The following is a 72,089-nucleotide window of genomic DNA, read 5'->3' on the forward strand; positions in this document are numbered from 1 at the left end:
GAGAAGGAACACATTTATTGTAGAAAACACAGGTAGTGATAAAAGAAAATAAGAGTATTTTAATATCAAGCCCTTGTCACAACCACTCTTAACATTTTGCTATGTTTCTTTCCAGAACTTTTTTTTTCTGAGACAGAGTCTTGCTCTGTCTTACCCATGCTGGAGTGCAGTGGCAAGATCCTGGCTCACTGAAGCCTCCACCTGACCAGTTCAAGTGATTCTCCTGTCTCAGACTCCCGAGTAGCTGGGATTACAGGCACACGCCACCACACGGGCTAATTTTGTATTTTTAGTAGAGTTGGGGTTTCACAATGTTGGCCAGGCTGGTCTCGAACTCCTGACCTCAGGTGATCCACCCGCCTCGGCCTCCCAAAGTTCTGGGATTACAGGTGTCAGCCACCATGCCAGGCCTCTTCCAGAACTTTCTTTAAGAATCCATATGTGAGTGTATATGCACAAAAGAGAGAGGTCAGTCCTTCCTTCTGATGGAGAGGATAAGAGTCGAAATAAACAGACCCAGAAGCTGGGGGTGGGGTGGGAGTGGGGCCTTCTGGCATCACTGAGGGGAGCATTTAGCAGATGGGTGCCCAGTGAGTGGCCTAGTTGTCTGAGGAAAATGGCGTGGGGTTTGAAGACTCCCTTTGTGTTTAGAGCGTGTAGAAGACCAGCCCGCAGGTCCCTGAGAGAGGATATAGGAGAGATGGAGGTGAGTAGCTATGACTCCAAGAAGGGGAAGGGGCTGGACTTTGTCCTGCTCCCACACCTGTGGGTCAGCCTTGGGACCCTCTTTGACCCTTCGAAGAACCCACAGGAATCGATGGAGCCAAGCACCTAGCCTGCGCCTTTACCTTTCAGGCCTGTTCTCCAGAAGCAAGATCACTGCTTTGACGAAGATGGGCTCCTGCTGTCCAGGCCCTTCACTTAATGATGTACTGTAAATCTTTTTCTATTTCATTCAGTGTTTGCTGTGCATCAGAATGCTTGGTGGCCATTCCATTGTGGATGGACCCTGGCTTCTTGCCCAACTCCTTATGTTGGAAATGCCCACCAGACTGGACCTCCCTGGAGACCAAACCCAGCCCATCTTGGGAGCTGGCCAGTGCCACATCCTCCCCCTCTTGCGGGGACCAGCTGAGTCAGTTGCTCCATCTCGCACCTCTCAACACCTTCCTGTGTGGCGCTGGGCCACCTGTGGAAGCCCTGGCATGCCTTGCTGCCATAGCTCACAGAAGTTATGGAGAAAAGGAGGCCCACACAGACTGAGAAAACACCAAGGCGAGGGCATGGCTGGGATTCCAGTGCAGGAGCCCCATTCTTCTGCAGTCACAGTCTTGGCTGGACTGAGCCCTTTCCTCCCAGTGTTTGGCTTGGATGCTAGACCAGGTGAGTCAGCCGTCCTGGCGCACTCTTTTGAGCTGAAAGTCACATCCAGATGGGGCTCTTGCCAGAAGGGTAGAGTTATCAATCTCGTCTTCCCGGCGCCCTCTCTGAAACTAGGTCCCAGAATGTGTCCTGTGGGGAAGTGGGCAATGACAAGCCGTAGGAGCTGACATAGATCAGCTCTAAGTAGCACAGAGCCTCTCTTAGTCACCCAGGGTCTGGGCACTCAAGTGAGAGACACTTCTCTATGTGTCCTCAGATTCTTGGGCTTGAGTGTGCACCTCCCAGAGGATGCCAGATAGACCTGGTTGGAATCCCAGCTTCGTCACTGGCCAGTTGGGTAACCTTGGCCTTACCTCTCTGGGCCCTCAGAGATGAATTATTCTCATCTTAAAAATGGAAAACGTTGTCTGAGCTTATGAAGATAAAAAGGTCAATGCATATAAATAGAATAGGGCCTTAAAACTGAAATTTCCACTAGACACTAATATGCACCATAGATGTGAAGACCCAAAGTGAGAGCCCGAGTCACCTTATGGAAGATTTTCTATGGAAATGCCAAAAGATCTGATTCAAGACTTTGAAACCCCTTTCCCACTTTGAGACTCTGAAAATGTAGACAGAGAGGTGATGGGAGGATGTCGTATGGCAGATGTCCTTGAAGAAAGCTGTGCTGCGAGTCCCATCCTGGGGACAAGCGAGCTCCTGCTCCCTTACCTCACACTTGGTAAGGGTGAGTGTTTGTGGGGCAGCTTCTTTAAGAGTCTAACATGAGGCTGGGCGCGGTGGCTCACGCCTGTAATCCCAACACTTTGGGAGGCTGATCCGGACAGATCATGAGGTCAGGAGTTCGAGACCAGCCTGGCCAACATGGTGAAACCCTGTCTCTACTAAAAATACAAAAATCAGCCGGGCATGATGGTTCACAACTGTAATCCCAGCTACTCAGGAGGCTGAGGCAGGAGAATCGCTTGAACCCAGGAGGCGGAGGTTGCAATGAGATGAAATTGTGCCATTGCACTCCAGCCCAGATGACAGAGTGAGACTCCTTCTCAAAAAAGAAAAAAAAAAAAAAGAGCCTAACATGAGACTCCTACAACTGTGGAGCGGAGTGGCCTGGGGTCTAGTTTCACCTAGGAAATCTGGAGGGTGACAGGAGGGCTCACCAGCTGCTCTGGTGGGGCTGCTGCCACCTCACTGGGACCAGCCTGCACCCTCAGAGTTTTTTCTGGGTTAGGGAGGCAGGAGAGTTTCTTCTGAACAGACGTAGGTCCCATGGCAGAGACAGCCTGCAAGGACTCCATGTCTTGAGTCTACGTAGAGGGATCCTAGTGGGAGAAGGTTGGAACTTCATGCCCAGGGGCTGAGGATGGGGTCTCAGATGACCACCTGAAATGAGATTGGACTTGAGACACATCCACAGATTAAAGAGGACTTTGGCAGAAAGGCTGAGCCGCACTCAGCCGGTAACTTGAGTGGAGGGGGTGTAAAAGCATTCCATGAAAAAGGCAAAATTTAACATCTGCCCGCCAAGACAGTCTGAAGCCAGTTCTATGGTAACTGGCTCGGGGAGGCCAAGTGGAACGAGAGAGAAGACCAAGCCCTCTCCATTGTCTCCACCGGAGGTTCCCAGCTGGCCAGGCCCAAGCTGGGGGAAGAGAGAAGGATGCAAGGTAAAAATAAGCTCAGAGTTTTGATGAGTACCTCACATTAAGTTCCAATTTCTGCCTTGAGACCGCGTTTGCAACTAAAAGCAACCACAGACTATTCTAAGCATGAGCAGAAAAATCTCAGGCCTGCTGCAATTGGCATCCAGGCTGGGGAGGGTGTCCCATTCGGAATAATTATGATGCAAAGAAATAGCACACTGGTTACTTAAGGCTCAGCAGCTTGGCAGCTGGGACACGCACAGCAATAGCTCTTTGTCTCGCTGCCCCACTCACCTGATGGTCTTTGGTGCACAGACTACTCTTTCTCTAGCACATAGATTATTCCTTGAAGGATGTGTGTCTGAATATCAAGGTCAAGTTCTCTTAGCAAACACCACTTCTTACCACTGATTATCTTGAGCCTAATTTCCCTCGAAGTCAGATGGGCCGGGTGTGGTGGCTCACACTTGTAATCCCAGCACTTTGGGAGGCTGAGGCGGGCAGATCCCCTGAGGTCAGGAGCTCAAGACCAGCGTGGCCAACATGGTGAAACCCTGTCTCTACTAAAAATACAAAAATTAGCCATGGCTGCAGGAGCCTGTAATCCTAGCTACTCGGGAGGCTGAGGCAGGAGAATCACTTGAACCCGGGAGGCGGAGGTTGCTGTGAGCCAAGATCATGCCATTGCACTCCAGCCTGGGCAACAGAGCAAAACTCCATCTCAAAAACAAAAACAAAGAAGTCAGATAACCTTCCTGATGGATCCTATCCTGAGAGAGAGAAGAACATGCCATGTTTTTTTCTCTGTTCCAGACAGGGGCAGTGCTACCCAAGAATCAGGCCAAGAGATGGAACTAGGCAGGCTAGCTTCTGCCTCTTAGAAGTCATGTGGCCTCATGGACAGACTTAAGCTCTCTGCCCTACTGGCTGGTCATCTGTAAAACAGTTGATAGTAATAATGTGTATCTCACAGGGTTCAGAGTATGTAATAAAATTATCTATTAGGTTGAACCCTAGGAAATCCCTAACATTCAACCACTTTTTACTCTGCAAAAATAGCAGTTTCTAATGATTCATCCAAATATGTAAACAATGCTTTGCGACCTCTCCATCGCTAGTTATTGTGTTAAACAAAACAAAACAGCAGTAATAACAAAATTTTTCCATCCATGCTCCGAATAATGAGTCTCCAGAATTCTATTTCCAAGAATGTCTCAAGGAGGCTGGTGAGTTGTAAAGTAGCCATGATCGACAGCTCAAGACCTGTGAATGCTCAAGACCTTCCTGGTTCCCTTGCTAGATTTTCCCAGTACCCAGAGAGCTCACTGTCTCTCTTCTGGGCCTCACTGCAAAAACAAGCACAACCTGTGCCTCAAACACAAAAAACTCTCAATCATATTCTGAAATTTCACTACACTGTGTCTTAATAGATATTTATTGCATTCATCCTGCTTAACATCAAGTGCACCCTCTCAATTCTAAAGACTCGCATTTTTCTTTGGGTTTGAGAAATATCCATTTATTCTTTTTGTTTTCTGAGACTGGGTCTCACTCTGTCACCCAGGCTGGAGTGCAGTGATGCCATCATGGCTCACTGCAGCCTCAGCCTCCCAGGCTTAAGCAATCCTCCCACCTCAGCCTCCCAAGTAGCTGGGACTACAGGCACAAGCCACCGCACCCAGCTTTTTTGTTTTGTTTTGTAGAGATGAGGTCTTGCTGTGTTGCCCAGGCTTGTCTTGAACTTCTGGCCTCAAGGGATTCTCCTTTCTTGGCTTCCCAAAGTGTTGGTATCACAGCCTTGAGCCAGCACGCCTGGCCTACTCATCTATTCTTTAAAAAATATATCGCTCGGGCCAGGCGTGGTGGCTCACGCCTGTAATCGCAGCACTTTGGGAGGCCGAGGTGGGTGGATCATGAGGTCAGGAGATCGAGACTAACACGGTGAAACCCCATGTCTACTAAAAATACAAAAAATTAGCTGGATGTGGTGGCGGGCGCCTGTAGTCTCAGCTACTCGGGAGGCTGAAGCAAGAGAATGGCGTGAACCTGGGAGGCAGAGCTTGTGGTGAGCCGAGATGGGGCCACTGCACTCCAGCCTGGGTGACAAAGCAAGACTCTGCCTCAAAAAAAAAAAAAAAAAAAAAAAAATATATATATATATAGCTTGTCAGGTTGATAAATTTGACTATATAAAAATTAAAAACTTATGTATGAGAAAAGACTCTATAAGTGCAATAGAAAAAAAATTTAAAGAGGAAGTTCACAGAAAAAGTGTCCCAAATGTCTGATAGACCATGAAGGATAATCAGCCTTAGCAGAAATCAGAGTCACTCAAATTAAAATTATAGTGAGGTATAATTTCTCACCTATCATATTGGAAAAGCTAAAAAGTCTGAAAATAGTAAGTATTGGTGAGGATGAGGGAAAATAGGAAGAGCTGTATACTGCTCGTGGAAGTATAAATAGAAGAGTAATTTGGCAGAATCTAGTAAAGTAGGAAATGTGCATATCCTATCATTTTGTAATTTTTCTAGATATACACTTGGAGAAACCTTCGCCCATGTGCAGAAGGTGATATGTACTATTATTATATTGTTTCATTGTTTCATGTTGGTAAAAATTTGGAACTACTGCCTAAGTCCACCTATAAATAAAGTACTATATAAAAATGTGGTATAGTTAGTTGTACAGTGAAATGTTCTACAGCAGTGTGCAGAAATTAACTTGCTCTTTATAAATGTGGAGAAAGCCAAAACTTATAGTGCTGAGTGAAAATAGCTAGTTGCAGAACCCGACATACAGTATGTTATTACTGAAAGCCACATACAAAGGCATCATATGTATTATATACATTCTTGTATTGTGTATTGTATTGGAAAAGTACACACAAATTTATGACTGTGGTTTCTGCCCTAAGGGAAAGGGAGGAGATTGGGGTCAGTAAGAGCATTAGCCTTGTCTGTAATGTTTTATTTCTTTTAAAAAATTAATTAAGCTGGGCACAGTGGCTCATGCCTGTAATCCCAGCACTTTGGAAGACCGAGGCAGGAGGATCACCTGAGGTCTGGAGTTCGAGACCAGCCTGGCCAACATGGTGAAACCTGTCTCTACTAAAAACACAAAACTTAGCTGGGCATGGTGGTGCGCACCTGTAATCCCAGCTACGTGGGAGGCTGAGGCATGAGAATCGCTTGATCCCGGGAGGTGGAGGTTGCAGTGAGCCGAGATCATGCTACTGCACTCCAGCCTGGGTGACAGAGTGAGACTCTGTCTCAAGAAAAAAAAAAAAGTAATTGAAGCACATTTAGTAAAACAATAAATTGTCAGTATTGATTGGTGGTAACATAGTATTATATTATTTACTGTTCTATTTTGTAACTTTAACATTAAAAAAATTCTCTCTATTCTGTTTTCTTCTTCTGGAACATCCATTAGAGGGATGTTGGAACTTTAGAATGTATTTTTCATATCCCTTAAATGTATTTATAGTTTTCTTCCTGCATGCTGCATTCCAGAAGGGTCTCTCAGCTCAATTTTCCAGCTCAGTAACTCTTTTTTTCTAACCTCCTTTTTTTTTCCTTTTATAATACTGTTTTTATCATATTGTTAAAATAGTCACTGGTCAGTGTTTGTGTTTACAAAACCATTTTGTTAAGACTTTGTCCATCTATGTGAAGATGTTAGAAAGAAATGAAGTGGGCCGGGCGCAGTGGCTCACGCCTGTAATCCCAGCACTTTGGGAGGCCGAGGTGGGCAGATCACAAAGTCCGGAGTTTGAGACCATCCTGACCGATATGGTGAAACCGCATCTCTACTAAAAATACAAAAATTATCCAGGCGCACTGTGGCTCATGCCTGTAATCCCAGCTACTGAGGAGGCTAAGGCAGGACAATCACTTGAACCTGGGAGGCAGAGGTTGTAGAAAGCTGAGATTGCACCACTGCACTCCAGCCTGGGTGACAGAGTGAGACTCCATCTCAAAAAAAAGAAAGAAAGAAATGGTCTATCTCATATATATAATATATATATATAATATATATATTATATATATAGCTATATGCTTATTAGAATGTCCAAGATAATAATAATTTTAAAAATGAACAATACAAAGAAATGGTCACAGGAACTCTCATATACTGCTCAAGGGTATGCAAAATGGTATGGTCATTTTTTTTTTAATTTTACTTTAAGTTCTGGGATACATATGCTGAACATGCAGGTTTGTTACATAGGTATGCATGTGCCATGGTGGTTTGCTGCACCTGTCAACCCATCAGCTAGGTTTTAAGCCCCACATGCATTATCTAATGTCCTAATGCTCTCCCTCCCCTTGCCCCCCACCCACCAACAGGCCATGGTGTGTGATGTTCCCCTCCCTGTGTCCATGTGTTCTCATTGTTCAATTCCCACTTATGAGTGAGAACATGTGGTGTTTGGTTTTCTGTTCCTGTGTTAGTTTGCTGAAGATGATGGTTTACAGCTTCATCCAGGTCCCTGCAAAGGACATGAGCTCATTCTTTTTTATGGCTGCATAGTATTCCATGGTGTATATGTACCACATTTTCTTTATCCAGTCTATCATTCATGGGCATTTGGGTTGGTTCCAAGTCTTTGCTATTGTAAATAGTGCTGCAGAAAACATATGTGAGCATGTGTCTTTATAGTAGAATGATTTATAATCCTTTGGGTATATACCCAGTAATGGGATTGCTGGGTCAAATGGTATTTCTGGTTCTAGATCCTTGAGGAATTTCCACACTATCTTCCACAGTGATTGAACTAATTTACACTCCCACCAACAGTGTAAAAGCCTTCCTATTACTTCACATCCTCACCAGCATCTGTTGCTTCCAGACTTTTTAATGATCGCCATTCTAACTGGCATGAGAAGGTATCTCATTGTGGTTTTGATTTGCATTTCTGTAATGACTAGTGATGATGAGCTTTTTTTCATATGTTTGTTGGCCGCATAAATGTCTTCTTTTGAGAAATGTCTGTTCATATCCTTCACCCACATTTTTTTTTTTTTTTTGAGATGGAGTTTTTGCTCTCGTCATCCAGGCTGGAGTGTGATGGCATGATCTCGGCTCACTGCAACCTCCGCCTCCCCAGTTCAAGTGATTCTCCTGCCTCAGCCTCCCGAGTAGCTGGGATTACAGGCACCCGCCATCATGCCCAGCTAATTTTGTATATTTATTAGAGATGGGGTTTCTCCATGTTGGTCAGGCTGGTCTTGAACTCCCGACCTCAGGTGATCCACCCGCCTCAGCCTCCCAAAGTGTTGGGATTACAGATGTGAGCCACCATGCTGGGCGTCTAACCTCCACCTCCATTTGTTTTAAAAAATATTTTTTTCTAACCTCCTTCTTTTTAAAAAAGAAAAAATTCGTCATAGGAGACTTAACATTAGATCTCTCCCCTTAACTAATTTCTAAGTGTGCAGTACCTAATTGTTGATTAGAGATTCAATGTTGCACAGCAGATCTCTAGAGCTTATTCATCTCGCTTGACTGAACCCCGATGCCTACTGGTTAGTAAATCCCCCAGTCCCTGGTAACCACCATTCCACTCTTAGATTCCATAAATTTCACCATTTTAGATACCTCATGTAAGTGGAATCATGCAGTTTGTCCTGTGACAGGATTTTTTTCACTTAGCCTAATGTCCTCAAGCTTTATCCATGTTGTCACATATTGCAGAATGTCCTTCTTTTTTTTTGAGATGCAGTCTCACTCTGTCACCCAGGCTGGAGTGCAGTGATACAATCTCTGCTCACTGTAACCTCTGCCTCCAGGTTCAAGTGATTCTTCTGCCTCAGCCTCCTGAGTAGCTGGACTACAGGCATGCGCCACCATGCCCAGCTAATTTTTGTATTTTTAGTAGAGATGGGGTTTCACCATGTTGGACAGGCTGGTCTCGAACTCCTGACCTCAGACGATCCACCCACCTTGGCCTCTCAAAGTGCTGGGATTAAAAGCGCGAGCCACCACGCCTAGTCTGAAGTTAGCATTATCTTAAGTCTCAAAAATACATGAGAAACCTGCTGGTGTGAGTCACATGTCTGTGTGGGCGCATTCCTGCTAAGCTTGTTGAAAGCATAGATGTGTGGAAAAAGATTCCTCTCCATGCGCCACTCTTTGCCCATAGGGCCATTGCCGGTCAACAGGATAGACCTGTGTAAATCTGCCTTTCCAGAAGGCTGGCTGGGAAACCCATGTGCTGTCTCTTCCTCTTGCCCTGTCTGTTCACCTTTTGGTCTTTGGTCAGCAGGTGCAGGGATGTGTTTGCCAACAGGGTTCCTGAAAGCTTGTCTGATTTAGACCTCCAGAGCCATCTGGGGGACATGTCAGAAGGAGAGGGGCTGGGCCTGTCCCCAGATGGACCCCTGCTCTTCTGGGAGGACAAACTGGAACTGGTCTAGATCCAGCTGCAACACTGCTAGAAGAGAACGAGGCATCTTTTGCCCTCCAACATCTGGAGTCTGCCTCTCCAGGATGGGTCCACCAGGCCTCTGCCCGCTCCCCATTCCTTTCCACACTCCCCTTCTCTTACTTAACTGCTTGCTACCCAGCTTGCAGGGCCTGTTTTTCCTGCTCGGGAACATTGCTTATTTAGGTGATATTCAGGGCTATCTTCAAATTACAGATCACCTTGGAAAACCTCTCTCTTTTTTTTTTTTTTTTCTGAGACAGAGTCTTACTCTGGCTCCTCTCCTTGCCTAGAATCTGCTGCTGGACTGTATAAAAGCCATATGCCACCCTCTCCCAATTTTTCCTCAGGGGTAAAGTGACAAAGTTAGTTTTGTTTGTTTTGTTTTTAATTTTTATTTTTAATTTAATTTTATTATTTTATTTTATTTTTTTGATACGGAGTCTCACTCTGTCACCAGGCTGTAGTGCAGTGGCACAATCTCGGCTTACCACAACCTCCTCCCCTCAGGTTCGAGCAATTCTCCTGCCTTAGCCTCCCGAGTAGCTGGGACTACAGGTGCCTGCCACCACGCCCAGCTAGTTTTTTTTTTTTGTATTTTTAGTAGAGATGGGGTTTCACCATGTTGGCCAGGATGGTCTCGATCTCTTGACCTCGTGATCCACCCGCCTTGGCCTCCCGAAGTGCTGGGATTAACAGGCATGAGTCACTGTGCCAGGCCATTATTTTACTTTATTTTATTTTATTTTATTATTTTATTTTGAGATGGAGTCTCACTCTGTCACCCAGGCTGGAGTGCAATGGCACAATCTCGGCTCACTGCAACCTCCACCTCCTGAGTTTAAGCAATTCTCCTGCCTCAGCCTCCCGAGTAGCTGGGATTACTGGCGTGCACCAGCACACCCAGCTAATTTTTGTATTTTTAGTAGCGACAAGGTTTTGCCATGTTAGCCAGGCTGATCTTGAACTCCTGACCTCAAGTGACCCACCTGCCTTGGCCTCCCAAAGTGCTGGGATTACAGGCGTGAGCCACCGTGCCCAGCCTTGTTTTGTTTTTAAGAGACAGTCTTGCTCTGCCACCAAAGCTACAGTGCAATGGCATGATTGTGGCTCACTGCAGCCCTGACCTCCTGGTCTCAAGCGATCCTCCTGCTCCAGCCTCCCAAGTAGCTAGAACTACAGGTGCATGCCACCATGCTCAGCTAATATTTTTTATTTTTGTAGAGACAGGGTCTCACTATGTTGTCCAGGCTGGTCTCAAACTCCTGGACTCAAGCAACTCTCCCACCTCAGCTTCCCAAAGTGCAAGGATTACAGGTGTGAGGCACCATGCCCAGCCAGTTTATTTTTTAAACAAGGTGTTAATTTTTCTACAATTAAGATAAAAAATAAAAACAAAAACGAAATGGACAGAGTAAAATGAGGAAGTCTGAGATCCTGATGATCATACAAAGGTGGATGTGAACCATTATTATGGATTCCATCTCTCTCATGTTTAACATCCTTAGGCACAAGCGCAGGCAGCCTTTCCCGCCCCAGTGACCTAACCCTGAGCCTACTCACAGCTCACATGGTTTGAAATGGGTGCACCTTGGGTGTGCTAGAATAATTACGACCTTGGTTCACGACATGCTGCCTTCATTGATTCTTGCTTATTCTTTTCTTTTTCTTTTTCTTTTTCTTTTTCTTTTTGAGACAGAGTCTTGCTCTGTCACCCATGCTGGAGCGCAGTGGTGCAGTCTCGGCTCACTGCAACCTCCACCTCCTGGGTTCAAGCAATTCTCCTGTCTCAGCCTCCCATGTAGCTGGGACTACAGGCACCTGCCACCGTGCCCAGCTAATTTTTGTATTTTTGTAATTTTAGTAGAGATGGGGTTTTGCCATGTTGCCCAGGCTGGTCTTGAACTCCTGACCTCAGGGGATATGCCCACCTTGGCTTCCCAGAGTTGCTAGGATTACAGGCGTGAGCCACCATGCCTGGCCGGTGCTTATTCTTTTATTTTAGTGACCTATTTATACACCCATAAACCTACTCCTAATTTTAAGAACTAAGCCATTATTGAGACCCTCCTCTTCCTCTGTGTTCCCACCATGTTCTATTCTGCTGCCTCCCTTCCTCCCCTCTCCTGAGGGGTGTGTCTTTCTAAATTTTGTGTCTATAATTGCCTTACTTTAAAAAAGTAGCTTTATCCCCAATTTTGGGGATAGCCAATCTGCTTTTCAAGAAGAACGACAAGGAAGAGGAACCTTTCCTAGCAGATATCAGTGTGGGATAGAGCTGGGAAACTTGACTAACCACCCAATCTATGCTCACACCCTCCCAGTTCTCCATGCTGGTACCCCTTCTGGATTCCAGAGGTGGCCAGAGAAGGCACCTGGCTGCCCTCAGAGAGTCCTGGAAACCACAGCCACAGAATAAACCAGGCAGACACAAAGTCTCATAGAGGGACAGTGTAAAAAGCCATCCTAGGAGCTGGCAGGTTTATTTGGGGACAAGGAACATGGCTGCAGAGATGGGGAGCCACACTGTGGATCCCAGAACACGACAGGATCACTCACCCAGTGGCAGCCTCCCAAAGCTTCTTACAGGGGTAGCACAGCACAGCTGGGGACAGAATGATAGTCTTTTTTTTTTTTTTTTTTTGAGACAGAGTCTCGCTCTGTTGCCCAGGCTGGAGTGCAGTGGTATGATCTTGGCTCACTGCAAGCTCTGCCTCCCCAGTTCACACCATTCTCCTGCCTCAGCCTCCCAAGTGGCTGGGATTACAGGGGCCCACCACCACACCTGGCTAATTTTTTGTATCTTTTAGTAGAGACAGGGTTTCACTATGTTAGCCAGGATGGTCTCAATCTCCTGACTTTGTGATCTGCCTCCCTCGGGATCCCAGAGTGCTGGGATTACAGGTGTGAGCCACCACACCCAGCCAGAATGACAGTCTTTAAATGAGATGTTTTCATCCTGCAGTATGGCCTCTGTCCTGAGTTTCTTGAGTTCTCTTCCACTGGGGTCCACGGGGCACGGCTGGTATCTGGTCCCTGGGAATGCTGTCCAGAAGGAGCAGTGACAGTGCCACAGGCTGCAGAGGCCATAGACAGCAGCCAGCATGGCCATCCCCAAGCCCAGGTGCCAGCAGAAGAAGATGATGAGGAAGGCCAGGTTCTTGTGGCTGTCTGCTCGCCAGGGCTGTCCGGTGGGGCGTACATCACTGAGGCTCCCTGAAGCAACCAGGAGCCAAGCAACAGGAGCACCCAGGCCTTGAGAACCCAGAGCTGGGGCTGGTCAGGGACCCAGACCTGGATGGTGAGCACCAGGGCCAGCAGGAAAACAGGAATCAACAGCAGGCCGTGCACGAGGATCTCCAGGGCACTCTTGTGCTCGAGGTGGGTCACCATCTGCAGCAGCATCACAAATGAGGCCAAGGCTGTGGCTGCTCGCTCCAGCTTTACGCTCTGCGGGGCCAGCCACACCTGGCTCACAAGATCCACCAGATCACTGAGCAGGAAGAACCCAAACATGGTGACGTGCTCCCGTGAATTGTGGTTCATGAAAGGCTGCTGGGATCCTCCCAGTTTATCAGGGGAACACGGTTGGCACCAGGTGGGAAGAAGAACGCTCCAAAGATCAAGATGAAGAAAGTCCCCACCTTCACCATACCCTCCACGCGTACCTGTTGCCAACACCTCTGGCTTCGTTTATCCCCTGGGGGAAGTCGGGGGAAGAGGATCTGCTGGCCCCACAGGAGGGCTCTGGATGCCATCAGCACATAGTAAAGCCCCAAGTAATAGATGGTCAGTGCTGGAATCAGGTGTCCCAGGAAAGTGCCCATGCAGCAGCCGGCAGTCTGCTTGGGGGTGGAGGAGTGGGGATTACAAGTGACTGTCCCCACTAGGAGCTTGCCACCTCTGAACTGTCAGGGTAGTCCCTGCTGACCTGCCTCTGCGGCCCACACGCGGGGTGGGCCCAGGTGCTGTGTGGGCCCAGGTCTATTTTCAGGTAGCTGAGAACAGGCTGGGCTCCTCCCTGAAAAGCAGGGCATCAGCCTAGGGTCAATTTTCTATGATGCTGCTTTGCTCCCCTCCTCAGACCCAAGCTCTCACTTCTGTGTTGAGCTTAGGCAATGAAAGAATGCATATGGGCCATCGGCAGCTCATTGTTGCAATTCCAGCGCTTTGGGAAGCCGAGGCAGGAGGATCACTTGAGCCCAGGAGTTTGTGACCAGCCTGGGGAACATAGTGACACCCTGTCTCTACAAAAAATATGAAAAATTAGCTGGATGTGGCGGTACATGCCTGTAGTCATAGCTACTCAGGAGGCTGAAGTGGGAGGATGGCTTGAGCCCTGGAGTTTAAGGCTGCAGTGGGTTATGATCACACTCCTGCACTCCACTGTGGGCAACACAGCAAGACCCTGTCTCTAAGAAATCAAAAACATGTGAAGTACTTGGCACATAGGAAGCACTCAGTAGATCGTACTTATTGTCATTTCTTACTATGCTAACTAGAACACTTGAGGTTCATCAGCCAGTGAATACAAATCCAGGCTCACTACCATTGATAACCATATTCTCAACCCATACCCAAGCCCCTGGGGTAGTTGCCCTTCCCCAAGAATTTCAGTGTCTATGCGGGAAGGTGTGTGGTTGAGGTCCTGGGTGTTGCTTTCTGCTGCTCTCCATCTGCAGTTGTGCTGTTTCTGAGCTTGATTCTGCAGCTGCTGGCCCTGACAAGGCACGCTGTCTCTGCTGCCATCTGATGGCTGGCACTGCAGCCAGAGCTGCCCCAATCCCGTCTGTGTCCAAGCCACTTCCGGGGCTGTCAAGGCTGTCCCCTGACTAGGGACTCCCAGCACTGGCCTCTGCTATTTGGAGGTTCATTACTCCAAGAATTTATTCTGACCAGTGATGGGAAGAGCTTGTTCCAGCCAGTTATGTTCATTTGGGTGAGGGGTTGCTTGAACTCCAAAGTGTCAAGGAGATTTTGGACAACATGCTTCCAGTTCCTCATCACAGACCTTTGTCTCCTTGATGTATCAATCTGGGGCTTGGATGGCTGAGCTGGGGTGCTTTTGAGTACCAGCTACCACAAATGTTACACCCCGAGACACTGCAAGCCTTTGGGGATCATTTCTGGTCTGGCTTGCTTTACCAGTCTCTTCCTCCATTATAGCAAATTATCTCGGAGGGACCCTGTTTTCCTCTGTATATTTTAGCATTTGTCAGGCACAATCTGCCCTGCCCACTCTTGGTTGTATGAAATGTCTACAAATGTCTGAACCTCCACCTTAATACACGATAATAATAATATTAAATATACATGTGTTTGTATATATGTATGATATATATGTATTTGTATGTATATGTGTGTATTTACATACATACACACATGCATACATACACACATGCATATGTGCACATGCACACATATATATATTTAAACACAAGTGTATTAGGGTACTCTGGAGGAACAGAACCCATAGTGTATGTATATAAATGTGCATGTATGTATAAATATATATGTGTGTGTAAATATGTATTTATTTACTATGCGGAATTGGCTCGGACTGAGAAATCCCATGATCTGCCATTTGCACGCTGGAGCCCCAGGAAAGCTGGTGATGTAGTTCTAGTCTGAGTCCAAAGACCCGAGAACCAGGAGCATCGGGGTGTGAGTCCCAGTCTGAGACCGGGAGAAGACCAATGTCCCAGCACAACAGTCAGGTTGAAAGTGACTTCCTTCCTCCACGTTTTTGTTTTACTCAGGCGCTTGGCAGAGTGGACATTCGCATCCACATTGGGAAGGGCCATCTGCTTTTCTCAGTCCACTGATTCAAGCACTAATCTCCTCCTCTAGCCCCTCACAGACACACCCAGAGATAATGTTTAACCAAATATCTGGGAACCCCATGACCCAGTCCCTAGTCAGGGGGCAGCCTTGACAGCCCCGGAGGTGGCTCAGACACAGAGAGGATTAGGGCAGCTCTGGCTGCAGTGCCAGCCATCAGGTGGCAGCGGAGGTGGTGTGCCTTGTCAGGGCCAGCAGCTGCAGAATCAAGTTGATACAGGAAATTAGCCATCACAAGTCTACCTGTTGTGCAGTTGGCTCCCATACACACCTCCTTAAACCATACTAATCTCCCATTAAAGACAATACCAAGGTCATGATTTCACCTAACACGATATAACTGTCCTGTGTACAACCAAAAATATACAAATTTCTTCCCCAGAAGAGAAAGTAAAGTCATTGAGTGATGTTTACTCCTCTGCTTGATATTCTGTAACATAAATAAAATGATGTAAAATTAACTAATATTAATTAATTAATATTTAAATGCTAAGCAATATTTAAATACAAAATTTAATACCTCTTATGTTATTCCCAATCCTCTTGTATTCCCAATACAAGGGAATAAGAGAAAAGAAAACAAAGATAATATATATTACGTATTATTATATACCATGTACACACAAAAGTATTCATAACAAAACAAGGAAATACTCATGATAATTACAGTCCTCATTTCTGTAACTGGTCACACGGTTATAGCTGGCATTTATAACCACCTTATTCCACTGTCCATTCTGTTTTCTCTTGGCCTTCAGCAAGCGCCTCAGCTAGTCATGGTTCTTTACCCGGTGAGGTGACCCAAACCTTCATTCCTGGAGCGTCTGGGTCATTAGTAGTCCTGCCTGGATTGGGTTGTTGCCGTTTTTTCTATTTATCTTAACCACAGGACATGATAATACTGAGAGACTCCCTGAAGGATCTCCTGTATTCCAGACCTACTCTTCCTTACCTCCATTGTGGAAGAGCAGCCCCATTTCCCCTTGGTAGTCCAGATTAATCACCCCAGCTGGCAAAGTAATCTACTTCTTTGCCTGTTGACTCAGAGGCATATGAGGAACCCAAAGTGACCTGGTGGCCAGGTCTTGACTTCCAGTTCAGTGGGCTCATTGTGTCTTCTTGTGGAAGCATTCCTCCTTCTGGAATTAAGATCTTGAGGCTAGCAGAGCGTAAGATCATGGGAACAGGAAGCAAAAATTTTGCAGCTGGGCACAGTGGCTCATGCCTGTAATCCCAGCACTTTGGGAGGCCGAGGTAGGCGGATCACTAGAGGCCAGAGGTTTGAGACCAGCCTGGGCAATATAGGGAGACCCTGTCTCTATAAAAAATACAAAAATTAGTTGGGTATGGTGATGTACACCTGTAGTCTCAGGTACTTGGGAGGCTGAGACAGGAGGATCACTTGAACCCAGGAGGCAGAGGTTGCAGTGAGCCAAGATAGCGCTACTGCCCTCCAGCTTGAGCAACAGAGTGAGACCTTGTCTCAAAAACAAAACAAAATAAAACAAAACATTTGCTAGTGGGTCACTAAGGGTAATAGTGACTGGTGCCACTCCCACTTCCACCCATTGATTACTGGACTCATGAATCATGGCTATGGGAGACAAAGCATCATATATTGGATGCTGGTTCAGAGCATACACAGGCTTCTAAATAAATTTGTTCCTGCCCTGCAAAATATTGCCAACTATTCAGTGCTGAAACTGAGTCATCAAGAACTTGATAGAAACTGTTCTATCAAGCCAGCTCCTTCAGGATGATGGGGAACATGATAAAACCAGTGAATTACATGATCATGAGTCATTGCCACACTTCTTCTGTTGTAAAGTGTTTGGAAACAATGCTGTATGGAATTCCACTGGATAAGGCATACTTTAAGTTCATGGATGGTGGTTTTGGCAGAAGATTTGTGAGCAGGGTATGTAAATCTGTCTCCAGAGTAAGTGCCTATCCCAGCAAGAACAAAATGCTGCCTCTTCCATGATGGAAGTGGTCCAATGTAATCAACCTGCCACCAGATAGCAGGCTGGTCACTGTGAAGAATGGTGCCATATTATAGACTCAGTGTTGGTCTCTGCTGCTGGCAAACTGGGCACTCAGTGATGGCTGTAGCCAGGTCAGCCTTGGTGAGTGTTAGTCCACACTGCGGAGACCATGCATCCTCCATCCCTGCCACCACAGTCACTTTCTTTTCTTTTTGAGACAGTGTCTCGCTCTATTGCCCAGGCTGGAGTGCAGTGGCCCAATCTTGGCTCACTGCAAGCTCAGCCTCCTGGGTTCACGCCATTCTCCTGCCTCAGCCTCCTGAGTAGCTGGGACTACAGGCGCCTGCCACTGTGCCTGGCTAATTTTTTTTTTTTTTTGTATTTTTAGTAGAAACAGGTTTTCACTGTGTTAGCCAGGATGGTCTTGATCTCCTGACCTCGTGATCTGCCTGCCTTAGCCTCCCAAAGTGCTGGGATTACAGGCGTGAGCCACTGCGCCCAGCCACAGACACTTTCGTTGTGATCCCATTAGGCAATGACAATGATAATGAGCCCATTAGGTCGCCAGATGCTGATTGGTATCCATAGAACAAGTCATCCTATTTACTTGATTATTAATATCCTTCTCTGTTGAGGTTGCCTTTTGGTGGACATTGACATGGGACACAAATGTCTTCAGGCTTTTTGTCCATTCAGAGAGGTCTCCCCGTATATCTCTTTCTCAAATTTCCTTATCACCAATTTTTCCATTCATATTCTTTCTGAGTCCCTGACCATCCAGCCAAACCACTGTCCATAGTCTATAAATGGGTATATAATTGCATGTCTGGACATCTTTCCTTTGAAGCAAAGTGAACAGCCAGATGCACTGCTCAAAGTTCCACCCACTGGGAGGATTCCCCTTCATCACTGTCATTTGGAGGTGTCCCAGAAAGGAACTGTAGTGCTGCAATTGTCCACTATCAGGTGGTGCCTGCATATTGTGCGGCACCATCTGGGAACCAGCCCCAAGTCTTCTCTTCCTCTGTCAACTGATGATAGGGAACTCCCCATGAGGCCATAGATGTAGGCTGAGAGAGAGAAGGCAGGGTAGCAGGAGTGGAGGACCGTGGGCTTTTGGGCCAATTCTTCATGTAATTTACCAATGCCTACAGAGCTTTCTCAGGCCCAATCGTGTATATACCACTTCCGTTTGATGATGGAGTATTGCTGTGCACACCCAAATTTATGGCTTGATGGGTCAGATAACATCCAGGTCATGATGGGAAGCTAAGGTAACTTGATGGCCCATGGTTAGGCACACAGTATCTTTCTAAGGCCCAGTAGCAGGCCAGGAGCTATTTCTCAAAAGGAGAGTAATCTGTGGAGGATGGCAGAGTTTTGCTCCCAAATCCTAAGGAAATTCACTTGTAGGGGCCTGCCAAAGGCTCCAAAGAGCATCCCTATCTGCCACTGACATTTCACGCACCCCTGGATCTGCTGGATCATATGGCCCAAGCAGCAGAGCAGCCTGCACAGCAGCCTGGACCTGTTGCGTGAGCTACTGTGCCCAGCCTGGCTCTGTTTTTATGATTCAGATTAGACTTTTGTTAACTTGGCTTAGAACTTTTCTGCTTATACGGATCAAGTAATCAGTAGGCTTCCCATCTATTTCACTTCTAGGAACACCATGCTTAACAGCCGGTGCCATTGGTCTGCAGGAGTCAGCAATTCCAACAGCTGCTGTGACTCTGCTGTCCATCACGGTAACCATGTTCACCTCGCTTGTGGCAGTGGAGTGCTGCCACTTGGTCCCTGTGCCCTGAGATCCATGACTCCCATTACATTTAAGTTTCCCAGTTCAGTGACTGCAGTAAGTTCTGCCTACAGAGATGAGGGATTACAAAGCTCTTTCAAGCTGCCGAGGCTCCATCACAAATTTATTTCTCACACTATTGGTAAAAAGCAGGTCTTCTGGCCCTTCCCAGTAGGTCTAGAAGATGTACTTTTATGTCTTAGTTGGTGAGTAGGTCTTAAATGACAAATCCCCGTGAACATCCCATCTTCCTACGCCTTTGAATCCATTCTGCATTAAACCAAGACATGTCCACCATTTCTAGTTTGTTCATGGTGGGTCACCCTTTTTGTTTTCTTTTTGAGACAGAGTTTCACTCTTGTTGCCCAGGCTGTAGTGCAGTAGCATGATCTTGGCTCACTTCACCTCTGCCTTCTGGGTTCAAGCTATTCTCCTGCCTCAGGCTCCTGAGTAGCTGGGATTACAGGTGCCCACCACCACGCCCAGCTAATTTTTTGTATTTTTAGTACAGATGGAGTTTCACCATATTGGCCAGGCTGGTCTCAAACTCCTGACCTCAGGTGATCTGCCTGCCTCAGCCTCCCAAATTGTTGGGATTACAGGTGTGAGCCACTGTGCCTGGCCAACAGTGGGCCATCTTTGATCCACTCATGAGCCAACTAACCAAACTGTTAGAGCCTTTTCTTATTTTCTGAGCTGCAACATTAAAATGCAGGATCTCTGCTTAGTGAGCCCATGTCAATAAATTCACTCTGATACAACTTTACGTTTTTTCTTTTTCTTTTTTTAGTTTCTTTCTTTTATTTTATTTTATTTTATTTTATTATTTATTTTATTTATTTTTTTGAGACAGAGTTTTGCTCTTGTTGCCCAGGCTGGAGTGCAGTGGCATGATCTCAGCTCACTGCAACCTTCACCTCCTGGGTTCAAGCGATTCTCCTGCTCAGCCTCCAGAGTAGCTGGGATTACAGGTATGCACCACCATGCCAGGCTAATTTTGTATTTTTAGTAGAGATGGCTATCTCACCATGTTGGCCAGGCTGGTCTTGAACTCCTGACTTCAGGTGATCCACCCGCCTCAGCTTCCCAAACTGCTGGGATTACAGGCGTGAACCACTGTACCCTGCTTGTTTTTTTTCACTATTATCTCACATCCTCAATATCCATTCCCATACATGTTCCCCAGATTTCTGTCTATAGAAATTAGAAAACTTAAGTAGTTCTTTTGGAGTATAGCACACCTCCTCACGGGTAACCTTTGTACCTCATCTGAGGGGCTTGCTGGGACTTGAGTGTAGACTTGAAGTCTAGAAGCAAAAAGGGGTGTTGGGGGTGGATCCTGAAGAGAATCAGCATTGTTTTGCAAAGGCAACTGACTCAAGGGAGGCCATCAGTTTCCTCTGGCAATGCAGAGTTAGTTCGCTCAGATGGAGGTGGGGAGGCTGCTTCCATGGCAAAGAAGACTCATAAGAATTTCGGGGCTCTGGCTGGGCGCAATGGCTCACCACACCTGCAATCACAGCACTTTGGGAGGCTGAAGCAGAAGGATTGCTTGAGGCCAGGAGTTCCAGACTAGACTGGGCAACATAGTGAGACCCCCATCTCTACACACACATACATACAATTAGTGGGCATAGTACTGTGTGCCTGTAGTCCTAGTTACTTGGGAGGTTGAGGCAGGATTGTCACTTGAGCCCAGGAGTTCAAGGCTGCAGTGAGCTATAATTGCACCACTGCACCCCAGTGTGAGTGACAGAGCAGGACCTGCTCTCTCCGTCTCTCTCTTTTTTTTTTTTTTTTTTTTTTTTTTGATTTTTAATAGAGATTGGGTTTCACCGTGTTGGCCAGGCTGGTCTCAAACTCCTGACCTCAGGTGATCTGCCCACCTTAGCCTCCCAAAGTGCTGGGAATGCAGGCATGAACCACTGTGCCTGGCCAAGACCTGGTCTCTTAGAAAACAAAACAAAACAAAACAAAAAAAGCCCCAAAACTTAGATGTTCACTGTTCCCAGCTTCATCGAGTCTTCCTACGCATCCCCATCCCATTCTTTCCCAGTCGACACCCTCACTTTCACAGCAGACACCTGTTGAAGACACCTGTGAGGCTGGAAGTTCAGTCCGTGTTGTAATCCGACCAGTCACAGGATTCTCTGCCTGATTTTCAGTAATCTCAGCGCTTTGGCGACAGGAGATAAGGGTCTCCTTCAGGGCACATATAGTAGCTTTTAGGTTATTTACACCGCGTTTGAACTAGGAATTTGAATCCCTGAACTCATTCTTTTCTTTCACCACTTTGTCCAGTGACTCTAGGAGAAAGTAGCCAACTTTGTTACATTCATTAGTTTTTCAAAAAGGTTAGAAAGTATCTTGTATATAGTCACCCAGCTCCTGGCTTCTTATAAGTGGTTGATTAGGTGTATCCAATGGGAATATTTTGCATATTTCCATTGTCAGATCATGCCATGGATGACTAGTGCTCTCTTTCTTACTGGAAACAGAGCTGTTAGTCTCTTTAAATCTATTCAGACTAGAGAGACAATGCTAGAAATCTTAGAACCAATTCAGAAAGCTCATTCTTAAAATTCTGTTTCTCACGGGAGGCTGAGGCAGGAGAATCGCTCGAACCCAGGAGGCAGAGGTTGCAGTGAGCCGAGATTACGCCACTGCACTCCAGCCTGGCGACAGAGCGAGACTTCATCTCAAAAAAATAAATATATATATATTTAAATATATACATATTATACATATTTAAATATATACATATAATATATATGCATATATTAAATATGTATATAATATAGATACATATTTTATACACACACACACACACACACACATATATATATTTTTTTCTTTTTTTGAGACAGAGTCTCGCTCTGTCACCCAGGCTGGGGTGCAGTGGTGTGATCTCAGCTCACTGCAAGCTCCGCCTCCCGGGTTCAGGCCGTTCTCCTGCCTCAGCCTCCAGAGTAGCTGGGACTACAGGTGCCCACCACCACACCCGGCTAATTTTTTGTATTTTTAATGGAGACGGGGTTTCACTGTGTTAGCCAGGATGGTCTCGATCTCCTGACCTTGTGTTCCACCCACCTCGGCCTTCCAAAGTGCTGGGATTACAGGCGTGAGCCACTGCACCTGGCCATATTTATATATATATTTTTTGAGACAGGGTCTCCCTCTGTCAGCCAGGCTGGAGTGGAGTGGTGTGATCATTGCTCATTTCAACCGTGAACTCCTGTGCGCAGGTGACCCTCCTGCCTCAGCCTCTTGAGTAGCCAGGACTACAGGCATGCACCACCATGTCTGGCTAATTTTTAAAATTATTTGTAGAGATGGAAGTCTACAGCTATGTTGCCCAAGCTGATCTCAAACTGTTGGCCTCAAGTAATTCTCCTACCTTGGACTCCCAAAGTGCTGGGATTACGGATGTGAGCCACCATGTTTGGCTGTAAAATCTTTATGAGTCAGAGTTCTCCAGAGGAACAGAACCAATAGGAGATAGATATGTACATATTGAGGCTGAGAAGATCCACCATCTGTCATTGCAAGCTAGAAATGTGGAAAATCTGGTGGTATAGTTCCAGTCTGAGTCTGGAAGCCTGAGAAGCAGGAGAGCCGGCGGTGTGGGCTCCAGCACAAGTCTGAAAGCCTGAGAACAAGAGGGCTGATGGTGTAAGTTCCAATCTGAGTCTGAACGCCTACGAACCAGGAGCACTGATGTGAGACCCAGTCTGAGGGCAGGAGAAGACCATTGTCCCAGCTCAAACAGTCAGGTTGAGAGTGAATTCTCCCTTCCTCCACCTTTTCATTTTATTCATGTCCTTGGCAGAGTGGATACTGTCCACCCACATTGGGAAGGGCCATCTGTATACTCAGTCCATTGATTCAAACACTAATCTCCTCCTTAAGCCCCCTCATAGACACACCCAGAGATAATGTTTAACCAAATATCTGGGCACTCTGTGACCCAGTCAAATTGCCATATCAAATTAACCATCATAGCACCGTGGCTCAAGCCTGTAATCCCAGCCCTTTGGGATGCCAAGGCAGGTGGATCATGAGGTCAGGAGATCGAGACCATCCTGGCTAACATGGTGAAACCCCGTCTCTACTAAAAACACAAAAAATTAGCCAGGCATGGTGGCATGCACCTGTAGTCCCAGCTACTTGGGAGGCTGAGGCAGGAGAATAGCTTGAACCGGGGAGGCAGAGGTTGCAGTGAGCCAAGATTGTGCCACTGCACTCTGGCCTGGGCGACAGAGTGAGACTCCATCTCAAAAAAAAAAAAAAAAAAATTAACCATCACAAGTCTCAGCAGCCTTCATGTTAAATAGATCCTTCTGTGGGAGAGATGTCAGATGGCTCTAGATATATCTGAGTTTTAGCTCTAGAGAAGTCAGAAACTATGCTGTATCTTACAGATATAGATATAGGGGATTTAAGGTTATGTAGTTGGGTTGATACCAGACATCATTTTTAAAATCCTTTTTCTTTCTCATTTAATTTATTTCACAACTCATGACCTAATCAAATATAATTTCCATTTAAATTACAAATGACTTTTCATTAAAATTACAAAGCATTAATTTTTGCGCTAAATATAAAAACCTATCATTTTGAGCAGATTGCAAGGAACGCAAACATCCAGGGTCCTCAATGACCTTTCCTGCTGACCCTCTCAATTACTGCTGAATTGCTCATGGTTTGCACTAAGCTGGAGTTAATGTAACTATCTTACCCTTTCCATCCGACAGTGAAAGTACTTAAAACCTTTCTGGGTCTTTAATTAGATTTGTCAGCATACACACATGTTGCTGCAATTCTAATTATCCTAGAAAAACTAATACAAATCATGACACCACTCCTATGTGCCAAGGCACTGTGCTAAGCACTTTACATATCTACTAACTCACTTAATTCTTCACAACACTCCCTTTGATCCCTCTCTTATGGATGAGGAGGCAAAGCACAAACCTGCCTACATCATTGGTTAGTGGGGACCTCACCTGGGCTATTCTCTGCTAATTCTAGGGAAAGGTTTCCCATGCCTATCCTCCATGAGTTTCTGCATCCTTCCCCATCTGCAAGAACATCCTTCCAAATATGCTACATCAGCTGGTGACTGTGTTTCAGTCACAATCTGTTTTTTTTTTCTGCCAACCTTTTCTTCTGAAAAATTCCTGATCCCATTTTAGAAGTGACCTGCCATGATGCCAACCACCTGGTGTCCTCTAGTGTGGGGACATCTGGGGCCTGGCTCACACCCAGAGGGAGTGAACCAAACCTTGGTGGGCTGCTAGGAGTGACACCCAGGCACATCCTTGGGGATCCTTGTCCCAGAAAAGGGCTCAGTCCAGGTTGGGCACCATCAGGGGTCATCAGGAAACAGCTGGGAGGATTTTATCAGATCCCCTCTTAGCACGTGGTTGCAGCAATTAATAATGAGAGGGAGAACTGGCTGGCCTGGAGGTCAGCAGAGTCTTCTGGGACTCTGGAGAGCCTCACCCCAAGGAGCAGCCCAGTGTGGTCCATATGAAGGTCCTAGAAACCATAAGGTCTGCATTTGGGGCAGCAGTAGTAGAGGCAACGTTTTCTCTGAGCTCCTCCCTTCCTGAGGTTCAGGACCTGTCTTCCTACACCATGCCCCAGCCCCCGGCCCACTCACTGGGTCTTGGCTCTACCTTCTTGCTCCTTCTCTGTGCACTCCCTCACCCCCACTCTGAGCAGGGACCTGCCTGGAACAGACATTGCCTTTGAGTTCTTGACATCTAGTAAAGACAACCCATGAGCAGGTAAAAGCCTCACAATACAGAGCACGATTAATAAGAACAAAATGCAAAGCCAGTGGAGATCAAGGAGGAAGATATTCCCAGCTGGGGAGTCAGAGCAGACCTCATAGAGGAGGGGGCGTTTGAACTGAACTGGGAAGGTCCAGACATTGCAAGAGGAGGGCCTGGCATGGGAAATCACAAGAGGAGAATGTGGTTCAATGAGGCTGAAGCAAGGTGCACAATGAGTGGATGGCACTGGACTGGCAGGTCTGGGCAACCTGGAGAGGGCCTTAACTGTTGGACTACCCATCTCTATGGGGGTTGTGAGCTCAAGCTCAGAAGTGAGAGATGGTCTGGGCTGGTATCTAGTCTAATTTCTGTTGCTTATAACAGAATACTTGAAACCGGGTAATTTATTTTAAAAAGGAATTTATTTCTTACAGTTACAAAGACTGACAAGTCCAAGATCAAGGAGCCGGATCTGGCGAGAGCCTTCTTGTTGGTGGGGACTCTTGCAGAGTCCTGAGGTGGCACAGGGCATCGCATGGTGAGGGGCTGAGTGTGCTAGCTCGGGTGTCTCCTCCTCTTCTTATAAGGCCACCAGCCCCACTCCCATGATAACCCATGAATCCATTCATCCACAAAATCCATTCATAAGGGCAGAGTCTCATGACCCCGTCGCTTCTTAAAGGCCCCACCTCTCAACACTGTCGTTTGGAGATTAAGTTTCAACATGAGTTTAGGAGGGGATTAACATGCAAACCATAGCAGCAGGGACTGTAACAAGTGAGCTGTCTCCAGGGCCATGCCTGGCAGCCTCTGTTGGGAGCCTATTTCTGTGCCCTCCCTTGCCGTGTGCATCAGGTGAATAGGGGCAAGGGATGTCTAATGTTGAAAGGAACCTGGGGTGGAGGAATAGATCACAGGTCAAGGGGAAGGGGAAATTGGAGGGGAGAAAGCACGTGGGTTGGTCTCTACTGGAACCAGGTGAACAGCCAGCCAGATGCTCAAGTCAGAAACTAGGGCATCATTCTGGGCTCCTCCCTTCCTTCACTCCTGTATTAGTTTGTTTTCATGCTGCCAGTAAAGACATACCTGAGACTGGGTAATTTATACAGCAAAGAGATTTAATGGACTCACAGTTCCACATGGCTGGGGAGGCCTCACAATCATGGCGGAAGGCAAGGAGGAGCAAGTCACATCTTACATGGATGGCGGCAGGCAAAGAGAGAGCTTGTACAGGGAAACTCCCCCTTATAAAACCATCAGATCTCATGAGACTTATTTACTATCACAAGAACAGCATGGGAAAGACCTGTCCCCATGATTCAATTACCTCCTACTGGGTCCCTCCCACAACACGCAAGAATTGTGGAAGCTACAATTCAAGATGAGATTTGGCACCAGCGCAGTGGCTCACAGCCTGTAATCCCAGCACTTTGGGAGGCTGAGGCAGGCAGATCACCTGAGGTCAGGAGTTTGAGACCAGCCTGGCCAACCCTATCTCTACTAAAAATACAAAAATTAGCCAGGCATGGTGGTGTGTGCCTGTAATCCCAGCTACTCAGGAGGCTGAGGCATGAGAATCACTTGAACCTGGGAGGTGGATGTTGCAGTGAGCCAAGATTGTGCCACTCACTCCAGCCTGGGTGATGGAGCAAGACTCCATCTCAAAAAAAATAAATAAAAAGATGAGATTTGGGTGGGGACACAGCCAAACCATATCAACCCCTCACGGTCAATTGCTCACTGTGTTCACCCAGTTCTACCCACTAAGGGGTTATTTGGACTTTTCTCTCCATTCCACTACCCCAACTTGGTTCTCTCCTGGACCATTAAAGCATCATCTTGACTCTTCCTCACTTCATCTCCTGGCTTTTCTCTTCCATAGAGAGGTCTTGTTAACATTCATATCTCATCATGTCATTTCCCTGATGAACATTCTTCAAGTTCCCTGTGTCAGCTGCAGGTGGAATCTGAACTTCTTTTTTTTGAGACAGAATCTTGCTCTTGTTGTCCAGGCTGGAGTGCAGTGGCACAATCTTGGCTCACTGCAACCTCTGCCTCCCAGGTTCGAGTGATTCTCCTGCCTCAGCCTCCTGAGTACCTGGGATTACAGGTGTGCACCACCACGTCCAGCTAATTTTTGTAATTTTTTTAGTAGAGATGGGGTTTCTCCATGTTGATCAGGCTGGTCTTGAACTCCTGACCTCAGGTGATCCACCTGCCTCAGCCTCCCAAAGTGCTGGGATTACAGGCCTGAGCCACCATGCCCAGCCCAGAATCTGAACTTCTGTGGCCAGGCAGAAAAGGTCCTGTGTTACCCGTCTCCTTTATCATTCATGTCCGTATTGTCCCATTTGCTAACATTTATGTTTCTGCTCCACTGGATTCTTTGCATTTTTCTAGAACATACCCATGCTTTGCATTGCCTTGGTCTTTGAATATTTGGTCCACTTTGCCTGCAAAGTCCCCTCTCACCTTATCTTCCTGGTAAACTTTCAGCCAACACCTCTTTACCAACCAGAGAATCATGGTTCAACTGTGCACAGGCTTGCACAGAAACTGTTCTCATATTGTCTTGTCATTGTCAATATGGCAGAGACACACCTTAGATACCTCTTTGAGAAAGGACTCACTGCTCAGCCGCCCGGCACGTGATGAGCTGATAGCTCCAGCTATAGACTCCTTTAGGGTCAACCTATGCTTTCCAGTTGAGATCATATCCTTTGCAGGGTGGCCTCCCCAGTGATGATTAAGGCAGTGCTACAATGGCCTGGTCATTTCCTCCCAATGCTGGACTCCCAATGAACAATCTGCTCTGGAGCTTCCCACTGGGCAGTCAGAGACCTTAGCTAGTCTGCCTCCCAATCAGAGGGCTCTCTCTGCCCATTCTGGCTTCTGCCTCTTTCTTTTCACAAGTCCTACTCCCCAGTGAAAGTTTTGAATTCCTAACTCCATCTCAGCATCCATTTTGTGTTTTTTTGTTTTTGCTTTTTTCTTTTTTTTTTTGAGATGGAGTTTCACTTTTGTTGCCCAGACCGGAGTGCAGTGGCACGATCTCCGCTCACTGCAACCTCTGCCTCCCAGGTTCAAGCGATTCTCCTGCCTCAGCCTCCTGAGTAGCTGGGGTTACAAGCATGCACCACCATGCCCGGATAATTTTTGTATGTTTAGTAGAGACGGGGTTTCACCATGTTGGCCAGGCTGATCTCGAACTCCTGACCTCAGGTGATCCACCTACCTCAGCCTCCCAAAATGCTGGGATTACAGGTGTGAGCCACCGCGCCTGGCTTTTTTTTTTTTTTTTAAGATGGAGTTTCACTCTATTGCCCAGGCTGGAGTGCAATGGTGCCATCTCGGCTCACCGCAACCTCCGCCTCCCAGGTTCAAGCAATTTTCCTGCCTCAGCCTCCCGAGTAGCTGAGATTACAGGTGTGTGCCACCATGCCCAGCTAATTTTTGTATTTTTAGTAGAGATGGGTTTCACCATGCTGGCCAGGCTGGTCTCGAACTCCTGACTTCGTGATCCACCTGCCTTGGCCTCTCAAAGTGCTGGGATTACAGGCGTGAGCCACCATGCCCGGCCCATGGGTTTTCAATAGTGGTCCAAGAAAGCAGTTGGTCAGACAGGGTTTGGGGGCTGGATCACTCCACCACCAACTGGCAATGAGGCCACACCCCAGGAGTTAAGTGAGCATGGAAAGTCCCCAGCACATGTTGGTGGCTCTATTGTTAAACATTTCACTGATGCTGACGTGGGAGAATGTGCCAGTGAAGGGGAATGAATTGGCCTATGTGATAAGTCAGGCATTTGAAAGGTACACAGGGGAGAAAAACATTCTACACAATATGGATAATATATGATGTATAATATATATGAATATAGAATATAAGAATTATAGATAGATACGTGGAAATGAATAATTGCGTTGGTGATCTACAGACACATAATGAAAAGCTGAGGGCAACTAACAAACAATTGAAAACTAAGTGTGAAAGCCAGAGGGTTTCTTTGGCAGCTTATGAAGAATCCTTCATGTCCTCTACTCGGTGAAGAAAAGGAAATGAAGATGAAGCCATGAGTTAATAGAGCGGCTGCACTCCAAAGATGGCTGAATGCTCTAGCGATTCAGATCTCTGGGACCCCGACACATGAGATGGGACCTCGAGGTGGTTACCCCTGAACATTCTGAAGCCCTGAGCTTCTCTGGCTCTCAGAACCTGCAGAGGTGGCTTGTCCCCTACACTTGAGAGTACTCCCTCCTCCTCCATGTTGGGGGACAATGCAGAGGTCTTTTTGTTTTTTTTTTTTTTTGAGACGGAGTCTCGCTCTGTCACCCAGCCTGGAGTGCAATGGCGCGATCTCGGCTCACTGCAACCTCCGCCTCCTGGGTTCACGCCATTCTCCTGCCTCAGCCTCCCGAGTAGCTGGGCGCCCACCACAACGCCCGGCTAATTTTTGTATTTTTAGTAGAGACAGGGTTTCACCATGTTGGCCAGGCTGGTCTCAAACTCCTGACCTCGAGATCCACCCGCTTTGACCTCCCAAAGTGCTGGGATTACAGGCCTGAGCCACGGCACCCGGCCTGACAAGGCAGAGGTCTTTCCCCTACAAGGCAACAGGTGTCCTTAGGCAGCTGCCTTCACCTCATCTTCTGGCTGCTAGACTTAACTCCTGGGGTGTGGCCCTCATTGCCAGTGGGTAGCTAGACTTTACTACTGGGTTAAATCATTGTGTGGTTTGCCTGGGGATATGCTAGCTGGATACAGGAGGAAAGGGGCTATATTCCAAAGGAGCTGTAAGATCTAGTCAACAGGTGCCAGCAGAGGCTGTGGGAGTACTTGTGGGCCTGGATTCTGAGAGCTTCATGGGACTGGAGAAGGGAGCTATAAAGCACAGGATTTAACCCCCTGGTAAGGACCTTAAGGGAGGGTGCAAGATCACTGCTAGGGTGGCTCCTCGAAGCCTGGACAAAGTGGCGGCTCAAGCTGAGTGAGGTTGAAATATCTGAATTGCCAGGGCAGAGGGCAGAGAAAGGGATCAAAAGCCTTGGGAAAGTGGGTGGGCATTTGGAATGGAGGCAGTATGTTAGGCAAAAGAGAGTAAGATTCTATGGGGAGACAGGAGAACACACCATTTGCCACGGTCATGACTAGGTTGTTCATGACTTGGCCCCTGCAGGCCAAGACTGATGCTGGGAGAGTCAGGCACAGAACTTGGTTTGCTGATTGTACTGGAAATGATAAGGCTGGGGCAATAGAGAGCAGGGGGCAGCACTTAGTGGTCAGAAGACGGGGGTCTGAACAACTGCAGCAGCAGAGAAGGTCAGAGTGATAATGACAGGGGCTTGATGTTCAGACAGTTATGGAGATGGCTAAGAGAACACAGTGTCTCCAGTGGAAAAACAGATAAGCAGCCCAAAGGGAACTGTTATGTATAGAAGTACAGTTGGCCCTCTGTATCCATAGATTCTGCATCTCTGGATTCAAGCAATTGTGGGTGGAAAATAGATATATTTTTTAAATTTTGTGTGGCTGAGTGCAGTGGCTCACACCTGTAATCCCAGCACTTTGGGAGGCCGAGGCAGGAGGACTGCTTGAGACCAGGCATTCAAGACCAGCCTGGGCAACATGGTGAGACCCTGTTGCTACAAAAGATTGAAAAAAAAATTTATCTGCACCGAACAGGTACGGACTTTTTTTGTTCTTGTCATTATTCCCTTAAAAATACAGTATAACTACTATTTACATAGCATTTACATTATATTAGGTATTATAAGTACTCGAGATTATTTAAAGTATTCAGGAGGATGTGTGTAGGTGTGTGCAAATACCGTGCTTTTTTTTTTTTTTTTTTTTTTTGAGACAGAGTCTCACTCTGTTGCCCAGGCTGGAGTGTAGTGGCATGATATCAGTTCACTGCAACCTCCGCCTCCCAAGTTCCAGTGATTCTCTTTCCTCAGCCTCCCAAGTAGCTGGGATTACAGGCGCCCACCACAACGCCTGGCTAAGTTTTGAATTTTTAGTAGAGACGGGGTTTCACCATGTTGGCCAGGCTGGTCTCAAACTCCTGACCTCGAGATCCACCCGCTTTGACCTCCCAAAGTGCTGGGATTACAGGCATGAGCCACCACGCCTGGCCAATACTGTGCCATTTTATTATCAGGGACTTGAGCATCCATGGATTTTGGCATCCACAGGGGTCCTGTAACCAATACTGCACAAATACCAAGGGACAACTGTATTCAAAAAAGACCAAAAATTAATAAGCAGGAGGCTGAGGGTAGTTGCCCCAATAAAGTCATGATCCCTTGCCCAGTGTCTGGACCTCAGCCAGTTTTCAGACTCAGGACCCATTGGCTGCGGAGGTGGCTGGAACCACAGGAGAATCCTGCAATATCATGGCAAGTATGCACTTTAATGATATCTCCAGTCCTTCCCCAAAAGGACCTTACATTTACGATGGTGCTATATCCTGGTAAAAGGGTAATACTCAGTTTTTTTTTTTTTTTTTTAGACAAGGTCTTACTCTGTCGCCCAGGCTGGAGTGCAGTGACGTGATCTTGGCTCACTGCAACCTCCGCCTCCTGGGTTCAAGTGATTCTCCCACCTCAGCCTCTGGAGTAGCTGGGATTACAGGTGTGCACCACCACACCCGGCTAATTTTTGTATTTTTATTAGAGACAGGGTTTCACCACATTGGCCAGGGTGGTCTTGAACTCCTGACCTCAAGTGATCCACCTGCCTCTGCCTACCTAAGTTCTGGGATTACAGGCATGTGTCACCATGCCTGGCCAAGATAATATTCAGACATTTCAAGGACAGTTGGACACAGAGTCTGAGTTGATGTTGCTGTCCAGAGGCCTGAAGTGTTATCATGGTGCCTCTGTTAGATTAGAGCATATGGAGTCCTGGCCAAAAACCCTGCTTACAGGGGGTTATGATGTTCATAGACTCGTCTGGTGGCCTGTGGAACTGAGATTGACATACTTGGTAGTTGGAGTAACCTCCACATTGGAACCTTGGCCTACAGGTTAAGAGCCATGAGAGCAGTAAAGCCCAGATGCAATCCTCTGAAACTGCCACCCACCTACAGCCAGAATAAAAACACAAAACAGTAAAAAAACAGTATATCAAAAACAGTATCTATCACATTCTGAGGAGAAAGGTGGAAATGAATGCCATACTTAAGAATCTGAAGGCTGCAGAGATGCTGGTCCTCATCCTATCTTCACATAATCAACAGTCTGGCCCCTGTGCCTCGTGGTGGTAAGTGAGCCCCATTTGGGTACCAAGACCTCTGACTTTGTGGAGCCCAGAGTTGCAGGGATGGGAAGCACGAGTTCACCCAGGGGGTCACTGGGAGTGATGGCAAATGAGCCACTCTTACTTTTTTTCTTAAGAAACTCACAGTCTACACTCCTGCTTTTTACTCCTTTGTTCCTGGGTCCATCTGTTCTTCCTGCTGAGGTTGTAGCAACATATAAAGGTTTCTGATTCAGTTAGCATTCTGTGCCCTGGAATATGGTGCCTCCAAGCCAGCACTCCAACTGTGCCACCAACAAGTCATTCCAAAGCGCTAGCATGCTGGCAGCTTCTGATGGTGCAGCAGGTGAGACCACCAGTGATCTCATGATCATGGCCTTACTTTGCTATAAAGGGAATTCCATGGTCAGATGCTGCATTAACTACATATCCTCATCTTTTGTATTCTTGGTGTTCTGGCATTTGGGGCCTTGATCCTGCCTCTCTCAGGGCTAGCTAACTCCTAGAAATAGCAAACAACCTCCCTGCAAGCACATCCTTGATAGGAAAACCAACCAATCCAAGTCCACACCCGCAACCATGTCCTTTATCAAATTCTCACATATCAAGCCAATATTCCCCCTGCCCTAAACCACCCCAGGGCCGTGTACCAAACAATTAGGGATCACTCTTTTTTTTTTTTCAGACGGAGTCTTCCTCTGTCACCCAGGCTGGAGTGCAGTGGCGCGATCTCAGCTCACTGCAAGCTCCGCCTCCTGGGTTCACATCATTCTCCTGCCTCAGCCTTCCGAGTAGCTGGGACTATAGGTGTCTGCCACCACGCCCAGCTAATTTTTTGTATTTTTAGTAGAGACAGGATTTCACCGTGTTAGCCGGGATGGTTTCGATCTCCTGACCTTGTGATCTGCCTGCCTCGGCCTCCCAAAGTGCTGGAATTACAGGCATGAGCCACCGCGGCCGGCAGGGATCACTCTTTATAGCCCAGGGCCTGCCAAAACGATTTCATCTATCCAATCCTGGACTCAGCATACCTCCCCGGCCTTGTCTGCTACTCTGCATGAGAACCCCCACAGAGGCTCTGGGCTGCACTCTGCCCTCACCTCTCTTTTGCCTCCTGATCAATCCCAGTCCTTCCTCATGTGGCCTTGCATGGTGTGCTGTGCCTCCTGTTTCCAGGGATCTGTGAGGATAAACTTCCTTCTTCATTACAGTCATTTCCATGTCTGCATATTTGGCCATATCTGGTTAGTACAAATCCCGGGTACATTTGCATAACAGATGCTCTGTTGTATGGGATGTCATGCCTGTGAATCAGGCATTCCATAAGCCTTTGGAGAGCAGTGCTGGTTGAGACCTTATGGGAAAGAAAGGCAAACTTATACCCAGAATAGATGTCTATTCTCGTGAGAAAAAACTGCTGACCTTCTAGGATAGAAGCGTTTCAGTGTAGACAACTTGCCATCATGTGGCTGGTTGGTCTCTTTAAGAAGTAGCACCATACCACAGGCTTAGCATGGATCTCTGTGCTGGCAGATTGGACATGCAGAGGCAGCAGGAGCTAGACTGACCTTGTGAAGTGGGAATTCATGCTGATGGGCCCATACATAGCCTCGGTCATTGCCCATTGTGCTGGCACCGGGGTAGGCACTGACAAAGGCTGGCTACTGTCAACTGGCTGAGTCATTTTGTCCACTGAGGGCCTGACCACTTCCGTGGTGGATGCTTTCTTGGACCACTCCCAGTTCCAAATGTTTGGTTGAGCTCTTTAAAAAGCAGGTGTGAGACAGAGTTAGGCAGCAGACATTCGATTGAGGAGTAACGCCTGTGAAGAAAAGGAGTAAAGCAAGATTGGGCAAGGGGAGGCTCAGATGGCCATGCAAATAAGATAAAATCTCTGCCAGCCCAGTGGGGCGGCTCCAGACAAAGGCTGGTAAAGGCTAGGCTCTTGGACCACCACTGCACTCATTTATGGGCTGGGGCTTGCTCCAAAAATGGGGTGACCTTGGCTCCAACACTGAGGCAGATCCTGGCGAAGCCAACAGCTGGAGGCTGCCTGCCAACCACACTCCTTACAGTTGGGCAGCACATCTTTCCTCAAAGGAGGGCAGCACATCTTTCCTCAAAGGAGGGTCCGGACAGGACATTTTCCTTGTTACCAGGGGCTCAGACTCATCAAGAATGAGGGCTAGGGTCACCCCACAGCTAGACCATGAGGGCCGACAGAGGTGGGAGCTGAGGGCAGGGCAATTTAGAAGGAATAGCGGAGGGAGCCAAGCACCAGTGGTGGCCCTGAGGCCAGTAGCAGTGAATGAGGTCTCTATTTCATGTCCGTAACTTCCCTCTTGTACAGAGGCCCCCCAGATCCCCGGGGGAGCTGCTCCCTACATGTGTCCACATGACCGTGACATGTGGACTGTGGCAGCCACGGGGCTGCTCTGCTCCATTCTCCTTTGAGAAAGTATTGCTGCCCAGCCGCAAGGAGTGTGATGAGTTGACAGCCTCAGCATCTGGGCTGGTGTTCAAGGTCAGCTGCGGCTTTTGAGCTGAGATCATGCTGTTCTAGGGATGGCCCCAGCCAGAGACTGAACTTGATGATAAGGGCCTGGCTGCTTCTGCCTACTGTGAACGACTCTTCTAACAGAAAGTCTTGGACACCTTTGTTCCAGGGCTCCCCCGGGGCTGGCCAAGCTTTGTCACATCTGCGCTCCCTGCCCCACCCACCTTTCCTCTCGGAGGCGTTGCTTACCAATGAGGCTCGGGTATTCCCGACTCTGTCTCAGCCTCTGCTTCTCAGAGAACTCCGCCGACACAGTCTGCATGGCACAGTCCTCTCTGATCTCGGAGGACACCTGTCTTTTTTTTTTTTTTTTTTTTTTTTTTGAGACTGAGTCTCGCTCTGTCGCCCAGGCAAGAGTGCAGGGGCGTGATCTCAGCTCACTGCAACCTCCGTCTCCTGGTTTCAAGCAATTCTCCTGCCTCAGCTTCCTGAGTAGCTAGGATTACAGGCACGCACTACCATGCCCGGCTACTTTTTGTATTTTTAGTAGAGACGGGGTTTCGCCATGTTGGTCAGGTTGGTCTTGAACTCCTGACCTTGTGATCCACCTGCCTCGGCTTCCCAAAGTGCTGGGATTACAGGCGTGAGCTACCGTGCCCGGCCGGACACCTGTCTTAACAGGATGTGCTTCCTACATGTTTGTGGTCTGACCTACTGACCAGCTGAACGCCCATCTCAACTGGGTATGAGTATGTTCTCTAGACTATGGGAACAGAATTCCGAGTATGTTCTCTAGAGCATGGGACCTGCGGACCACTGGGTGGGAAATAAACAGGAGACGCTCAGGCCCCAGCAGCCAGAGGGTATGCTTGTGAGTTTGTGATTCTCAGGGACAGCTTTTTGGCTGGAGGACTTCGGCTGTCAGGTGTGGACTCTGCCGTGTGGACTCCATGTGGGCCTGGCTGTCTCCATACCACATCCTCCCTTGCTTCCCTGAGGGTCAGTTGAAGAAAGAGAGACTTCTAGACTAGGTTCCAGGGACTGAGACAGCAAGTGGTCACAGAGCCCAGCACCTCCAAAACGGGAGCTGCACTCGGAGAGCAGCTGGTGCCCCCAGAGACCAACAGCAAGGGGCAGTGTTTCAAGGAGTGTTGGGGGCAGAAGAGCCCTTCCTGGTTCACTCCTCCATTAAGAGGAGTAGGGGGCTGGGCGCAGTGGCTCATGCCCGTAATCCCAGCACTTTGGGAGGCCAAGGCAGGTGGATCACCTGAGGTCAGGAGCCCGAGACCAGCCTGGCCAACATGACGAAACCCCGTCTCTACAAAAAATATGAAAATTAGCCAGGCACGGTGGCACGTGCCTGTAATCCCAGCTACTCAGGAGGCTGAGACAGTAGAATCACTTGAACACGGGGGGCAGAAGTTGCAGTGAGCTGAGATCGCCCCATTGCACTCCAGCCTGGAGAACAAGAGTGAAACTCCGTCTCAAAAAAAAAAAAAAAAAAAAGACTGAAAGTAGGGAGGACAGGGACAGGCCCTTTCATCAGTGGCCTTTATGGTTATAGAGGGGGCTCCAGGGAGAAGACTAATCAACCTTCCTCAGCCTCTGCAGGCAAAGCACAGACACCCTTTCCCAGCTAGAGGAGTGAGGCTCACTCCCAGTGACCTGCATCCTACTTGGCCATTGATTTTTTTCTTTTTTTTTCGTGGAGTTGGGGGGGTGGGTCTCATTATGTTGCCCAGGCTGGTCTCGAACCCCTGGCATCAAACAATCCTCCCACCTCAGCTTCTTGAAGTGTTGGGATTACAGCAGGAGCCATCATGCCCGGTAATTTTTGTCACTTGTTCTATTAGGGGAAATCATGTGAAACCGCTATTTTTATAATTTGAAAAACAGTGAAATACTGCCAATTTTGTATATACTTAATATATAGAGCTGAATTTAAGTTAGGAATAGGTATTCCCAGTTTAGGGTATCTATTTATGAACCTTTCCCATAGCCGCCATTCCTGGAGCGCCTCCTACAGGTCAGCCACCAAACAGAGCACTTACCATGTGTGTCTGATTCTATTCTCACAGCAGCCCGGAGTATGCACAATTATTACCCCCTTTTACAGGTGAAGAAAGAGAGGCACAGAGAGACTAGGAACACACAGCTAGTGAGTGACAGAGGTGGGATGTAGACCTGCATCTGTCTGAACTGTGAACCTGTGTCTCTGACCCTGGTGCAGACTGCTCTCCCAGGGTCCTCTGTGCAGCCTCCCGGGGACAGAGGGAGGAGCGAGCACTGGAATTTGGGTTAAAGAACCTATTCAGGGCTGGGCGCGGTGTCTCACGCCTGTAATCCCAGCACTTTGGGAGGCCGAGGCAGGTGGATCACCTGAGGTCAGAAGTTCGAGACCAACCTGGCCAACATTGCGAAACGCCATCTCTACTAAAAATACAAAAATTAGCTGGGCGTGTTGGCAGGTGCCTGTAATCCCAGCTACTTGGGAGGCCAAGACAGAAGAATCGCCTGAACCCGGGAGGCAGAGGTTGCAGTGAGCCGAGAGCTGAGATCACATCACTGCACTCCAGCCTGGGAGACAGAGCAAGACTCTGTCGAAAGAAGAAAGAAAGAAAGAAAGAAAGAAAGAAAGAAAGAAAGAAAGAAAGAAAGAAAGAAAGAAAGAAAGAAAGAAAGAAAGAAAGAAAGAAAGAGAGAGGAAAGAAAGAGAGAGGAAAGAAAGAAAGAAAGAAAGAAAGAAAGAAAGAAAGAAAGAAAGAAAGAAAGAAAGAAAGAAAGAAAGAAAGACAGAAAGAAAGAAAAGAGAAAACCTATTCAGAGAGCTCTGGACCAAGTGGCCCCTATGTGACAATCAGGGTCAAAGATAGACTTTTTGGCGTCTAAAGCGGATATAATTTGTGGGACCCTCTTTAGGAAAGATGATATGAAAAATTTTAGTTTTGCAAATTTTGCACAAAATATATGTCCATAATGAACATTTTGCTATGACTGCTCCCTGGCTTTAGAAGGGACTTGTGTAAGGGAGGGGTCCTGAAGCTTAAGCTTCATTATCCAGGTTCTGACACCCAGAGGGTCCAGGGTCCGCTGGTCTGCGTATGTAAAACCTTAACTCTTTGTTGGCCATGTCCTTGGCAAAGGGCACCGCTGCTTCTTCTCGTGGCCGCCAGGTGGAGGCGCTCCCTTGGGAACTGTTTGCAGAGGAGCCTCACCCTCCCAGTTCCCTTCCTTGGCATTCTCTGCACCAGTGTGGCTCCCCGCTGTTACCCTCAGGCCCACCTCTGATTTGAGGGAGGAGTGGTCGCTGATGAGGCCTCATCTGCATCCTGTGGCCTCCCCTTGCAAAGAATAACTCGCAGGGAAAGGAAAGTACAGCAGCTGGAGGCAGCATATGAATTCTACCTGCATTATACCGAGGAGGAAACTTTTGTTCCCCCAGGCATCCCTGACCTTATAGAAAATTCCACAAGTTAAAAGTAGGTAGGCTGGGTGTGGTGGCTCATGCCTGTAATCCCAGCACTTTGGGAGGCCGAGGCGGGCAGATCACGAGGTCAGGAGTTCAAGACCATCCTGGCCAACATGGTGAAACCCCATCTCTACTAAAAATACAAAAAAATAAAATAAAATTAGCCAGTCGTGGTGGCAGATGCCTGTAATTCCAGCTACTTAGGAGGCTGAGGCAGGAGAATCACCTGAATCCAGGAGGTGGAGGTTGCAGTGAGCCGAGATCACGCCACTGCACTCCAGCCTGAATGACACAGCAAGGCTCCATCTCGAAAAATTACAAACAAACAAAAAAGAATTCTGAGTGTCTACTCTTTGTAGGACTTTAGAAATAAAGAGAAGAAGGGGATATAAAGATAAACAAACATGTTCCCGCAGTGAGTTAATTCACTCTTTTGTGAAAAAGAAAGATATACAAGTCACTGGGGTACTGGTTTAAAAAACCAACAAAACAGAAAATGTGAAAGAAAATATAAGATCTATAGAGGATCATCAATCTTAGGACTCCAACACCTAATAGTAATCGTAGAAACTAAGAATAGAAATGTTTGGGGGAGGGAGGAATTTTCCAAATATAAAACAAGAAAACTTGCTAGAGCTAAAGAACATTTGACTACCATCAAAGAATAATGAATGAAAAATAATTTCATTGATTGGGGTATTGGAGTATTGGGCCAAGCAAATGACACAGGACTTCCTGGAGGGAAGCCCAGCCTCCTCGCCACCTGGAGTTTTTCTGGTGCTCCTAGAATCAAGCATGACTAGTAAAAATTTTGAGAATCCTACATGACTCTTGTTCCTTTGTAAGTGACATGTTAGTGTGTTTGTTTATATCTCTGGAATCTTGAACAGTCTCTGAAACCCCAGCATGTCGAACTTCCATGATGATGATGTGGGCGTGCCTGGGCAGAGTTATTTGTCGTTCATTATTCTTTGATGGAAGTCAAATGTTCTTTGGTTCTAGGAAGTTTTCTTGTTTTATATTTTGAAAATTCTTGCCTCTCCCCCCTATGTTTCTCTTCCTAGTTTCTGGGGTTACTATTAGTCAGGCGTTGGAGTTATGGATTGATCCTCTGTAGATCTTATCTTTTCGTTCACATTTTCTGTTTTGTTAGTTTTTAAAATCTATTTTCTCATCTACCAACCCTTCTATTTAAGTTATTTTTCAGTGATTATATTTTTCACTTCTGAGAGCTCTAGGTTGCTTACTAAATTTTCTTATTTTAGAGCTTTCTGTTCTTTTTTGTGCTGTAATCATTTCTCAAATTTCTCTGAAAATACAATGTGTAAAAAAGTATGCAAAAATGAAGTTTTCTCTTGTTCCCAAGCTATCCTTGTTTTCTTTAGGGTCATTTTTCCTGTTTCATTTTTTTCTCTCAGCTTTTTATTTTAAAAATGTTCAAACACACATATAAGTTGGAAGAAGAGTGCAATGGATACTTATATATCCATTTCTTAATCATTACTAATTAACATTTTGCCACATTTGCTTTCTTTCTCTCTTTCTGGCTTTTCAGCTGAATTGTTTGAAAACAACTGCAGACATCACAACATTTTACTCCTAAATATTTGTGCATTTCCTTTAAGAATAAGGACATTCTCCTTCAGGACCACAAGATTGTTATCACACCCCAAACAATAAGAATTGAAGGGCCGGACGCGGTGGCTCACGCTTGTAATCCCAGCACTTTGGGAGGCCGAGGCGGGCGGATCACGAGGTCAGGAGATCGAGACCACAGTGAAACCCCGTCTCTACTAAAAATACAAAAAATTAGCCAGGCGTGGTTGCGGGCGCCTGTAGTCCCAGCTACTCGGAGAGGCTGAGGCAGGAGAATGGCGTGAACCCGGGAGGCGGAGCTTGCAGTGAGCCGAGATTGTGCCACTGCACTCCAGCCTGGGCGACAGAGCGAGACTCCGTCTCAAAAAAAAAAAGAAAAAAAAAAAGAATTGAAGAATATTTTCTTTTTTTTTTTTTCTTTCTTTCTTTCTTTCCTTTTCTTTCTTTTCTTTTTTTTTTTTTTTTTTTTTTGAGATGGAGTTTTGCTCTTGTTGCACAAGCTGGAGTGCAGTGTCATGATCTGGGCTCACTGCAACCTCCACCTCCTGGGTTCAAGCGATACTCCTGCCTCAGCCTCCCAAGCAGCTGGGATTTCGGGCATGCGCCACCATATCTAGCTAATTTTGTATTTTTAGTAGAGATGGAGTTTCTCCATATTGGTCAGGCTGGTCTAGAACTCCGGACCTCAGGTGATCCGCCCGCCTCAGCCTCCCAAAGTGCTAGGATTACAGGCGTGAGCCTCTGTGCCTGGCTGAAGAATATTTTCTAATATACAATTCATATTTAACTTCCTCATTTGTGCCCACTGTTACTTTAATAGCATTTGTTTCAGATCCTGGAACCAATCAAGAGTACATATTATAGTTAGTGATTATGTTTCCTTACTCTCTTTTAACCTAGAACAGTCCCCTTCCCCTGCCCCTTACCAATATTTTGGTGGTTTTTTATGTCATTACATTTCTGAAGAGCTCAGGCTAGCTCTCTTGTGGAAATTTCTACACTCTGGATTTATCTAATTGTGTAAAGCAGGTTCGGCATTTTTCTAAAGAACACTTCCTAGTTAATTTTAAGATGGCGTGACATCAGGAAGCAGGTGCTTCCTCGTGATTAGATCCCGCCTGTGCACTGTCAGCAGCAACATCACATGCATAAAGCCGCATCCTATTCAGGGCAGCGCACTCAGGGACCCACATGTCCGCCTGCTTTTCATGGCTGATGTTGATTTTGACTACCCAGTCAAGGTGCTGCGTGCTTTATCCACTTATTTTTCCCTTGCAGCTAATAAGCCATTTGGGAGGAGAAATGTTCAGACTATGTAGATAACTCTGCTCTTCGTCAAACTTTGTCCTATTGATTTATCACCCATTTTCCTGACCTAGGCCGTATCCTGCGGGTTGTAAAATGATGGTTTTCAAATTTAACCACTCCCTCTACATTGATCAGCACTTTCTGGCTCTACAAGATGTTCTAGGCTCATCTTGTACTTTCCATATCCTAGTCCTAGAATCAGCCACTTCTCCAAGAATCCCTGGTTCTTTGAAGTGGTTGCCTTTATTATTGGAGGATACTTTCACTGGATATTAAATAGGTTATAGGTTGGCAGTCCCCACTCAGCCTTTGGTACTTTGAAGATGTTGTTCCATTGTTTCTTGGCATTATTTATGATGAGGTCAGTGTTTTGTTGTGGTTTCATTAAACTTTTTTTTTTTTTTTTTTTTTTTTTTTTTGAGACAGAGTCTCACTCCAGCCCAGACTGGAGTGCAGGGGCACGATTTTGGCTCACTGAAACCTCTATCTCCAGGGCTCAAGGAATCCTCCCACCCTAATTAGCCTCCTGAGTAGCTCGGACTACAGGCATGTGCCACCAGCCTCAGCTAATTTTTGTATCTTTTGTAGAGACAGGGTTTCGCCATGTTGCTTAGGCTGGTCTCAAACTCCCGGACTCAAGTGATCCACCTGCCTCAGCTTCCCAAAATGCTGGAATTATAGGTGTGAGCCACAGCACCCCATCCTAAACATTTTTTTTCATTCAATGTTTCATTTTTCTCTGACCGCTTTTACAATTGTTTTACTTATCTTCGGTTTTTAGTATTTGAGCTTCTTGGATCTGTGTGGTGATATTTTTTCATTATATTTCTTCAAATACACTTTTTTCCTGCCACAGTGTCTCATCTCCCCTACTGGGACTTCAGTTACACACATATTAGACTGCTTAATGTTGTCCCACAGGTCACCAAGATTCTGTTCACTTCTTTGCAATCTTTTTGTTTCTCTCTCTGATTCACTTTGGATAGCTCTGTTGCTTTCCCTTCAAATTCATGGACTTTTTTTCATGCAGTGTCTGATCTGCCCTTAAACTCATTCAGTAAATTTTTCACTTCTGATACTGTATTTTCTAATTCTAGAATATCCATTTTGTCCTTTTCCATAGTTTCCATTTATCTAATCAGTTTCCCCATTTGTTTACTATATTCGGCTTTTCCCTTTAAGTCCTTAAACATATTTAAACATATTTATAATGGATGTTTTAAGATCTGTGTCTGTTAATTCCAACATCTCTAACATTTCTTGGTTTGTTTTTCTCAACTCTTTTTTTTTTTTTTCCTGATTATGGGTTACATTTTACTGCTACTTCACCTCTTCAGTGATTTTTTTTTTTTTAATTGTATGTGTTACATTGTAGATGCTGTGTTGTTGGGATTATGTGGTATTCCTTTAAAATGTGTTGGGGTTTGTTTTAGCAGGCAGTCAATTTACTGGTAGATCAGCATTTTTTTTTTTTTTGAGGCTTGTTTTAAGCTATGTTAGGGCTGATTTAGATTACTCCTTTCTTTTACTAGGAATAACCTTAGGAGAAAATAGCTCTATTCCAAAGACGTGGACTTTCTGAAGGTTTGACCAAATTCTGTACTGCACAGCTACTCTGGCTAGTTGGAACTTCCGTGTCTCTCAGTACTGTGAGACCTCTGTGTAGCTCCCGGCTCCCTAATATCTGTTCTCTACCGTGCCTTGCACACGAACGCAGAAATGAGTCTGCATTCTCAGCTAAGTATTTAGCTGAAGACTTAAGGGTAATCCTATGTCGATTTCCGGAGCTCCTTCTCTGTGCAGCTCTCTCTTTTCAGTATCCTGCCCCACAACTTTCAGCTGCCTCAGAAGGCTTAAAATCAAATGTCTGCCTTCTCAGCTCAATGAGCCCACTGTGCTGTACTTGGGCTCTGCCTTTCTGTACTGTGGTCTAGAACATGAATCTCACATGGATTTCTCTTTTCACAGGGATCCTGGTTTTGTACTACCTGTTGCCCAATATCTGAAAAAAAATTTATTTATATATGTCATCTAGTTTTTATTGTTTCTAATGGCAAGAAGGCTAGTCCAGTACTAGTCTCTCATGTCTAGAACCATTAAGAAATTTTAAATGCCAACTACTGTACAACTTTTGAAAAAGCACACTTTTTGAATTTCTTATTTCTTCTGTTAGCTTTGGTAAATTTTATTAGAAAGTTGACTAATTTATCCAAAGTGCAAACTATACTGGTGTAAAGTTGTTTATAATATCCTCTTATTATCTCTTAATGTTTGTAGGATCTGTAGTGATTTCCCATTTTTTATTCCTGACATTGTATATGTATTTTTTTTCCTTTTTTCTTGATCAGTGTTACCAAGAGCTTACTAATCTTTTCATTGAACACTTGGCTTTGTTGGTCTTCTTCTTCCTCCTCCTACTCCTCCTCCTCTGCCTCCTCCTCCTCTTCTTCTTCCTCCTACTTTTCTTCCTCCTCCTCCTCACCCTCTTATTCTTATTCTTCTTCCTCTTATTCTTATTCCATGGATTTCTGCTCTTTTATGTATTTTCTATTTTCTCTCTTGTACAACTATTCTGTTACTAGTTTTTGAGTTGGAAACTTAGATGACTGGTTTTTAGCCTTTCTTCTTTCCTAATATATGCATTCCAGGCTCTATATTCCCCTCGAAATGCTGCTTTAGCTGAATTATGTAAGTTTTGGTATGTTATATCTTCATTACCATTCAGTTTGAAATATTTTACAATTTTTGATGTATTTCTTCTTTGACCCACAGATTATTCAAAAGTATATTGCTTAATTTCTAGGCAATTGGAAATATTTGAATTATCTTTTCCTTATGGATTTTTAAAGCTTAATCCACTATGGTTAGAAAATATGCTCTGAATGGTTTAAATCTTTTGAAATATATTGGAGAATCTGTTATGGCCTAGCATGTGGTCAATGTTAATGAATTTTACATGTTCACTTGAAAAGCTATGATATGTATTTTGTCATTGTTGAGTGTAAGGCTCTATATATATCAACTGGGTCAAGTTTGTTTGTTTGTTTATTTGTTTGTTTGTTTATTTGTTTGTTTCCCTTCTTTTCCTATATGAAGAAGAGTATATAAGCATGAAGACTTTATTGGGTTATTGGGTAATAATCCTGCAATTCCCTCTCATGAGTGTTAAATAATTTGTATGCCTTTTTCTTTTTTAAATCTGTGTATTATCAGTTACACAGCAACTGACAAACCTTCAGAGAATAAGGGAAAGCTTTCCTTTCTCTCCTACAAGTAACACTGAAGAACCAGTATGTAAAGTTCACATAATTTTTATTGTTACCTTTTCAATAGTTTACAGATTATTCTAAGAAAATCTTTTAATGTATCTCCATGACATTTTATAATATAGCACAAAAAAAGAAAAATGCTAATTGTATGTATATTATAAAGTTTTACCATCATTTCTAAATTAAAAAATATTAAATTGAGATCAAAACCACCTTTGCAAAATTATGACAGTGAAGCAGTTTCATTGTCTGGGGTGAATACCTGGGGTTCGTCATCTTTTGTTAAGAAAATTTAGGACACGAGGAGTTTAGGAGCGGAGGTTTAATAAGCAGAAGAAAGAGAAAGGAGAACAGCTCTCTCTCTAGTGAGAGAGAGGGGCTCTGGGAAGGGAAAGATGATTGGGTCAAGTTTTTAAGTGTGTTGTTCACACTTTTATATCCTTATCAGTTTTTTTGGTGTGTATACCTTTTCTATCAAGATGTTGAGCGAGAAGTATTAAAATTTTCCTCTATGACTGTGAATTTGTCTTTTTCTCCTTTAGTTCTGCCTAGTTTTCTTTATATATTTTAAAGCTATGTTATCGGCTACATGTAGATTTACGACTGTGATGCCTTCCTATTCAATTGGCCACTTTATCATTATGAAATGAACTTATTTCTACTAGAGCTTCATGGCTTAATGTCTACATAGCTTAACATTAGTATCACTACCTTTGGGTAAGCTTTTATGTGGAATATAATATTTCCATCCTTTTGCTTTCAACCATCTGTGTCCTTCTATTTAGTGTGTGTCTTTTGTAAGCAATACTTAATTTTTTTTTTTTTTTTGACAGAGTCTTGCACTGTCTCCTGGGCTGGAGTGCAGTGACGCAATCTCGGCTCACTGCAACCTCTGCCTCCTGGGTTCAAGTGACTCTCCTGCTCAGCTTCCCAAGTAGTTGGGATTACAGGCGCTCGCCACCACGCCCAGCTAATTTTTTTTTGTATTTTTGGTAGAAACGGGGTTTCACTATGTTGGCCAAGCCGATCTCAAACTCCTGACCTCGTGATCTTCCCACCTCTGCCTCCCAAAGTGCTGGGATTACAGGTGTGAGCCACCGTGCCCGACCACAAACATTTTTTTTAATTGAAAGGCAGTGACACTGGCTAATAAGCGGTTTTTTTGTTTGTTTGTTTTTTGTTTTTTTGGATGGAGTCTCACTCTGTCATCCAGGCTGGAGTGCTGGGGCATGATCTTGGCTCACTGCAACCTCTGCCTCCCAGGTTCAAGCGATTCTCCTGCCTCAGCCTCCCAAGTAGCTGGGACTACAGGTGCCTGCCACCATGCCCGGCTAATTTTTTTTTGTATTTTTTAGTAGAGATGGGGTTTCACCATGTTGACCAGGCTGATTTTGAACTCCTGACCTCAGTTGATCCGCCTCCCTTGGCCTCTCAAAGTGCTGGGATTACAGGCATGGGCCACCGTGCCCAGCCATAAGCCATAAGCAGTATTTTTAAAACCCAGTTTGACAACATTAGCCTTTTACTTGCAATATTTAGTCCATTTGCATTTACTGTTATTCCAGATAAGGTTTGGTTTATAATTACTCTCTATTTGCATGTTATTTGACACACCTGTTTTATGTCCCTTCTTTTCTTCCTTTCTTGGCTTCTTTTAGATGAATAAAATATTTTTTGTAATTATTTTTTCTCGTATTAACTTACAGTTATGCATTCTTTTACTATTCTTTGAGTTTTGCACTAGAGATTATCACATAGATGACCACTTGATTTTCTTTACTTTGTATGTGATTTGGAATTTTTGCTAACAGAATATTTTCTTTCTGTTTATAATAGCTTTACTCAGATACGTCTCAGAGGTGGCCATTCTGGTCAATTTTCTTATGTGTATAAATGCATTCAACATCTAGATTTAGTCCTTTTATAATTCCAGAAAGTTTTCTTAGATTATAATTTTTATGGTTAAACACTTTATATTTTATTTTATTTATTTATTTATTTTGAGACACAGTTTCACTCTTATTGTCCAGGCTGGAGTGCAATGGCACAATCTCGGCTCACTGGAACCTCCGGCTCCCAGGTTCAAGCAATTCTCCTGCCTCAGCCTCCTGAGTAGCTGGGACTATAGGCACCTACCACCTAATTTTTGTATTTTTAGTAGAGACAGGGTTTCACCATGCTGACCAGGCTAGTCTCAAACTCCTGACCTCAGGTGATCTCTCCACCTTGGCCTCCCAAAGTGCTGGGATTACAGGCGTAAGCCACCATGTCCAGCCAACCTTAATTACTTTTAAGTGTACAATTTGATGGATTTTGACAAATAATTTTAGTTGTGCGATCATTGCCACAATCATTGTTGGATTATAATTTTAAATACTACTTCTGTCCTATCGTTTTGTTTTGCTTTTTAGGCAATTCCAATTATATGTACAGTATATAATTTTTTATTTATTTTCTATAGCTATCATTTTTTTCTCTGATTGTATTTTACCTCTTTATTTGTTTTTGTTTTCCTGCCTATGTCCCTTACTATATTTTTAGTTGAAGTTGAATCTATTTGCCTTTAGGCATCTTGTGATTTAATCTTTATTTCTGAAATGGTTTAATTTTTCCTTTTACTTTTTTCCTGAGTTTTATTAACTCACTTCATGAGTTATTTTTGTCCATTTCTGTCCTGATTTTTTGAATTTTGGTGTTCTTTTATATCTTTAAATACCTGTTTAATAATATTTAATTCATATTAGATACTGTGTCATAATTTTCCTGTCTCTTGGTTGTTTTGGCCGGTAAGAAATTCATTAGTTGAAGATACTAGCCTCTGACTTTCTGTTTTCTTCTCATAGTGGCTTTGTGTAAATGCTACGTGTCATTTTTGTTTACTCAAAAGTATATTGAATTTTTCTGGCCTATCAATAGCAAGTGTATCTTTGTGAGATGGGGATAAAAGACTTGAGTGGCTTACTAAGATTCTTCGTTTAAGAATGCCCTTATCTATTGGTACCGTGAAGTTCAATTTTCATGAATAGATAGTGCTTTTGTGAGAGAGAGAGGTTGGTATGTCTTTTGATTCTGATTCTCTTTTGTTTCTGTACGACTCTGGCTTTCCACCAGTTTGTTCCTTTCTTTTCTTTACCTCTCAGTTTCTTTACCTTCTAAGTTGCTTTCCTCTGCCCAGAAGTGGTGACTTTCCAAGATTGTTACTTCCAGTCCTGTGCACTTCCAAAGCCTCTTCCTCGGGGCTCCTCAGCAGCTAGTGCTGACTCACCAGATCTATTCTCAGTACTTCTCCACTCAAGATGAGTGGATCGCAGACCTAGTAATTTCCTTCACTCATTGTAGCATCCTACATGGAGTGATTTGAGGAACTGCTAGAAGATTTTGAGCAGAGAGAAGTGATTTTATTTGACTTGTGTTTTGAAGGGATCACTCTGGCTGATGGGTGAAGAACAGATTGGGGAGGGGCAAGGATGGAAGCAGAAGGTGTAGCTCGGGTGGCTATTACCATAATCTACATAAGAAATAACAGTGGCTTTGATTGGGATAGTATTAGTAGAGGTGATGAGATTTTGGATTTGTTTGTTTGTTTGTTTGTTTTTGTTTTTGGAGACAGAGTCTCATTCTGTTGCCCATGCTGGGGTGCAGTGGCGCTATCTCAGCTCACCGCAACCTCCACCTCCTGGGTTCAAGTGATTCTCCTGCCTCAGCCTCCTGAGTAGCTGAGATTACAGGCATGCATCACCATGCCTGGCTAATTTTTGTATTTTCAGTAGAGATGGGGGTTTCACCATGGTGGCCAGGCTGGTCTCAAACTCCTGACCTCTAGTGATACACCTACCTCAATTTATTCTTTAAGTGTGGGAGTGTGTGACTTCACTCTTGCTGGGCATTGCCTTAGGTGCTGTTTATAATGTGGTATCTTATCGCTACAAAGAGCCTGTTTTGTCAATCTTATGATCTGTATTTTAACATTAATGCTGGTTAGTTGTAGCTAAACTGCAAAAGGGAGGGGATATAATAAAGCATGTCCAACCTCACATTACATCATGGCCAGGAACTTGGTTTTAAGGTTTTTCTGGGATCCTCTTGACCAAGAGGGTGTCTATTCAGTCAATGGTGGGAGGGAGGAGGGGGCCTAGAATTTTATTTTTAGTTTGCAACAGAGGAACTTCTGAACTACTCAACAGGCGGGCAGGGCAGGCCTTGAACCATCTATTTCACTGCTGAGTCTGGAATTGGTAGAGTATGTATGGAAAGGAGGACCTCAGGGAGCAGATCCAGCCACTCAGTGGACAGGGTTTAGCTTGAGCAAAGCGGGCTGTGGTCCACAGTGGGGCTAGTCCTGTAAAGACACTAGGCAGAGTCTTGGGGCCAACTGCAGGGGCCATGAAGCAGAGCTCACACCCAGGTAAGGCCCTGGGGGTAGGTGATTGTGACTTGTGGGTGACCAGGTGGCAGGCCCTGGGGCAGTTCTCTTCAGAGCCAAGGCCCACCAGGTTGGGAGACTGGAGGCTGTCACTCGTGGGCTGGTCCTTTTGGGATCTAGAGCTGCAGTGGGCTCAACAGGGGATACAGGGAGCTTTGGCTGCAGGAAAGGAATTACATATAAGGATACTGGCAGATTGCATGGAATCTAAGGATAGGAAGAGACGGGACCTTGGGAGGATTAGGGAACTGGAAGGCAGGCACCAAGTTCCTTTCTGTCACTGTGGTGCCTGTGCATCCTCTGTCTCCCTGGCTCTGCCAGATCTCTCCAGTGTTCTCTCCGCCTGGGTCGCTACCCTTTCCTTTTTCTTAGCTTTCTCTACTTTGCCTCAGGCCCAACAAAATCTGCCTCATTCTCTGAGATCTACAGGTGAAGGGCCCACGGAGTTTATCTCAGTCTCATGAGAGGGAACCAGTTGGTAACATCCACACCCCATGCCTTTTGCATCCTCATATTGGGGACCAGGCAATCTGTTTGAGAGGTGACCTCGTCCAGTCATGGCCCCCAGGGTTGTGGGAGAAGGAATCTCTAAGAAGAGGGCATGATCAGGAGAAACGATGAGTGGTTTTAGTTTCTGATCCACTTCAGGCGGTTTGCAGAGTAAGAATCTCTGCCCAGGCCCCACTGGATTCACCAGCTTAGAATCCCTTTTACTGTCTTGTTAAATTAACTTTTATTTTGTCATAACTTTTTGTAGACATATCGATTACATCAATAAGATGTATCCATTTTAAGTGCATAATTCAAAAAGGAAAATCACCCAGGAAAAGCAGAGCTCGTGTGTTCGTCTGTTTCCTGTTGGTTATAACAAAACACCTGGAACAGGTAATTTATAAAGAAAAGAAATTTATTTCTTGCAGTTCTGGAGGTTAAGTTCAAGACTGAAGGGCCACATCTGGTGAGGGCCTTCTTGCTGGTGGTGACTCTCCATAGAGTCCCAAGGTGGTGCAGGGCATCTCATAGTGAGGGGGCTGAGCATGCCAGCTCAGATCTTTCTTCCTCTTTTTATAAAGCCACCAGTCCCACTCCCATGATAGCCCATTAAGCTATGAATAGATTATTCCATCCATGAGGGCAGAGTCCTTATGATCTAATCACTTCTTAAGGGCCCCACCTCTCGATGCTGCCACATTGGGGATTAAGTTTCAACATGAGTTTTGCAGGGGACATTACTACCATAGCAGCTGGTAAGACCAGGCACTGAGAAAATCGTCCTGTTTCCTCTGGAGTTCCCATCCAGAGCAGCTTCCTGAAGTTGTCTGTGCTATAATGAAAGTCTGAGATCTTAATCTGGCTCTAGAATAGGATAACAGCAGCTGAAGGGGAAAAACCAGTACCTGCCGTCTCCTGCTGGATAGGAGCTGGATGGCAGGACAAGTGGAAACCTGCTGAGGTTCCATCACTGGGAAGGGAGTGTCATGCAAGAGACACAGAAGCCCCAATGGGCCCACACTGAGCCACTAATAGCAGGAGGGAGGCAGAAGCTTTGGAGCCACAAAGACCAGGACTGGATTTTCAACTCCCCCATTCCCTAGGCATGAAACACTGGAAAATTCACTCAGTCATCTGACACCGGGTACCTCACATAAAAATTAAGATAACAACATCTTACAGAGTGGGTGCTAAAATTAGAGATAATGTTTGCATGAATCATGGTGCTCTAAAAGCTGGCCATTATCATCATTGTGGTCTGCGCACACACACACACACACACACGCACACACACATGCACACATTAAAAAATAGAGAGATAAAGTGAGTGCCTCCGTGGGTCTCCCGGAGGTATGAAGGTGCTGGATTGAATGTGTGTGGAAAATCTCAGGCAATGCTGTTACAGGTAATGGTACTGGGGGCCAGGGGCCTTTCAAGGGCCTTAAGATAATGTTTCACACCTCAAATTAAATGATTGACTCAAAATACAAAATAAAAACTCTACAATTAAAATTGACAAAGGCGAAGTCATCTCCAATGCAACGAACTCATAAATGATACTTTATCCTTAGATGTAAACTCTACAAGAGTTATATAGGCCGTAGTATGTTGGTGTCAGAGTTCTAAGCTTTATATTTTGTCCCCACCACTGTGTGGTTCTGAGCAAGTCACTGAACCTCTCTGTGCCTTTTTCCTTATCTGTAAAATGGGAATAATAATAGTGCCTACTTCAAATTGTTATTGTAAAGTACTTAAAATGGTGTCTGGCACATAACAAGCCTGGCTATTATTATATTTATTATAGGATGAAGGTGCATTTTAATACGCTTGATATAATTGGGCAGAAGTAAAAGGGTCTGAGCCTCATAAAGGCCTTAAAACAACTCTGATCACTTCTATGTGACTGTATTTTTATGTAAATCAGGTATAACTCAGATTGTAAACTACAGAGTGTGATTGTATCTTTATAAATATTAATGGTTCTCTGCAGGATGATACTGCTCCCAGAGGTATTTTGGAGATTTGCATGGCTTTTTCTTTTGTCATCATGAACAGGGGTTACTGCTGGCATTTAGTTGGGTCAGACTAGTACAACAAAGTTTTCTCGTGTGTCCCTCAGGACTTTTATTTATATTTTATTTATTTATTTATTTAATTTATTTTGAGACGGAATCTCGCTCTGTCACCCAGGCTGGAGTGCAATGGCGTGATCTCAGCTCGTTGCAACCTCCGCCTCCCGGGTTCAAGTGATTCTCTCACCTCAGCCTCCTGAGTAGCTGAGATTATAGGTGGGCGCTACCATGCCTTGCTAATTTTCTTATTTTCAGTAGAGACGGGGTTTCGCCCTGTTGGTCAGTCTGGTCTCAAACTCCAGACCTCAAGAGATCTGCCCGCCTCTGCTTTCCAAAGTCCTGGGATTATAGGTGTGAGCCACCACTCGTGGTTCCTCAGGACTTTTAAATACAACAAACCTGGCTGGACATGGTGGTTCACGCTGGTAATTTCAGCACTTTGAGAGGCTGAGGTGGGTAGATCACTGGAAGTTAGGAGTTTGAGACCAGCCTAGGCAGAACCCCATGTCTACTAAAAATACAAAAATTAGTTGAGAGTGGTGGCGTATGCCTGTAGCCGTAGCTACTCGGGAGGCTGAGGCAGGAGAATCGCTTGAACCTAGGGGGTGGACGTTGCAGTGACTGAGATTGTGCCACTGCACGCTAACCTGGGTGAGAGAGCGAGACTCTGTCTCAAAAAATAATAAATAAATAAATACAACAGGCTGGGCGCGGTGCCTCACACCTGTAATCCCAGCACTTTGGGAGGAGGGCAGATCACGAGGTCAGGAGATCGAGACCATCCTGGCTAACACGATGAAACCCTGTCTCTACTAAAAACAGAAAAAATTAGTCAGGCTTGCCGGTGGGCGCCTGTAGTTTCAGCTACACGGGAGGCTGAGGCAGGAGAATGGCGTGAACCCGGGAGGCGGAGCTTGCAGTGAGCCGAGATCACACCACTGCACTCCAGCCTAGGCAACAGAGCGAGACTCCATCTCAAAAATAAAAAAAAAAAATAAATAAATACAACAAACCTATTTATGACAATCCAATTCTAAAATCTAACTGAACCTAGAGTTATATAGGTGAAAAACCTGCTTCTAATTATTTGAGCCTAGAACAAATTCCATTTTATAAGTAAATACAAAGTGGGTTTTTTTGTGTCAAGATTTAGTAAGTACTAAATTTCCTAGGAAGCATCAAGTGCATACATCAAGGAAAGATGGCACAGTGCTTTATTTGAAACTTGTCAAGAGTTTGCCATTTTGAAAAGTCACCGATGGCGATCCTGCTTATATTATTGGCGTCATCAAATTTGTCTGCATTGTGACTGTCCTCTTCATGGCGACTACATCTACATAGGAATATACTGATTTAGCCTCTATGGCAAAATGTCAAATATGGAGGAAAAGGGTGAGTATTACTCAGTTGAATGTTAAAAACTTGGTTTTTATATCTTCCCACATGTGGAGAGTTGTCAATATGCCTATTCTATACTTCTTTTAAAATAAACAGTGACCACAAGAAGCAAAAAATAAAGATTGTATAAAGAAATACATTTATAAAGTTGGCAGCATATCATATTTCTGAGATTGAAAGAAGTTTGAAACTAGAATAGCCACGAAATGTTAAAGAAAAATCTCTGAGTAGAAGGTAAAGTTGTTGCTAATTCTTTCAGCATAATATAAATGATTGCAGAATATGGTAAGCAGTATAATATTATAGAAAAAACTCAAATTACCAGTGGTTTATAGGTTATTAGAATGATAGGAAAAAATCCAGCTGAAATTTTTTTCTTCACTGAATTCTGATGATACTGTTGTAAGAAAAATCAATGAGATGGTGACACTGTTGAATATCAGCTGTGTAATGAGATCAGTGGAGCACATTTTCATTACTAGTGGATAAGATCTCCCAGTGGAATGAGGAAGCTCTCCTGTTCACATGGATAAGGTTAAGAAATGAAAAAAGCCACAGTGAAAATTTATTTTCAAAAATACTGGCAATGTATACAAAGGCATTGACAGCATCCAAAACCCTTGGAATGTATTTCATAGAAAAAAATAATTCCCTTTCCCGTTGTCATTATATTGTACGTGCCACAGATCGAGCCTCAACTAGAATTTCTTGGCAACATGGGTTTGTAGGCCATTAAAAAAATTAGCACCAGATGTTTAGCACATTGAGAAGACAAATATTTTGTGAAAATTGTATGTTATTTTATTTATTTTGAATTCCTTGTTGTTTTTCAAGATTTTCAGTGTTGCAATGATCTGCCTTTGAAGGCTTAACCTCTCTGAGACCTCTTGTAGTCTCTTATTTTACAGTTTCTTCTTCCAACTTAGCCTTTATTCTCCACCACCTGATGAAATAAAATCACCCAGACCACAATGAAATAAACAGGGTCCAAAACTTCATCATGTAAAATGTACAGTTGCATTATTTCAATGTTGATTTAAAAAAATGTCTTTCGGGAGGCTTGTACTACCAAAAAAAGGCACAAAGGTAAAAATATTGAAGCATATTGTATACAATTATCCATATATCCAACTGAGCAAGTCCCAATTAAGTTATTTTATTTCATTTTTATTCATTATTTTTCAACTTTTATTTTCGATTCAGGGGGTACATGTGCAGGTCTGTTACCAGGGCATATTGTACGATGCTGAGGTCTGGGGTAATAATGACCCCGACACCCAGGTACTGAGCATAGTACCCAACAGTTTTTCAACCTTTGCCCCCCTCTCTCCCTCCCCACTCAGTGGTCCCCAGTGTCTGTTGTTACCATCTTTATCTCCATGATTACCCAGTGTTTAACTCTCACTTATAAGTGAGAACATGTGGTACTTGTTTTTCTGTTCCTGCATTCATTTGCTTAGGATAATCACCTCCAGCTGCATCAATGTTGCTGCAAAGAACATGATTTTGTTCTTTTTAATGGCTGCATAGTATTCCTGGAGAGAGAGAGAGAGAGAGATAGTATTTTCCTTTATATTATATATAACATATACATATAGAATATAATATTATTGTGTATATAATATATAATGTATATTATGTATATAATTATGTTATATATAATATTATGTAATATATATTATATAATATAATTATAATATAATACATATATATTATAACATAATTCATTTATATATTTTATACACACACACACACACACACACACACACACGTATTTTCTTTATCCAGTCCACTATTGATCGGTATCTAGGTTGATTCCATGTCTTTGCTGTTGTGACAGTGCTGTGATGAACATGTGAGTGCATGTGTCTTTTTGGAAGAACGATTTTTCTTTTTAATATATACCCAGTAATGAGATTGCTAGGTTGAATGGTAACTCTAAGTTCTCTGAGAAATCTCCACACTGCTTTCCACAGTGGCTGAACTAATTTACATTCCCACCAGCAGTATATAAGCGTTCCCTGTTCTCTGCAGCTTTGCTGGCATCTGTTGCTTTTTGATTTTTTAATAATAGCCATTTAATAATTGCCATCTGGTGTGAGATAGTATCTCATTGTGGTTTTGACTTGCAATTTCTCTGATGATCAGTGATGTAGAGCATTATTTCACATGCTAGTTGGCTGCTTGTATGTCCTCTTTTGAGAAAGGTCTGTTCATGTCTTTTGCCCACTTTTTAATGGGGTTATTTGGTTTTTGTTTATTGAACTGTTTAAGTTCCTTATAGATTCCCTCCCTCCCTCCTTTCCCCCCTTTCTTTTTTTCTTCCTTCCTTTTTTTTTTTTTTTTTTTTGAGAGAGAGTCTAGTTCTGTCGCCCAGGCTGGAGTGCAGTGGCGCGATCTCGGCTCACTGCAAGTTCCGCCTGCTGGGTTCACGCCATTCTCCTGCCTCAGCCTCCCGAGTAGCTGGGACTACAGGCGCCCACCACCACGCCTGGCTAATTTTTTGTATTTTTAGTAGAGACGGGGTTGCACTGTGTTAGCCAGGATGGTCTTGATCTCCTGACCTCATGATCCGCCTACCTAGGCCTCCCAAAGTGCTGGGATTACAGGCGTGAGCCACCGCACCCGGCCTCTTTCTTTCTTCTTTCTTTTTTTCTTCAGGGTTTCACTCCTGTTGCCCAGATTGGAGTGCAGTGGCACGATCTTCGCTCACTGCAACGTCTGCCTCCTGGGCTTGAGCAATTCTCCTGCTTTAGCCTCCCAAGTAGCTGAGACTACAGGCATGCACCACTGCACCCAGCTAAGTTTTGTAATTTTTCTAGAGGCGGGGTTTTACTGTGTTGCCCAGGCTGGTCTTGAACTCCTGAGCTCAAGTGATCTGCCCACCAGACCTCCCAAAGTGCTAGGATTACAGGTGTGAGCCACCTGGCCTGGCCAGATTCTGTATATTAGACCTTTGCTGGATGCATAGCTTACAAATGTTTTCTCCCATTCTGTAGGTTGTCTGTTTACTCTTTAGTTTAATTAGAAGCTCTAGTTTAATTAGGCCTCACTTGTCAATTTTTGTTTTTGTTGCAACTGCTTTTAAGGACTTAGTCATAAATTCTTCCCCAAGGCCAATGTCCAAAATGGTGTTTCCTAGGTTTTCTTCTAGGATTCTTATACTTTGAGGTGTTACATTTAAATCTTTAATCCACTTTGAGTTAGTTTTTGTATATAGTGAAAAGTAGGGGTCCAATTTCATTCTTTTGCATATGGCTAACCGGCCATCCCAGCACCATTTATTCAATAGGAAGTCCTCTCCCCATTGCTTATTTTTGTTAACTTTGTTGAAGATCTGACGGTTATAGGTGTGTGGCTTTATTTCTGGATTCTCTATTCTGTTCCATTGGTCTATGTGTCTGTTTTTGTACCAGTACCATGATGTTTTGGTTACTGTAGCCTTATAGTTAGTTTGAAGTCAGGTAATATGATGCCTCTGGCTTTGTGCTTTTTGCTTAGGATTGCTTTGGCTATTTGGGCTTTTCATATAATTATTATTAGAGATAGAGTCTTTGTTACCCAGGCTGGAGTGCAGTGGCACCACCATAGCTCACAGCAGCCTTGAACTTCTGGGCTCAAACATCTTCCCACCTCAGCCTCCTGAGTAGCCGGAACTATAGGTGTGTGCCACCACGCCTGGCTACTTTAAAATTTTTTTTTTGTATCAGACTCAGGGAAAAAAGAAAAAGTTTTAAAACTAAATATAAGACCAAAATAAAAAAGAGAAAACAAATTTTTGTAGAGATGGGGTCTCACTGTGTTTCCCAGGCTGGTCTCGAACTCCTGGCCTCAAGTGATCTTCCCATCTCAACTTCCCAAAGTGCTGGGATTACAGCCATGAGCCACTGTGCCTGGCCTCAATTCAGTTACTTCAAAACCTGTCCTCTGTGTCCCCTATTTCCCCCTGGTACTGAGCCTGCACTATTACCTGCAATAGCTGTGCCTGCGATTCTCCTGCAAACATGATCACGCACATTCAATCCAGTACCTTCAAGGCAATCAGGCAGACCCACGCAGGCACTCACCCTCTCTCTCTGTGTGCATGCAGACCAAATTGATGACAATGGCCAGCTTTCAGAGCCCCATAAGCTATGCATATCCCAAACGTTATCTCTAATCTTAGCACCCGCCCTGTAGGGTAAGTGTTATTATCCCTTTAGTCTGCTTCAGTTTGAGACTCAGGTTTGAGAAGTGAGGCAAGGCAAGAACCCAGAGTGCACCTCATCACATGAAAATATTCATTATCTTGTAGGTTACTGAATATGGCCTTCCAGGTCTTTTGAAGTAGCAGGATGCATATCTTGAATGAGTATTGGAATTTCAAAAAGGGAGATAAGATTGCTGAGGTATTTAATTGTTACCTGTTCCACATCATACAGAGGGACGTTTTCAACATTACTCTTATAAATGAGGCCAAGGCTATTCTGAGAATATTATTCTTTCTTACTTTTCCTCTTTGACAGACTGTAATTTGCTTGGCATGTTATTCCTGTTTCTATTAAGGTTATTCCTTCTTTGGTTTATAGACTAATGAGCCTGGTATGTTTTTATGTATCCAAACACTAATTTTAATTCTGCTGTTAACTGGAACCTCTTGTCTTTCATTCTTCAGTATTTGTGTAAGGAAATGCTTTCAATATTCTTACTTCTAAATCCAAACTGACTCATGCAACCATATGATCTATTATGTATTCTAGTAAAGTTGTTCTGGATCATTTACATATGAAGATGCATATTATTTTGTTATGATCATTTCATTTCTCCTTTTATGACAGGGTGTGAGAAAAAGCAGTCCCTGACACCCAGGAGTTGGCTTGGCACTCACTTGTGGGGTTTTTTCTGTTGCATGTAAACAATTCCACAGAACACCGGTATTGGATAAGGCCACCCAGATGGGGTTGGCTCTAGATAAAAACAAGAACATTCCCTAATCATGTCTGAACATAGACAAAACATGAACATTCTCCAACCACAGAGATGACCAAACCTCCCCTTATCCTGGCTAATATGAGTGACTGCTGCTTTCTCACATTGATAGCTTTAGCCTGGCTCTAGTCTTCCCTCCTTCTAGACGAAGTTAATTAAAATACCCAACCATAGAACTACTCCCACTTCTTGACGGCATCCAATTCAAAGCAAAGCACCGCTTTCACGAATCTTTCCAAAAGCTGCCCCCTAAACCCTAAATCCGATAGTAAGTCCTTTTTAATACCCTCTTACCAAGACATCCTGCATTTCCCCGTGGCGTGCATTCTCCCTCCGGCGTGCATTCTCCCTCCTTGCAATGTGCAGTAAACTGAACTTGTTCAACTGCAAGTGTGTTCCTGAGGGTCTTTGGCTGGGAGGCGTTGATAGATATAAAGATGTTTTTGGAATTATGTATGTAGATAGATTATATTATCTATGAATTCCATTTCAAGATAGTAAATGGGCTTTACAAAGCATTTGCTACGAAAAATGGGTATCGAATTTGGTAGGATCATTGATAACAATTTTCTGATCATGACCCTGCCTAGGGCTAAATCCTAAATCCTGGTAGATTGCTACATTTGCATAGAAATCCTGCTTGTGAAGGTTAAGGTTTGCTTGAGGATGCCACTTAAATGATTGGTTAGTATTAAATCACCCCGCCCTTCCCATGCCCAAATTGTCCTCAAACTAAATGCAGAACAAACTATTCTGCTTTGCAGCTTAAGAAAAATGAGCAGGGAGGGACTGCTCCAGGTCAGTCTTGTCCTCCGGACTCTGGCTTTGATCCCCTTTGTCATATAGGGTATTACCGTCTGGGCATTAGGTCTTGTTATGCTCATTTAGGACACTCATGTATCCCTATCATTTGTTTTTCAGATGTGTGCTTTTTCTTCTGCCAGCAATTCTGGCATCTCAATCGTGTTGCAGGAACTGTTAAAGTAAATGAGTGGATAAAAGTGTTTTTACGACCTTGTGGAATGAAACTGACATCCTTTCTTTTCAAATACTAGCTGCTTTAAAAGGGAGGAATAGGCACTTAGGAAATTCTGAGAAGCCCCAATGATTAAGATAAACGCTGCTTCATAAATAAAAAAAAATTAGCTACATATGTAAACATTGTTTCCCGACGACATACCCTCTCCATCTCGGCATACTTTTGCCACTTGCTGTGCCTGGGTGCATGATGAAGACCAACTTGTCAAAGAAGTGTTGCTTTTAAGAGTGTGGGAGGAGGTAGTTTAGATTACTTAGGGCTGATCATTAATATGTGATTTAGTAAGTTCATTGTTTATTTTTTATCCAACCATACCTCCACCCCAGGTCCCTGAGGGCGGGGACGTTTGATTGGTTTGCTGTTGCCTGTCAAGAGCTTTAAAAATGCTAAATAAAGATTTACTCCTTGCACAAATGACTGAATCAGTCCATCCCTCAGTGATTCATCTGTTTTCCCTCTTCCTTTTCCCATATCGGGTGTGCGAACCTCTGAGCACCAGGTACCAGTTGGCCCCTTCTCCCGTCCACGTGAAGGAAGAAGGCGCAGTGGCGCTGAGGCCTCACTAGGGCACCCACGCAGAGCGCTGCGCTCAGCCTTCTGGACCCGGTACCTCCCCAGGCTCTGAGGACAGCAGCAGCCCCAGGACGGGTGGGTACGCCAAGTCCTGGGGACCCTCTCCCAAGCGCTGTCAGGGCGGCGGGGTGGCGCGCGCTCCTCCCTCGGGCGCCAGCTCGGGAAATCGCGCTAGGCAGAGGTGGGCTTGTGTCCGCACCCGCAGCCTCCGCCTCAACACCCTAGGGGAGAGGGACGTGGGCAGGGGTGACAGGCCAAGGCTCCCCAGCCATTCTCAGGCCAGAATCCCCTTTTTAAAGAGAGATGGCCGTGGAGTGTCGCGGAATCTGCCGGGGACAGTCTGGCAGAACTGGGCTCCTTGTGGAATGAACAAGGAGAACACTCCCCAGTATACCGGCTAATTCCGTGCCCTTGGCAAACTTTATATTTTGATTTCAAATTTAAAAATAATCAATAGGCCGAGCGCAGTGGCTCAAGCCTGTAATCCCAGCACTTTGGGAGGCCGAGGCGGACGGATCGCCTGAGGTCAGGAGTTCGAGGGCAGCCTGGCCAACATGGTAAAACACCGTCTCTACTAAAACTACAAAAAAATTAGCCGGGCATGGTGGCAGGCGCCTGTAATCCCAGCTACTCGGGGGGCTGAGGCAGGAGAATCTCTTAAACCTGGAGGTTGCAGTGAGCCGAGATCGCGCCACTGCAGTCCAGTCTGGGCGACAAAAGCGAAACTCCGTCTCAAATAATAATAAATAAATAAATAAATAAATAAATAAATAAATAAATAAATAAAATCAATAGCATTACCCATATCCTTTCTTTTGTCCGTGGTAAAACAATCAAAAGTATTTTTTTAAAAGTGAAAATGAAGTCTCCCTCCCAGTCCCCACGCTCCCAGGTTCTGTCCGGGACGCCTGGACAGGTTGGCATTGGAAAGCGTGAGGAAGCAGCCACGCAGAGAGCACACTGCGGCTATCAGAGATGGGGTCTCTGGATCTGCGACTTCCACGAGGCGCTCGCGAGGGGGAAGTTAGGAACTGGTTTGGCAAGGAAGGATGGGGTTGGCACACAGTGCGAGGAGAAAGGGATTCTTCGAGTTGAGCGCAAGCTCGCTCCGCTCAGCGTCATCAAAGAATTGCGAAGTAGAGGAGAAAGCGGCTGATTACCAAGGACCCCTTGGGCAGTGAGGAAGGGGGAGGGTGAGGGGGAGCAAATATATGTGGGCTCCCAGGGCAGCCAGAAGGCGGCCCTCAGCAGTATCTAGGGAGCGGGAGAGAGGGACAAGGGGTCAGGGGAGAGAGAGGAGGAGAGAAGAGAGAGGGGAGGACGGGGAGAGAGAAACCTGTGGGATTCAGACCGATGCCTGGGTGAGACTTTGAGGGCTGGGGACCACGAATATGGCTCGCTAGCCTTCCTGCGGTCCCTTTTGCAGTCACAGGCTAGTGAGCAGAGAGGGAATTGGATTTTCTTTCTTTCTCTCTCTTTTTTTTTTTTTTTTTTTTTGAGACAGAGTCTCGCTCTGTCGCCCAGGCTGGAGTGCAGTGGCGCGATCTCGGCTCACTGCAAGCTCTGCCTCCCGGGTTCACGCCATTCTCCTGCCCCAGCCTCCCGAGAAGCTGGGACTGCAGGCGCCCGCCACCGCGCCCGGCTAATTTTTTGTATTTTTAGTAGAGACGGGGTTTCACTATGTTAGCCAGGATGGTCTCGATCTCTTGACCTCGTGATCCGCCCGCCTCAGCCTCCCAAAGTGCTGGGATTACAGGCGTGAGCCACCGCGCCCAGCCGGAATTGGATTTTCGACTTCCATCTGGTGTATGATAAGCCTCAATAACCATAGCGAATGAACTAAATAACTACCTCGCATACTCTCATTAGACAGAATAATGCTCAACGTGGTCCCGGGATTAACCACAGTCCCACCTTAAGATATTGGCAAAATCCTTAGTTGGGTAAGACTCAGGGAAAAGTCCTTGTCTTCAGAACGTTCATCTCTTCTCCTTTTCATTCATTTGTCTCTTCCTCTTTCTTTCAGCCTGGGTAACAGTCTCACTCTGTCACCCAGGCTGGAGTGTAGTGGCGTCCAGTCCAGTGTATTCTCCTGAAAACTGTCAGAAAAAAGCACTACTCCTGTTCTCATTTCATGTATGTGCTTGGCCAGAATATGAGACAGAAAAGAGACAGACCTGGAGAGAAAAGAATGATGGATGAGAATTTACCCCAGGAGCTGGCAGGTTTATTTGGGAATAAGGAAGATGGCTCCTGAGATGGAAGCTAGCCTGTGAACTCTAGGACATTTCCATGCTGTGCGTGCTGTGGGCACCCTTGAAACTCTCATTACAAAAGTCATAGAACAAAGACAGTTTCTGTACCTAGATGCCTCCATCCAGCAGCACAGGCTCTGCCCTGAGCTTCTCAAGCTCTTCACCACTGGAATTGGTGAGGCACAGCTGGTACCTGGCCCCTGGGAACGCTGTCCAGGAGGAGCAGTGATGGTGCCAGAGGCTGCAGAGGCCATAGACAGCAGCCAGCAAGGCAGCCCCCAAGCCCAGGTGCCAGGAGAACAGAGTGAGGAAGGCAAGGTCGGTGGGGTTCTCCACCTGCAGGGCTGTCCAGAGGGAGGCGCAAACATCAGCACACACAGCTGTAGCATCCAGTTGCTGAGCACCAGCCCCATCCAGGTCTTAAGCACCCAGAGCTGGGGCTGGTCAGGGACCCAGACCTTGATGGTGAGCACCAGGGAGACCAGGAAGGTGGGCACGCTGAAGAGCTCATGCACACAGATCTCCAGGGTGCCCTTGTTCTCAATGTGGGCTGCCATCAGTAGTGCCAGCACATAGGAGCCCAAGGCCTCGACAGCTTGCGCCAGCTTCATACTCTGCCATTCCTGACACAACTGGCTTACAATATCCAGTACGCCACTGAGCATAAAGAACTCATACATGGCGATGTGCTGCCAGCTGTCCTTGAACAGGAATGGCCGCCGCGGGTCCTCCCAGTCTACCACCATCAGCCGATTTACTCCAGACGGGTAGAATAACTCGGGTAGGATGCCAGCCAGGGTGATGACCACCTTCACCACACATTCTAGTGGCACCAGCTACCACCACTTGTGTCCTCACTTCTCCCTGGGGGGCAGAGGGAGTTTGAGGAGCCTCTGTTCCTGTAGCAGAGCCAGAGACACCAGCACCGAATAGTAGAGTGAGTAGAGGAGGAAGAACATTGCTGGCAGCAGGTGTCCCTTGAGGGTGCCCATGGCTTTAGTGTGTGTGTCGGGGCCAACAGGGCGAGAGCTGGTAGATGAGCAGCAACCTCACACACACATGACCAGCATCCTCACAGGCAGGAGTGGCTGCCTCTGAACCGCGGAGAGATCATGCTGACGAGCCCCACCCCTGCCTCCCACACACAGAAAAGAATAGGTCTTGTTGCAGAAACCTGAGCCATGCTCCAGGGTGGGACGCCTTTAAGAGGGTCCCCCAGGGTAGGACCCCTGCAGCCACCTTGCTCTGCTCCTTACTTAAATCTGCTAGGCCCAGCATTTCAATCTCTGCACCTCACTGCAGACGTCAGTTTCACAGATGCTGATTCAGCGTTTCTTTCACCAGCCCCTCTGCCACAGTGCCCTACCCCTACAGAGAGGAGACACAGAGAGTGAAGGAGCTCCAGCAAAGAGGAGTAGGGCTGACTCTCAGGCTGACTTTTCTCTCTGTGCTTGGCACAGTACATACTTTTCTCTCATCTGAATTCCTCAACAACTCTATGAGGGAGGTGTTATTAGGTGAAATTTTACAGGTGAAATGAAGGTTCAGAGCGGTACAGAGACATGCACAAAGTGGTCCATCTGCCAGCTGGCACAGCAGAGCCAGGACGTAGATCCGGCTCTGCTCATCCAACAAAGCCTGAAGTTTATGCACAGTAAAACTACTGACATTCACTTCCAACCCCATAATCATGACTGTGGGGAATTTACTTCGTCTTCTTGAGTCTCGGCTTCCTGATCTATAGAATGGGAATAATAATTACTTCATAGATTTGTTATGAGAATTAAATGGGATTATATATAAAGCGTCTGATACATAGTGAATAATGATGGTGATTATGAATAATTTACCTTTTTTTTTTTTTGAGACAGAGTCTGGCTCTGTCACCCAGGCTGGAGTGCAGTGGCACGATCTCGCCTCACTGCAAGCTCCGCCTCCCGGGTTCACGCCATTCACCTGCCTCAGCCTCCCGAGTAGCTGGGACTACAGACACCTGCCACCACACCCAGCTAATTTTTGTATTTTTAGTAGAGATGGGGTTTCACTGTGGTCTCGATCTCCTGACCTCTTGATCTGCCTGCCTCGGCCTCCCAAAGTGCTGGGATTACAGGCGTGAGCCACTGCACCTGGCCCTCCTATTGTTAGTACTAGCAGTCCTTGCTAAATTTCTATGATCCTGAAGTTTTTTAAGTAGTTCGTTGAATGATACCAAAGCAAGAGTCATAAAGAAAAACAGTAACATATTTAATTATATAAAAAATTTTAAGTTATTTATTAATAAAAATTAAACATGTATTTATTAAAATTACAGTTTAAATTTTTCAAAAGAAAAACAAAATAAAATTGTGCCCTATATGTAGAAAAGTGTTAGTCTCCTTAAAACACAGAAAGCACTTACAAAGAAAAAAGTTAAAAATGTGGCCAGGCGCCGTGGCTCACACCTGTAACACCAGCACTTTGGGAGGCCAAGGAGGGCAGATCGCTAGGTCAGGCATTAGAGACCAGCATGGCCAACATGGTGAAATCTTGTCTCTACTAAAAATACAAAAATTAGCCAGACATGGTGAGGCATGCCTATTATCCTAGCTACTTGAGAGGCTGAGGCAGGAGAATTGCTGGAACCCGGGAGGCAGAGGTTGCGGTGAGCTGAGATCATGCCACTGCACTCCAGCCTGGGTGACAGAGCAAGACTCCACTTAAAAAAATAAAAAATAAAAAATAAATAAACACCTCAAGAGAAAAATGGACAACGGACAGAAAGTGGCTATTCGTGCCAAGGGAACTATAGATGCCTCATAAACATGAAAGTCAAAGAAATTGGGGGTTGTAGAGTTCTTGGTTGACAGGCTTTCTTTTTTCTTTTAGCACTTTGAATATATCAGCCCCCTGCCTTCTGGTCTCCAAAGTTTCTGATGAGAAATCTGCTAGTAATCTTATTGAGAATCCCTTGTATATGACAAGTGGCTTCTCTCTTGCTGCTTTCAAGAGTCGCTCTTTGTCTTTGTCTTTTGATGGTTTGATGATAATGTACCTTAGTGTAGATCTCTGAGTTCATCCTACTTGTTGAACTTCTTTGATATTTATGTTCATGTCTTTCATCAAATTTGGGATGTTTTCAGCTATTTCCTTAAATACTCTCTCTGCCTGTCTCTCTCTCTTCTCCACTGGCTGCAGCAAGTGCTTTTCATTAACACAGAGACATAGAATTGCTGCTACAGAGGAGGTAGAGAGGTGTGGATGAAATCCAGAGGAGGCAGAGGGGTGCACCCGAAATCCAGAGGAGGTAGAGAGGTGCGGCCGAAATCCAGGTGCTTCACCAGGTTGTTTTCTTAGGCTTGGGTCTGGTGGTAGTTAAAGAAAGACACTTCCATAATCCTAAGTAGGCATGATCACTAAAGGATATTTGATTTATTTATTCATTCAGTAATAAAACTTCCAAATTCCAGATATTTTTCTAGGCCCCAAGGATACAATAATGAAAAAGACAGGGAAGAAACAAATAAATGCACAATTAAAAAAGAAAAAATGATAGAGAATGATAAATAATAATGGCAAACTCCCTCCTCCCTGCCAAAAAATACTTAAATTAAGGCTATTGAAATAGGGAGTAGCTCTTTCAGATTGAACCATCAGGGACGATGTCTAAGAAAGTAACATTTAATCCAGGATTAAATTAGCATTAGGGGCCAGCCATGCCATATCTGACTGAATGTGTGAGTCACTCCATCACATAAAAAACGAAGGAGGAGCTCAATAAAAGCCAAGACCCTGATAACCTCCATTGATGGCATATGTTATTTTTAATATTTTCAGTGTTTTGGTCTGTTTTGTGCTGCTATAACAGAATACCTGAGACTGGGTAATTTATAAAGAACAGAAATTTATTTCTTAGAGTTCTTCAGGCTGGGAAGTCCAAGATCAAGGCACTGCCATGTGATGCAGGCAGAAGGTGGAAGGACAAAAGGGAAGAAACCTCATGTCCCCACATGGTGGAAAAGCAGAAGTGCAAGAGAGAACCAGGTTTGTCTGTCAAGCACCTTTATAAGGATTTTTAATCCCATTCACAAGGAGTATCACGGCCTAGTCACCTCTTAAAGGCCCCATCTCTTAATACTATCACATTGGCAACAGCTGAATTTTGGAGGGGACACATTCAAATCATAACATTCAGTAATTGTCTTCCTAGCCAGAATCTGATTTTGTTTTTTGCCATGATGAACCATAGTGGGGCACTCCAGGTAATAAGGCAATGGGGTAATGTATCTTTCTTTATCCATCTTTTTCTGCATTTTGCAATGAATAAGTATTATTTTTGTAATCAGGGACTATGTGAAAACTTGAAATCAATGACACAATTATTTAATGCATGGAGAAAAAACTAGGATATGAAGACACCAAAAAGTGGCAATTTCTGTCTCCACTTTTTTGTATTTTTCAAATGTTCTGAAACTTTATTAATCTTATTTTATGGTAAAATTATTAACATGAAACTCTTTATAAAAGTTCTTCTCAGTCATCAAAGTATTTATTTTATTTTATTTTACTTTTTTTTTTTTTTTTTGAGACAGTATCTTACTTTGACACCCAGGCTGGAATGCAGTGGCCCAATCATGGCTTACTGCAGCCTCGACCTCCTGTGCTCAAGCGATCCTCCCACCTCAGCCTCTGGAGTAGCTGGGGCCACAGGCGTGTGCCATCACACCCTACAAATTTTTGTACATTTTGTAGAGATGGGGCTTCACCACGTTGCTCAGGCTGGTCTCAAACTCCTAGGCTAAAACAATCTGCCTGCCTCAGCCTTCCAAAGTGCTGAGATTACAGGCATGAGCCACAGTGCCTGGCCAAAGTATTTCTTTATATGTGTGTCTTTATGTGTATGATTATTTATATACCTATATATGTAATACTGACAACTTTTAAAGATACCAAAAAGCACAAAGACAAGTAAAAAGGGTGAATATAACACAACAAATGCCAACTCAGAGAGAACAAGTGTTAACATTTTGTCCTGCTTGTTTCCAGGGTTTTAAAAAACTAAGTAAATAAAACATTCAAATTCTTCTGATCCCATTCCCATATCTCCCTTCCTCCATTGGGAGAACCAATATCATGATTTGGTGTGGATCTTTCTTATCATTTTGTCATTTTGTATACATTTGCCTGTCTCTTTATCTGTTTACCTACCTACCTATCTATCTACCTATCATCTGTCTATCTGATCATTCTCTGTATATTTCTAATTCTGCAGAAACAAGGAACAGAAGGAGCTCTTGCTTGAGTAAGGCACTGGTCATGCCTCAATTAGAACCCATGTAAGTGAAGTTCCTTTGTAATGAAGTCAGTGCAGTTAAATGAAAAAAAGTGGGGGTGGGGGGGAATTCAAGAATCATGCAAAAATACAGTTGATGGGAACCATATGTCTGAGTGGCCACATTCCAGTGAACAAGGCAAATCCACAGATGTGCTGATCGTAAATTCCTCCCAACTCCTATTTTGTCCACAAGGTAACTAAAGGTAAACAGGACTAACCTTTATCATCATTCCCAAAAAAGCGGCCATGGGTCCCAGTGTGTCTGTCTCTCCCCATCTCCCAAATCAGCAGTCACTTACCATCTGCTACTCTGAGCCCTCCCAGTTTCCAGAAGGAGACAGTGTCTGATAATAATCACTTACCCTTGCTGACTGGTAGATTAATCTTTAGCAGATGAGTTTCAGTCGCTGTGATACCCGAATACATCATTTTAAGCGTCTCATCTCCAGCTGAAGAAAGAGAACCCTTAGCTTTACCCACAGCTAAAGGAATCTGGGGAGTCAGCCAGCAGGTGCTGAGGTGTGTTTGTCATGGGGGAGGAGTTCTTGAATGCAAATCTGATTTAGATCTTCTGACCCACGGGTGCTTATTAGAATCACCGGAGAGCTTTTAAAAGTAACAATAATGATTTGGGCTTTTCCCCCAGAAATTCTGATTTAATTAGCTTGGGGTTGGGCTTGGGCATTCATGCTTTTAAAACTTCCCCTGCAGACACTAAAGGACAAATACTGTATGATTCCATTTATATAGGGTACCCAGAGTAGTCAAATTCATAGAGGAAGAAAATAGAGTGGTGGTTGCCAGGGGGCTGAGTAGAAGGGAATGAATTGTGGCCTAATGTACAGAGTTTCAGTCTGGGAAGATGAAGAGTTCTGAAGACAGACAGTGGTGATGATTGCACAGCAATGGTGCTGTATTTAATACCAATGAACTGTATACCTAACAGCGGTAAAAGTGGTCAATTTTATGTCACATATATTTCACCACACTAAACAAAGTGAAATATGAAAGCTCCTGTGGTGACTCTGCTGTGCAATCCTGTCCAGAACCGCCTTATACTGCCTGCAGTGACTGTTGAAGGGGTGGGTCCTCTTCATGAGTTGAGTCCTGCTTCCCCCCACCCCGCCGCCCCAGGAGGCTCAGCTGGGTGCCCTTCTGGTTTCAGCTTTTGCTGCTACTGGAGGGCAGAGGAGTTCACTTTTCTTTTAAGATTTGGTCTGTCAGCTGCCCAAGACTGGTCCTGGAAACGCTCTCGATGCCCCCCGTAAGCGCCTCTGCATCTAGTAGCAACTTCTCACAATAAAGAGTAGAATGGCAATCTCTTACCAGAAGGGGTTTTATTTATTCTCTGGTCTCTTCTGATATCTGTGGCAGGAGCCTCCTCCCCTTCCTCTCTTTTTCCAGACTTACGCATGCTTCATTTGATTCAATCACATAATCTGACTCATGCAGGTATAAATCATGCAGGAATAACCAGCCAGTTAATGTCAAATAGGGACGACCATATGTCCATGGGGATGACTGGTTCTTTGTATCTTTTCCAGTGAAATGTGCTTATCTAGTTTATAATTCCATTGTTAGTGGAAAGTATATGAAGTTGACTCAGCCCCTGTCCTACCTTCTGAGGGGAAGTCCAATGCTCTGCCCAAGGTTCCCCCTCCCGTCTGGCTTGGAGTGTCTGAATCTGCTCAAGTGGTGCCTTACTTGCAAACACATTCTGCAGAAGCTCCCTTTGCTCCGTTTCTGCACTGACCCAGATGGGAGACTCGGCTCCTTTCCACGGATTGTCACCTCTAATGTCTGGAAAACAAAACAAAACAAAGCAAAACAAAAACACGTGCAAAAGACATTTGTTTGCTCAGCAGGCTTTATTATGTGTATGAGGATGATGATATCATCCCAAAGCAAAGTTCTCAATATTGGGTATTCGAGATTTCTGTTCTTAAAAGTCCTTCAGTAATATCAGATGATTCTATTCCTATAAAGTCCCCAACTGGCGAAAGGAACCTAAGGTATTAGAAGTCACGTGAGTGGTTAGCATGATGTGGGAGTGACTGGGTGGAAGCATTAGGGGGCTTCTGGTGTTCTAATAAAGATCGATCTCTTGATTAGATGCTAGCTACACATGTGATTTTGGAAAAGCCACTGAACTCGTGGTTTGTGCACTTCTCTGTATTTATGTTATGCTTCAATAATAAAGTTTATATTAAAAAGCTAAAGAAAAGATAAGAAGGCTCCAACCACCTCATGTGCAGGCAGGTTACTCAACTCCGCAGAGAGGGACAGAAAGGTCTTCTACCCACCCAGCATCTGCACCCCAGAAGTCAGACATGGCTCTGGTTGCTTTTGGGTTTTGACCTGTTAGCAATGTTTTCAAAAAGGACCAAGAGAATGCAGGCATACAAGCACGTTGTGGATGGTGGGCCCTGTGCAGACTTGGCCCGTCACAAACCCTGATTCATACACATCCTCATAGCAATCACAGCAGTGAGAACTGGGAAGACTCGCCCAGGTGCCCGCTCCCCACTGGCCCGCCCTTACTCCCTCCACCTCTCCACAGCAACTGATCCTTTGGACCACCCAAACCTGTCAGAAGAGTGTCTCCGTCTCCATTTTTGACTTTCCAGCGAGGTCTGAAGCCACCTCCACACAGTGAGGTGACAGACTTGTGGACAGGTCCTGAAGCCATACCAGGAGCTGACCAGCCCCAGAAAATGAGGACATGGCTGCAGGGATAGAAAGCCAAACTGTGGGTCAAGGGCACTTCAGCCTGTCCATCTGGGGGCATGCTCAAAGGTCTATGATGCGGCCAAAAAGAAAGGTGCAGGCTAAGGACAGAAGGACAGCTCGGCCTGAACAGCCCCATCCTGCAGCCCATCCCAGCCCTGAGCCTCTGGAACTCTCTACCACTGCATCCTGGGGCACCTGCCCCTGAAGCCCCCACCCCAGGAAGAGTATCTATGCTGCCAGAGGCTGCAGACGGTGCCAGCAGAAGGTGGTGAGGAAGCTTGGGGCCTTCGGTGGGTGGGATGCATCATCACACACAGCCGTAGCAGCTGGGCGTGGATCAACAGGCCATTCGTGCCTCGAACACCTACATCAATGGCCAAGGCTTTGGCCACCCTGCCCAGCTCCATGCACCGCTAGTCACCTTGGTGGATCACAGCCACTACACGCTCCACAGGAAGAATCCCAAACCCAGTGACCGGCTGCCCCAGCATGCCAAGTAAGACCAGTTCCTCAGGGTCCTCCCTGTTCTTCCTCACCATCTGTTTTGTCCTTGGAGGATGAAAGAACTTAGCAAGGATGATATTAGGGAGACAACCACTTTCTCTGTCTCTTCCACAGGTACCTGCTGCTGGTACCTCTACCCTTGGTAAGACACAATTCCAGCAGGGCAGGACCACTTGCCCTGAGGAAAAGAGCCCAGGGACTTGTCACAGGCAGGGAACCACTGCCTCTTCTATCCTGCCTGGGGCATAATGGCAATCCAATGGGTAGACAGGTGGACTCACGGCTCAGCTAAGTGCTTCCAGGGGCAGCAGGAGGCACCTCAATAATGGCATTTTGCCCTTGTGCCTTCAGCCACACCCCCCTGCTCTGCCCAGGCATAAAGCTGATACATGGGAACGGTGTGTGCCATGACAATGAAGATCATCATTGTGACCATGGTGCCGGCACACCAGGACTCCATGGCCTGGAACTACAAGTCCAGTCTGATTCACAGGAGCATCGACATTTTAACGCCTCTTAGCCCCCACCTGATCACAGAGGCTCTTAGGGTCTTGCAGAGTTTCCCTTCAGCACCTGCACTGAGGGAGACTCTGGAATCTCACCGGCCCAAGAATCAGTCCTTGCGGTTGCTCTGGCAGTGGGTTGCTGGTCAGGTGCAAAGGTATTGCCCGTGCTGACCGCTGGGCACTGATCCCATGCCTGCCACCCTCCACAGCTCCCAGGGAACCTGCAGCTGGCTGGGTGGAGCCCTCTTGCCCTCAGGTGGCCTGGAGTGCTGCCATTGCCATGGGGGCCCCTCTTACTGCTGACTGGGCTGGGTCTCTGAGCCTGGGTCTCCACTGACAGCGGCCTCCACGGCTGTCCCTGCATGGCTTCAGATCTCTGCCAGTCTCCATAGGGAATGATGCTTATGCCAAGAGGGAGGGAAGCAGCTCTTTTACCCCTGGAGGGAGGTGGGGGTACACAGGAACATTCTTTGAACTCTGCGGGATTCTACCTTTCTCCTACACCCTCCACCCAGACGATTGTCTTCCCAAAGCACATCCCTGCTGCTGTGGTAGGCCAGGTTGGGGTTGGGTTGAGGATCAGCCTCCCAGAGTTTCTGAAACCCCAAAGTCACTTAGGCCCTAAGAGTGGGCAGATGAATGTGGATCGTAGCAGGAGATACCTTTGTCCGGTAAAGTAGGTATTCTCTTTGGTGCCACGTTGTTTCTTCTTACAATGGCTTTTATCAGGGATGCCCAGGGTATCAGTTATCTCTGAACTGTGACTATTAACAAAGTTCAAGTTCTTTGAACAGCCCCCACACAGTTCAGCGGGTACAGAAGTGTATGGGAGAGGAGGGGCATAGTGGACATAGTTATTCTGTTTGGCTGTTCAGCATCTGAGTCTTGTTCCTCTATCTAAGGAATTCTCCATCTCATGAGCAGGTAGGAGGCAGAGCTCAGTTCTGCATAATACCCCACCATGGGCACCTGGCTACATTTTACCACTCCATTCTCCCCGCAATGGGCACTCGGGTGATCTTCAACTCCCTGCCACCATAAAAAACAAGTGGTGATAACATCTTTATATGTGCTCCCTATGGGTCTGCGTGAGAACTTCCCTGGGGTATTATGCAGAGACTAGACGCCTTGAATTAGGTGTCACACCGCAACATGGTTGGGTGTTAAAAATATAAAAAGGAGGAACCTATCACGTGGTACTTTTCAAACAGATTTTTTAAATGTATGCACATAAATCAGCAGTACACATCTGCAAGAACACATTCAAATAAAGTTGCCCATTAACATGGTAAAATAGCTACCTGTGGAGGAAGGGGAATAAGAATAGGGACTAGAGATAAAGGAGAAGTCAGTCAATGCAATAATGAAATGGCTTTGTGCAACCCAAGAGTAATTATATGTCATGGGTATAGAAATTGGAATAATTCAAACCACTTCCACTCAGGCAAACAAATGAAACAAACCTCTTCAACCCAGACAAACAAAATGAAACAAACAAAAACAACATGTACATGATATGTACATAACATCTCGATTCTATAAGATGGAGTGTGAGAAAT

This window comes from Symphalangus syndactylus, chromosome 17 (genome assembly GCF_028878055.3).
Source record: "Symphalangus syndactylus isolate Jambi chromosome 17, NHGRI_mSymSyn1-v2.1_pri, whole genome shotgun sequence".
Taxonomy (NCBI): domain Eukaryota; kingdom Metazoa; phylum Chordata; class Mammalia; order Primates; family Hylobatidae; genus Symphalangus; species Symphalangus syndactylus.